The sequence below is a fragment of the Leptosomus discolor genome, chromosome Z (genome assembly GCF_034619465.1).
Source record: "Leptosomus discolor isolate bLepDis1 chromosome Z, bLepDis1.hap2, whole genome shotgun sequence".
Taxonomy (NCBI): Eukaryota; Metazoa; Chordata; class Aves; order Leptosomiformes; family Leptosomidae; genus Leptosomus; species Leptosomus discolor.
This window is the reverse complement of record NC_141419.1, coordinates 32719059-32773450: the sequence shown is the minus strand read 5'-3', so window position 1 is coordinate 32773450 and position 54392 is coordinate 32719059. Positions and strand designations below refer to the sequence as shown.

At 43.0% G+C, this 54392-nt stretch overlaps 2 protein-coding genes across 2 annotated transcripts; one reads left to right on the top strand and one right to left on the bottom strand.

The window, feature by feature from the left end:
- Positions 1-28358: 28358 nt before the first annotated feature.
- ACER2 (alkaline ceramidase 2) lies at positions 28359-46871 on the bottom strand. The gene is made up of 6 exons (XM_086479934.1): positions 46764-46871; positions 41222-41336; positions 40207-40348; positions 37521-37658; positions 30390-30527; positions 28359-28597 (listed from the first exon to the last, which is right to left on the bottom strand). Exons 1-6 carry the CDS (start codon positions 46869-46871, stop codon positions 28411-28413), a joined length of 828 nt encoding a protein of 275 aa, XP_086336060.1. The 3' UTR covers positions 28359-28410.
- Positions 46872-47578: 707 nt separating this feature from the next.
- Positions 47579-51401, top strand: RPS6 (ribosomal protein S6). Its single transcript, XM_086478973.1, has 6 exons — positions 47579-47638; positions 48150-48281; positions 48654-48864; positions 49238-49384; positions 50315-50472; positions 51260-51401. The coding sequence occupies exons 1-6, from the start codon at positions 47633-47635 to the stop codon at positions 51353-51355; spliced, it is 750 nt and encodes a 249-aa protein (XP_086335099.1). The 5' UTR covers positions 47579-47632; the 3' UTR covers positions 51356-51401.
- The last annotated feature ends 2991 nt before the right edge of the window (positions 51402-54392 follow it).

The following is a 54392-nucleotide window of genomic DNA, read 5'->3' as shown; positions in this document are numbered from 1 at the left end:
TTTTTTTTTTTTTTTTCCTCTGACTTCATGGCCAGCATGGTGTAACTCCCACACTGGAAGGGAAAAAGCCTCGCCTAACCTTGAGAGCTGTAAGAGTACTCTGGTGCACTCTGCAAAGTGAGGGCAGCAGCAGCAGAGACTACTGCACCACTGAGGGCAGGCAGGGAGAAGAGAGTAACCAATCGAAAGCCCTACACACCAAGAATATTTCAGTCCAGAGCTGACATCAACAGCCTGAAAAAAAAGAATTTTATGTGTAGGGCTAAGGGCTGGTATCCTGTAATGGCATTTGTATACTGTCTTAAAATATATCTGACTCATCTCTTTCCTGTGTCTGCTTGCTCCTATCAACATATTTCTCGTGAAAGATATTAAAAGTAATATTTTCCCCCCAGGAATGAGATACCTAACAGCTCCCACTGCCTTGCATGCGCTGGGCAGATCTTTATTCAAATAGCTGAATAACTGTGTGGTCAGTGGCAGCTGAGCTCCAGAGGTAATAGGAGAGATTTCAGTTGTGTGGTGCTTTCTGTGGAGGCTGGCTGTGAAAGCTGGTTATACTTATAAAGGCAGCTTTCTACATACCTGCTGCGGTAAACTGTTTCATGAACTTGCACGCTGACGTGCCCTTTCATTATAAGGCAACAGCTGTGCTGGTAGAGAAAAGAGGAATGGGATGGAGGAAGAAGCATGGCCCCTTGTCCCATGTGTGAGGAGTTTGAAAACCTTAAGCTGGACTGCTGAGAGAATAGCCGAGAGCTGGTGCAACCCAGTGACTGGATGTCCGTAAGCTGTCTAGGCTCAATGCTGCCAAAAATGCACACCACTTGTTAGGATACTCCTGTTTTACAATGACAGCAAATTTCCCAGCATGAAGTGTTTCATTGTTCGTATCCATTTCAGTGTGGGATCCATAAACGTTTCTCAACATTTTACACCTAGAGGTCAAAATTAAATTTCTATTTTCTTCAGTCAGTGTTCTGAATGACTTCACTAGGGATCTGGTCTTGCAAACTGCCTGAATTCTACAGCGAGTTGGTCAGCTTGAAGCCTCTTTCACCAGTCTGTATGCCTGTATTCATTTGTTCAATTGATGCTGCTGTCTGCATCATCCCTATGAAGCATAAATGGAAAAGTAATACAGAAATCTGTGTTATGATCAAGATCCTGTTCTAGGTTAATGTTTTCAGGACAACACCACGTTGGCAACACAGTAAGTAATACAAGAATGCAATGTTAAATAGACAACTCTCTGTGGCACCATCACACCTGAACAGAACCAATGTTGGACATGATTTTTGGAAGGGATTTCCAGTAGCATTTCAGTAGGATTGTGGGTCAGATTGTAACCTGTTTTAAAGATTTTCTGCACTAACTTAATTGGAATTAAATAAGAGAATGGGCCCCATCACTACAAAATACCATTGGAGTCCTACAAGTATTTGCTCTTTTCCACTAGAAAAAACAAACAAACAACAAAACCCCCCAAAGCCAGCTTCCCTCTGCAGAAGACACCATGGTCAAATCTGTAGGGTAAATGCTATAAAAGTGTGATTAAAAGTGTGATATAAGGATGATCTCCTCAAGAACTACATGTGGACATGGAAAAATCTTTCAGCAAAGCTCTGTGTATTTTAAATTAACTATTTTACTGAAAGCTCGTGCTTTCCTGTAGTGCAGACAGATTCTGTGTCCATATGCCTCTGCTTATTTATTCAATTGATGTGGCTGTCTGCATAATCTTCATGAAGCATAAAGCACAGTGGGTGACAAAGAAGCTTTTCTAGATGTCATTTGATGTTTGTAATGGCAATGAACCTACTATGTAATTTCCACATACGCTACTCTGAAGTAGTTTATGGTCACTGTCACTCATGGTACTGTTGTGTGTGGATATGAAGATCCACAAAGCAGTAGGTTAAACATGTGGTTAATCCAAGTACTGTAAAAAATAGATGCTTAGAAATATACTTAATGTTTGGGTGTTTTTAAGGGATTATTTCTCTGCTTGTCTTTTACTTCATTACATATTTTACGAAAAAGGGGATATACAATATTTTTTAATTATTATTCCTTCAGCAGTAATTCCTTAAAATAGCATCTTGTGGTCCATATAACTTATGTTCTGAATCAAATATGAGTCTGTATCAGATGGCTTTATTTAATTTGTAACAAAGAAATAATCCCTTCTCCAACAACTGGCCCACGGAAATCCAGAAGATTTCTGCCATTAACTTGGGCAAAACCACAGACTTTTATCTTAGGATACCATATTTCATAAATGCCCTTGCATAACAAACATAATTGTCCTGGGAGCTATGTGCAAGGAGAAAAATTGTGTTTACTTGTATTCTCGGACACCATTTTACCTCTTGTAAATAACAATGACACAACTAACTGAGAAAGAGGCAGGGTTAGTTCTTTGAGCAGGTGATTCTTGTTTTCTTGCTATTCCTGGAGAGTTTGATGCAAGAACTTGCAGCTGGAAATGTATCTGCAGAAAGTGATTTTGAGATCAGCAAATGGGATAGTTTGCACTCAACAGTGTGGAGAAAAGTCCTGCTCCAGCCCTCCAACAGATGTGGGTTTCATCCTGGTTGATGTTAAAATGATCCTTTTTGGATCTGTTGCCATCAGTTACAGGAATATTGAGTATTGAGATATCTGTTATTTCCACTGGGACTGGGGAGAGTAACTTCCAGATTGAAGTGATGCAATTCAGTGTACCCATCCAATACAGAAGTTGTATATGGATCACAGCCCCGTAGTCCAGACAAGTCATCCTGTAGATCTGCTGTGTGTTGGTAGTTGTCAGTGTATGGCATCTCAGGACTTGTCTGCATAGATGGGTGCAGCTAGTTTGCGTGTTCCCCTGCCCGTGCTCCTGCCTGGCTGGACATAAGCCATGTCTTCTCCAGAAGCCATGTAATCACACTAGCGTGGCGCTGAGCCCGTGTTCCCAGACAGCCAGATGCAGCTCAGCCCCAGCCTAGAAGCCATTTAACCACTTGGAGCATGGGTAGACCAGACACACAACTGGCCGCATCATTCCTACGTGAGCCGTAAATGGCCCAGGACAAGATTGAGTAAAAAATAATGTAATTCGAGACTGGTAAATGAACTGTACATTCATGTAGATTTATTGTAAATTCACTGCTCATCAAACACAAAATGAATCCAAACAATTAAATTTGTATGCGTTTTTAAAGATCTTGCACTTTACTATTTTTTTAATTTTTATTTTATGTCACATAGTTGTCTTAATGCAAAAAGAAGCCATAAAAAACCCGGAACACTAGTATGGGGTTTCTAAATAAGGGGATCGTTAATATTAAAGTAAAGAATCCATTTCATGTCTCTGTTTAAGGTATAATGTAAAATACTGTCAAATAAATGTACAGTAAAGCAGGATCTGGTTTTGCCTTAGTGAAACTGTGAGTCAGTCAGGGAGAGTTTGCTCATACTCTTGAGCTGCCCTGTGGGACTGTACAAAGTGCTGCACACTGCCTTTGCAGCAGGGTCGCAATCCTGGCATCCTTGTTCACCCCAGAAGGAATACAATGCTTGCAGAGTCAGGCCCAATGAAACAATTAAATCACCCTGTTAGTCTAATGCTTTCTCCCACTGAGATGACAGTAAAGAAAGCTCCTCAAGTTTTAGCACGTTTGTAAGAGATGAGTTACTTCTGTCACATCTGTTTTACAAAAGAGTTAAAAGTTTTCAGGATCAGGTTGTCCAATAGAAATTAACCATTTCTTTTAACCCCCCATCAGAATTACGTAATGCCAAAGGGATTTCACTTGGGTTTGTGTTCATTTCCATTATCAAGGTCTCTGTTACACAGTTTTAATTTTGCAATCCTGACTCTGGGGAGTTGACTCACATGAGTAGAAATTATTTCTGTCACTTAAGATGGCAAGATCAGGCCACTGTATTGTCATGTGAAAATAATAGTAGCATGTTATAACTGACAATCAGATGCTATTTTTGTAATAAAGCTTTATTAGCTTGTTTGTTTCACTTTGTAGTTTTCACATTCTTTCATCTCTCATTTTCAACTTACTGTAAGAAAAATCTGAGGAAGTCCCACATCTTACTCATTTCAAACTTAAAAAAAAAAAAAAATTGCAATGGAAGCTAGTCCAGACAACCCCCCGAAAATTCCAGTTTTTCCCATGTGTTTATGTGTATGGATCATTATTCACTAGATGAAATCTTCTGTCTCTGAATCATATTCTCTGTGAATGTAAGTTTGTATATAGTATCAAAGTTACCTTTATTTGTACATAGGCTCTCGGAAATAATCCCTTCTATCAAAGGTCCTACTTCACTGTATCTACAGAATGTTTCACTGTGGCGTGTATACTTTCTCACCTTATGATATCAATACAGAGCTCTTCATATAAATCACATTACATAATTGAGTTGTCTAAGTGTGAATAACAGTAACAATAAATACTAATAAAAAGACTTAACAGTGTGTCAATTTGCTCCGTACTTTCTATCTTAATTGTCTTGGACTTGCTATGGCTCTGAAAATAGTATTTTAACTACCTACTCTGGGTTGAATGGTGATCCACCATGCTACTCTTCATCATAGGGGTTCAAGCAGCACTAAACACCTCTTGCCATGTTACTGTGCTACCTGCTGTGCATACGGAGTACAGAAAACATCTGCGTTCCAGTGAGCTTAAAATTAAGTTAAACAAGGATTTTTCATCTACAGCCCAATGTGGATCCACCAGACAACAAGTTACTGGAGCTGTGTATGTCTGGAGCCCTGTGGTCCCTTTTGGGCCAAGTTCCCCTACATTTCTTTACTGACACGTTTGGCCACAGGTTGTTTTGAATGCCATTCTTCAGTTTGACACCTTCCCGTTTAAGCTTCAGGGATTGCCAGTCATCCTTGCAAGCTAGGATATTTGGCTTTCTTTTAGTCTGATGAATGAATCTTTTAAACAAAAGAATGATCTTCAATAAATAACGGCAAAAGAAAATCAGTAATGTTAAAAATTTCCCATAATCAACCAAACTTTCCATCTTCTCAAATTAGAAAAGGTTGCAGTAGATGTTATTACTTACTATTCCTCCCCTAGTAGCCTCAGGAAGTCATCTGCCACAGTGAATCAAAACAATTTTTATGAGGCATTGTGCCAACCCTAAAGGTGTGAGCTCAAGACAGAGATTTTTCATTCGTCTGTAACCATACGAGAGCTTTAAAATTTTAGATTGGAAACAACAAAAGAAATTTTCAAGTAGACTGAGTTGAGAATGGTGATTGTCCTGAGACATTCATGCCTCCCAAATGGGAAAAAAAACCCAAGGTCAAGCACATTCTACAAGAAGAAAAGTTGGTGTATGCTGCAAGTCACAGAGGCACATATGGGATGCTTTGAAATTTAGGTTGAAGATGGAGAGTTTGAAAGAAAGACTATGTTAGGCTGTGTCTGAGAAGTGAATACGCATACACCCAAGCACTGATACAGGCTAGTGATGAGTGGATCAAGAGCCGCCCTGCAGAAAAGGAGCTGGGGGTGCCGGTAGATGAAAAACCGAACATGAGCCAGCACTGTGCCCTTGCAGACTAGAAAGCCAACCACATCCTGGGCTGCATCAAAAGAAGTGTGGCCAGCAGGTCGAGGGAGGTGATTCTGTCCCTCTGCTCTATTCCCTCCAGCCCCTGCAGTGCTGTGTTCTGCTCCAGGGCCCCCAGCACAAGAAAGACACGGACCTGCTCGAGCAGGTCCAGAGGAGGGCCACAAAGATGATCAGGGGGCTGGAGCATCTCTCCTCTGAAGACAGGCTGAGAAAGTTGGGGTTGTTCAGCCTGGAGAAGAGAAGGCTGCGGGGAGACCTTATAGTGGCTGTCCAGTATTTAAAAGAGGGCCTGCAGGAAAGGTGGGGAGGGACTTTTGATCAGGGAGGGCAGTGACAGGACGAGGGGTAACTGTTTCAAACTGAAAGAGGGCAGATTTGGAATAGATATTAGGAAGAAGGTCTTCACTGTGAGGGTGGTGAGACAGTGGAACAGGTTGCTCAGAGAAGCTGTGGCTGCCCCCTCCCTGGCAGTGTTCAAGGCCAGGCTAGATGGGGCTTGGAGCAACCTGGTCTAGTGGGAGGTGTCCCTGCCCATGGCAAGGGGGGGTTGGAACTCGATGACCTTCAAGGTCCCTTCCAACCAAAACCATTCTATGATTCTATAATTCACAGCTGTGCGCTCTGGGTGTGCGTTGTCTTACCCCACTACTTGGTAACATTTGATCCCTGCCTCAACTTCAGCCACTTTTGAAAGTAAAGGATTTAAAGTCCATTAACACAGCAGACCTTGATGGTATATGACTGGTGTGAGCAGGGGAAGGAGAAAAATGTATTAAATATCCTCCTTAATCCTGCATGGGGGAATGATGGCAAGTTTCCTTGCCATGTGTTTCCCCTTCGATGAGCAAGTACTTCATTGCCTTATCTGTAGTGCCTGAATAAATAAACCTCTGTCCATTCACTATTACTTTTTCATTTAAAAGTAGTTATATTCAGGATGTTTATTGACAAGGAGAAAAGTGATGTGTGCTGTTAAAACTGGGTATTTGAACCCTCCCCTGGAAAGACTTCAGTGCTTCCCTTTAAAACAGGGAATTCTGTTCTTGTCCACACATCTCTCAGAGAAATATGTATTTTTGCCAGATACTTGCAAAGAATACAGAGAGATAGACTACAGATTATAGCCCTAGAGACATGTTTTACTCAACCTTTCGTCTCCTATTTCTGCAAGTTTCCTCATCAGTTTGCACAACATACATTTGTTGTGGGCAAGGTTTTTTTGGGCAGTTTGATGAGGTACCAGTGATTCATCTGTAAATCTACAGTATTGCCTCTGAGGCCTCAAACCATAACTGAACCATTTCACACATGCTAAATACGAGGGTCATAGGCAGAGAAGTTACCAGCATACCCTAAGATAAGGAGCACCAAAGGGGATGCTTAAGTAAGAGATTGACAAGGATTTTTGAATGAACAAGAGGTGTCCCACTAAGCTTTGAGTTACCTGCAACCACTTTTCACCTGCCCACCAGAAATGATGAGTAAATACTAGCCCTCTGCTAAAACTTTCTCTTAACTGCTGCCATAAATGTGTGAAATAGTATGTGCTGGCTCCTCTGTAATGGAGGATTGTCTGCAGCGGGGCTGGGCCAGAGCCAAAGAGGAGGTCTGGCTTGCTGTCTGAGGCAGAGGAGGAGGTGGGTGTGAGGGCATGTTTGTGTGTGCTGTCTTGCAAGGGAAAATATGCCACTTCACTGGACCCTGAGTGTGATGCCGTATTCCAGAGTGCAGGGCAGGAGGGAAAGATATGAGGAAAACTGGTAAGAAAATTCTCAGTTACAATTCTTGTCCAAAAGGACATGTAATAGACTGCGTTCCTTCCTGTATCTCTGCAGCCAGTTTAATTTTATTGTAAAACGAAGGAACAGTTTTGTGCACTGTTTCAATTCCGTGCCATTGAAAAAAACACTGCTCCCTTTCCCCCCTACCCGCCGTTTACTTCCTGGTCTTGGTTGCTAACTAGGATGAAGGCAAAGAGAAACTACTTCCAAAATTTTCTAGGCCCATGTGAAGATCTAGACGTACTGTTGTCATCATGTACTGCCTGCCTGCCTGCCTGCCTTGAAACCATGCTATATTGCTGGTCAGAATTTGCCTCCCACGGCAATGACCAACTCTCGCTAATTTGGTATCTCCATTTTCTTGACTAACGGATGGTAGCTTGACCCTTTGTAGCTACGAGATACTGCTCACCAAAGCTAGCTCTAAAGAGCTTGACTTATATATCTCACAGCATGCAAGACTATTCAAGAAAAATTAGTTTGGGTACTGAAAACATTAGCTCATTCCAGGCTAATGTGCTGTATTGTTCCGCATTTGTGCCTCTGTCAAAAGTGTCAGTAAACCCATTTTCTGATATATTTTATAACCTGTTTTCAAAAACTTATTACCGAAAATCCAGTTCATTCCCCACTCAGAGCAATCATTTTCAGCAAAGCTCTTATCAGAAACTGACTGAAAAGCAGAGATTCCTTAAATTTTGTTATTGTTAATGAACAATTTTGCCCCAAAAAAGAAGTTTCCTGGAGAGCCTCTCCCCACCACCACTTGTCCTGCTAAAAACTGTTTAAAACCTGCCAGGGTGTTGTCCTAAGAAGGGCAGGGGCAGGCATGGCGGAGACAAATGCCCTGACCTCAGCCCCATTTTTACTGTCCTAGGCCCGTCCATGCTGCTCTCTGCTCCCCACACTGCCCAGAATCCAAAATAAATGCTGTCACAAGGGGTGGCCCAGCAAGTGGAGGCAGGCGATGCTCAGAGCGTGAAGGGCTCAGGCCTTTTTTTACACCTCATAAGGCTTGGACAGTGGGAGGGACTCCTATCTGGAAGTAAATCCACAACCCTGGCTAAACAGGTATGAAAGAGTCTTGGCATAACTCACGATTCTCTGCTGGAAGTTTTGCTTTATTTACACCTGGGATTTACACCCTTTTTCATCTTAATTAGTACCTTGGTAGGCCACCTGTGCTTTTGTAGTCTATCACACCCCTGAGAGAAGCGTGGGTTTTGCTTATAGCAAAGAGCAGCATCAGGGACTGACACAATGCACCTTCAGGTACGTTGCAGTCACGGCCATCCTCCAGGCAAGGCCAGTTCCCCCAGCTGGCAGCACAACTGACACTACTTTTAGCTGTCTCTGGCACCACTTGGCAGCTAAAAGTACAGCGGTGAGGGTCGGCTTTGCAGGCACCACCAGGCATCACAGAAGGAGCAGAGAACAACTGGCACAAGCAGGGCATCCTCAGTTGTTTCACAGTGGGTTTGTGCCAAAGTCTGCTTACCAACAGAAGGGTGACACTATGTACATGCACCCGGTGTTTCACCTGCCCTGGTGAGCTCTATCACTCCTGGCTTACAGAAAGGAAATAAAAACAATTTAGTGGGATAATGGTGCTTTGGACCCTGGTCCAGCTTGTCTAGAGCAGCTAATGTCACAGACCCCAACATGCAGGCCTTGTAAGCAGACACTTCTGGGAAGGGGCAAAAAAAATAAAATCTGCCAGCCACCAGCTGTGCCACAGACTGCATCAGGAAGAGGTGAGCACAGTGGTGTCCCAGAGTCTTGGGAAGTGCCAAGGGAGGTAGGTGGACTGCAGAAACAGGTCATGTCCTCAGTGTACAGAAGGCAACTTATCTAGACAAATAACTGGTGCCAGCATGGTTGCTGAAGCTCTCCTTTTCTTGGAATTACATTGATAGCAAAGTGTCCGGCAGCAGATGTGTTTGCAGACATTTGCAGGCAATCATCCCTGCTGACAAGGAGATAATAATAAAACCCCTAATGCAGGAGAGAGCAACGTTCAGCCAAGGCAAGCACAGTAAGCAGGGTGGTACAACTCTCTGTGTCCTTGTTCCAAATATATACTTCTCTTAGTGTTACAGCAGCTGTTCTCCCCAGTCAAAATCCCCGCTGGCCTTCCTTGCAACAAAAGCATAATCCTCTGGGCTGATTTCAGTCCTGAATTTTGCAGAATAATGACAGTGATGGAGTGCAGTAAATACTAACTACATCTGACAATACAGGGTAGGTACCTAAACAAAGCTCTACATTTCTCTAGGCTCCTGCACCAGTCCCAGGTATGTCAGACAGCAACTGGGCTTACATGGATCGTTGCCTTTCCTCATCAACCATGTAGGGAGTGGCTTCTCACTGGAGTCGGGCAGGGTGAATTTCCTCAGTCCCACAACACACCTGTGAAGAGCTGTGGCTGGTGTTTTCCTTCTACACTGAGAATCCAATAGACTTCCTTCTGTTCACTATGTGTCCCAATTGCATGCCAAGTCACACAGCGTATCCCATCATTTCCTGAGGAAGGGACAGCGAAGGTCTCTATGCACCTGCAGGAGGGCTCTGGGTTAAAGCACACATCTGCTCAGCATCCAGGGCTAAAGAAACTCACCATGCAATCCACAACCTGCCAGCAGGCTGCAAGGATTTGTCTAGACTAGTTACACACAAAGGCACAGGCCATGCTGATTTTTCTCTGTGCACCACCAATGAGTCATGAGCAGAGTGAAAAAGGCTTTGATGTCTTTGAGAAGCTGGGAAGGGGCCTATATAGAGCAAACGGAAAAGGCTCAACGAACCTCTCTCTTTCCCCTAGGTTGGAGTCTCAGTTAATATGTGGCTAATTTGGATGAACTAGCAACAAGGAAGGTCACATTCATATAGGACAGGTCATTTTTCTAGCCAAAACTTCACCTCTTCCTGGACTTCTTGTTTACTGTGGGCAGAGTTACTCTGAGAAGAGAATACCTTTATTTTGCTCCAGAAAAGGCTGTCTAACCAGAACTAAGAGAAATCAAGTGAGTGTATTTGAACTGGAATTCCTGTGGAACTGGGAGACACCATCTGGGCCTGTGATTTTGTTGCTAGGAAGGTCTGGTTTGCACACTGATGTGGAGTTATTTGCTGTGGGATAAGGTAAATGTAATCCACTTTGTGACACCAAAACTGCAAACAAAACCAGTGCCAAGGATCTCAGCTATTTGGAATATTTTAAATAGTGAACATGTATGTTTGTTTCCACCAGAATTACAAAATAGATATTAAACGTATTTCTGTGCTTTATGGTATTCAGTGTCCTTTACTTGGAGTAAGCCTTGCCTCATGAAACAGTGTCCCTTTAATTTACCCCCTTCCCTACCACGTCACCTGTGATATAAAAGAAAAACAACATGCAGCAGTTATAGGATATCCACAACTTGTTTCACAGACACTGCTTGTATAGACCTTATGCTGCAATTTTCAGGCATTTGGTGTTTGTGCATTGCTTCCTGTGTTTTTCCTTCATCAGACTGCTGTAGACCTAAATGTTTCCTGGTGTAACTGCTTTGCTTACTAATTTTTTTTAAGCTGTGAGTAGTAGGACGGTAAGTTCCTGAGGTTACAGCTCCTCATCTGCTTCTGTCTTCCAGCCTATGAAATAGTTAATCACTTATTTTGCTCTGCTGCAAGTCATCCTGCAGAGATGCTCATCTTTGTGAGCTGTGAGCATTTGCTTTAGGGCAAAACTCTCCTCTGGCATAAGGTGTCAGTTTTCTCTGGACTGTGACATGAAGATACACAGAAGCCTATGGAGAGGAGATCTTGGTTCCCTTGCATTGACAGGCCCTGTTAACATCTTTCTGCCCTGACACCCTACTAACTGGGGTGTGGTAGCTAACACACGATGAAAATCTAGCAGAACAAACACATGTGTTTCCCATGTGCATTGTTAGGCTGAGATAGTCTTTACACCTTAAAAATCAAATGCTGCTGGAAAACAGTACATATTTCATTTTTCAGTGCAACATATGCTAAATAACAGAACTCCCTCTGCTGAAATAGGTTTGAGGTAGGTGATATCTCTTGACTATAGCACTCCTGCCACTGACTTCTCTTTAATCTGACACTACACACCCCAGTGTGCATTTCAGCTTTCTATTCGAGCAGCATGGGTGACAACCCATGAGGAATGATGATCTCTTGTCCTTGAGACACCTACCCAAAGCAATACATTGTGCATTTCCATAATTGCTAGTCTCTTTACATGACCGTGTCTGAAGGAAGGCATTTCTGTCATGGATAAACAATGTTCAGACCTCAAGGCTGAAAAAGAGCTGTGAGTTCCCCTAACTGTGAGACACTATCTAGGTCAAGGGCAACACTAGGAATCATTGGATTCACAGCAGGGGAGCAAAAAATGCCCCTTGAGTAGCTCTGAAGAACGATCTACTCACTTTATCTTCAGTGCCTTTTTCTGGAGGACAATGGCGAAACGTTCAGGCAGGAGACCTCAATGATGGGGTTCTCTAAAGCCTTCAGATCAAAGCCACAGACAGTACAGCTCTGCTGCCTGAATTGATGATCACCATGTAGTTACAGACAGAAGAGGTCAAGGAAAGAACACAAAAGGGAGAGAGATGTACGACAGGAAAGAAATGAGAGATGAAGGGCATCTCCATTTCTGCATGATGCAGTCCCTTGTCTTGTTTCCATCAGCTCTACAGTTCTTCATCCCCTCTAACTGGTCTGCACTACTCCTACTGGAGTCCATATTCTCTTTAATTTTGTAGTGCAGGCTGAGTTAACTATCAAGCTAACTCGTATCACAGTCTAAACAGCCTCTACAGGTCTGTTCTTGCCCTCAGTGGTAGCAAAATCTCCATTGGCTTCACAGTGGGAGATGGAGTAGACACACAAAGAGCAAGTCTAAAGGAGTGACTTTGTGTGTTAGTTGTTGGACCGCTGCTTTCAGAGATTGTATCAAGAGAAGCTGAAAGCAAGATAAATCCATGAGTGAAGATGAAAGATTAAACACACACACAGATGAGTACATTTTGTGCAGTACTTCATGAACCAAAGAGCTGGGGAGACAGTACATTGAGTTCAAATCCATTATATTGTTGTAGGCAAAAAAAAAAAAAAAAAAAGCAAGCATCCTGTGGAACAGTAATTGCTGATTTTAGACAACTACGTCAGTCTTGCAAGGTCTAATGAAGAAATATCCTGAAAGTATGAAGTCTGTTGGAGTCAAAATAATAGGGGATCAATAGCAAACACATTACCCAAATATCTCAGTTGTACTGATATGATTTCCTCAGGAAATATAGCAGGATACCTGCCCCTATGAGTCTCCAGTCAGGACTTTTTCTAGTATTTTACTCATTGACTAGTTTCACTCAGATATGACAAAAAGGCAAAGATCTCCAATGCAATTTAGTTCCCATGAGCTTCATGGAAGCAGCCACCTTAGTAGGTAGGAAATAGTTGCTATCAACTGCCTCTGCTTAAAAAGGTGTGAATGAGCTTCTGCACTATTAGACATAGAGAAATCATGGGAGGGAGAGCCAGAGACCTTATAAATACCTCAACAACATGAAGTCTCTCAGTTTGTGTGTAAGGCAGAGAGCTGCAGTTAAGTCCAAATTCATCACCTTGTGGAGCTCCATGCACACCTTGCTTTCCCTGCCTGGCTGACTGGTTTTGGTAGTGACTAAAGCCTCTTCTGTAGCAGCAGTCCTCCAAGTAGTGTGTGGGGTTAGAAAAACTGTGGAGCATTGGATGGTAAGGGTCAGAAGACACAGGTTGATTGCCACAAGCTCTTGCCCAGAGCTCCCAGGCTGGGGTTGAAGCAGGCACCACCCCAGCAATAGCGGCAGCCATAGGCAGGCAGCTCAGGGAGGAGGACCGCTAGTTATGCCAGATGATTGCTCCCCAGCAGAGACAATGGTTTGGCAGTGCTGAGTATAAAACCAGCCTCCTGACAGGATGAAATGTAAGAACTTCTGAACAACAAGAAAAACCCAACCTGTGTATCATGCTGCCCTGCAATGGGGTAACATTTGGGCCACTCTTCTACGTGTATTACACCACACACATCTCTGAGGTGTATCCTGGCTGAGTATGTTGCGTGGGTTTTTAAACACCATCAAAGGCTAACATTTGTCAGAGATTTTTATTTGCTTAACATGACAAGTTTCTTCATCTGAGTGGACTGAGCAACTTATATTTTACAAAATATTTCCACACTCTTTATTAAAAAGGCTATAGGGATTATACTAAGAAGGAAACTCAACATCTGATTTCTCCTGTTGAGGATATCTGAAAGGAAATATGCAGAAAGAATGACCTTTGTTTCTGAATTGCAGGCCTAATACTGACAGATGATGACAGTTTCGTAAAGTCTTCTTTTTTTGGAAGGTTGCCTATCGGATTAAATTCTAGCCTTCTGTTTAAGGTACAGCTAAGCATGTTTTGAGGGAGAAAAAAAACGAATTCTCTCTCTCTAGTGATTAACAGAAATGTGTGGTAATCTGGCAGTACCCTTGGTTTTCTTATCGACCTCTGGTGAGAATATCGCAGCCTAAGGCCCCACCCCAGCACTGACTGAAAGCCGGAGAATCCTTGCAACAGGTCTTCCCCTTAGCATTCACTGAGCAATGGCCTGAGTTTGCATCATAAACCTTCACCCATTGAGTTTTTGTTTTCTTTTAAAGCCCAGCATCTCTTGCAGCGAGGAGGAATGAGTAGTCTAGCTCACAGAGGAGCTATCCCGTGTACCATCAGCAAGACTGACAACAAACTAATCTACCCTCTACTCTGCCCTGGTGAGACCGCATCTGGAATACTGTGTCCAGTTCTGGGCCCCTCAGTTCAAGGACAGGGAACTGCTTGAAAGAGTCCAGCACAGAGACCCAGAGATGATGAAGGGGGTGGAACATCTCCCTTCTGATGAAAGGCTGAGGGAGCTGGGTCTCTTTAGCTTGGAGGAGACTGAGGGGTGACCTCATCAATGTTTATAAATACATGAAGGGTGAGTGTCAGGAGGATGGAGCCGGGCTCTTCTCAGTGATGGCCAATGACAGGACAAGGGGCAACGGGTGCAAGCTGGAGTGTAGGAGGTTCCACATTAACATAAGGAAAAACTTTTTCACTGTGAGGGTGACAGAGCCCTGGAACAGGCTGCCCAGAGAGGTTGTGGAGTCTCCTTCTCTGGAGACATTCAAAACCCACCGGGACGCGTTCCTGTGTGACCTACTCTAGGTGGTCCTGCTCTGGCAGGGGGGGTTGGACTAGATGACCTTTCAAGGTCCCTTCCAACCCCTAACATTCTGTGATTCTGTGATACTGTGAACAGTGGCAACATGCCAAGTAGCCCAAATAAACAGATTTTCTGTTTCCTAACTTACCCCAGCAGAGCCTAACAGAATTTTCAGATTCTTCCCCATGATTCTGATAATTGTAAATTTGGTGGCATGGGTACATCCTAGCAATGGAAGAAAGGTAAGAACACCAGTAATGGTGTTCTGTTAAAACCAAACATCCTCAACCCTTTAAGGTAAAAATTACCACCACCTAAAAGAACAGAATAGTCTCAGCGGTGCTCAGGGTATTATTGCTACACCCAGCTAACCTCACAAAATATATCTTAGCAGTTCACCACTCTTGTTCTGGAAGCAAGACCATTGAAGCCTTTCTTAAGTACCCCATTCAGCCAGTTAGAGATAATCATACTTCTAGGTCTATTTATGGTTTTCAGAAAATGCTACGGTCAAATATACCATCCTGGGTCATAAAATACAGCTGAGTCATTTGCAGGCTGTATCAACCAGACCATGAAAGAAAAATCATTATTGTGAACTGCTGCTTCATTTAAAAAGCCTGTCTGATGGAGGCATAAAGAAAAGAGATTTTTTTTGCAGATCCGATTTGGTGCTAATAAGGTCTGTGTGAAGACAACAGAGACTCAAATGACAGAATATTTGGATGATTTGTATGGAACTGGAATGCCTGTCAGACTTCACCATCCCCTGGATTTCTTAGTCTCTGAAGAACGGTAGCATCCAGATGACAGTCATATGGTTAATGATAAATCCAGTGCAGGTAAACTCACAGATGGTGCTAAAGAAATGGTTAAAGTACCATAATGAACTCCTCGATGCTTGGATTTAACCCTCCACTGATCATCTGCCATTTAGTCAGGAACCCAAACCATTAAGGCCTCCACAGCCTGTCTCTGTCACATGCAAAGACAAGCCCCCAGGTTTGTCCATTCTCTTCGGTGACATTTCATGGAACAGAAGCAACCTCTGCAAGATCACAACCTCGGAGAGCAACTCCCTTCCCCTGGAACTGTGGAAGGGAATAGTTAACACCAAGAGTTTTGGAAGTGTCTGGGCTATTTGTAAAGTGCCAAAACAGTTAACAGCTCTCAGTCCCACCCTTTCCCTCACCATACATCTAGTACAAAATGAACACCTGCTTCCTCTGGGGTCTGTGAGTTGTTGAAAGAAACACTTTTGAACGTCTTCATCCTATATACCTCAGCAGGGACCCTATCACTGTCTTTCCTAGCTGCGCGATGAGAAGCATCAAGGAGTACTCCTGTATTTAACAGGAGTGTAAAATCCTCTCATTCTAAAAAAAACCCAAACCTCTGCTACAAGAAACAAGGAAGTATCTATGTTAGATGATACAAATATCAGCTTCATCTTCTTTATCAGCTAGCATGTATTTTTGTGTGCAAATACTGTGCTATGTGCAGAAAGTAATCTCACCCATTTTTCTGAATGCTTTGACCTTATAAGACCTTTCTGCTTTTAAAGCAAGGTCCAGGACTGTACAAGCTTCTAAGATGCACATTTATACAGTAGCAAATAATTCTGTAGGTGCCCACATTCACCTCAGACAGTTTTCTGTTGTGTGAGTTGTCATTTTCCCAGAACAAACATTTGGGGTCAAAGAAGAGAGGAGCAATGGGAACAGAACAAATGAGATCAGTGCAGAATAATTAAAAAGGTTTTTTTCCATTAGTCCTTTCTTTCCTGCCAGCATGGTTACTGCTAGGTACAGTTCAAAGGTCAATCTCATATTCCATTATGCCAGTTCTGCATAAAAAAAGAAACAGAGAGAGCCTAACGTGAGCTCTCACGGAGCAGCTAAGCCAGCATTCAGCTGCAAACCTCTGTCAGCAACCTCAAAGCTCTTTCCACAAGCTAAGGATTTTTCCTATGTATTTTTTCACACTATTAATATGCTACCACCCACCCATTCAAGTTAACTGATAACAAAAAATGGTAGTTTTTACTGCATTTCTGTCCCTTCCATTGCTGAATCCAGCTGAGATACTAAATAAGCTGAAATTCTCCATGTTGCAAATACTTCTTAAAGGCTGTTTAGGTCCAATAAATAACATCACTAAGGCAGCATACGGGGCCTTTTCTATTATATAATGCTGTAATCTGCCACAAATACCAGTCAGGGCTGGTAGGTGGAAAGACTTCTGTGATTTTCCCCACTCTGTCTTCCACTCTATGTTACATCTGCCATTGTCCTGCCTGTGCTATAGCTTTGATTGCTGCAGTGACCAGCAAGATACACAGACGATGAATCGTATTACAAATGCCATATTTAAGCTTCCCGAAAGGAAGTAGTAGTATTAACAGAGAATACACTTCTCTAGTGGTAAATAAGCAAGAAATAAGCTGTGGTTAATTAAAATTATAAGAATTACTTGCTTATCTAAATGCTCAGCTTTATTAGAAAAAAGCCACAGAACCTTACAGCAAAACCTAATCCTTGCATCTAATTACTGACCGAGATAAAACACATATTTTTACATTATCTTAATTATTCTTCATTGTTGTAGATAATTATCAGCTATAAAACAGCATGTTACAGTCTGAGGACAGAGAGACCTCAAGTTGTATTTCTCATTTTTCCCCCAGTAAAAAAATAATTAATCAAAAGATTTAGCACTTGTAAAAAGGAATGAACCCTCATGCTTTACAGTTAAACCCTGCTGCTCACAGACGCAAGGTATATTCAAAACCAGGAATTCATCACAGTTCAGTGGAGGACTCGGCCTTTGTAAAAGTGACAGCAACAATGATCCCTCTTGCAAGAGATGTAACACCTTCCACTTTAGGCAGAGGCAGAGCACTCCTTGTGAACAGGTCTTTATATTATGGCTTACAGTAAAATTTCTTGCGCTTTGCACACTCAGATCCAATGTATGTTAATGTATATAGGCATTTCTATGCTGCTGATCACTGTGGCTACAAACTGCCACCAGTATTAGCAGGTTAGAAAGTATCATGTAGCTCTCCTGTCTGTATTAGTTTTCAGTGCTGCAGTCACTGGCAGTGGTTGCACAGAGAGCGAATTAAAGATAGACTAACTGCTAGTATAGGTACTAGCTTGAAAGCCAGGGCACAGCAGTTTTATTAGCTGCAGGGAGCAAGAGAGAGAGGAAAAGAGGAGAAATTCAAAGAAATGTCAAATTGGACAACCACAGATCAGGGTAACAAGCCAAACAGATGACCAGCACGGGAAGATTTGAGGAAAAAGCACAAAGCAACCAAGCCAAAGGACAAGGCTGTTGGGCCACATGGTCTCTGATTGCAGAACACCATGAGTGCTCTCACCATCCAGTTACGATACTGTGGGGTTTTTTCCTTTCCTATGTATTCTTCTCCTTGCAGCACTTCTCCCTTTCTGCAGATGAGCTAAAACCAGTGTTGGCAACGCACATCACAGCTCCTTCCTGGCACACAAGGCTTCTTCCTTCCCAAGGCTAATTACTCCTTTCCCTCAGTGGAAATACATAGTGCTGTCCATCACAGTTTGGGAAGTGACACAAAATGAACAGATATGAAGTAAGAAGCAATCATTTGTTAGACAGACAGCAGACGTAGCCTCCCCTTTGCTGGGTGCCTCACGTTGTGCTCTATGAGGCATTGCTCTGTGTCATTAACCCTCTTCCTCTCCCGTGTGCCTGTGGAGAAGACATGTGTCACTTACCCTGTCTGCTTCTCATCATCTCAGCTGAACAAAGAATTCCTGTGGTGGAAACCTGGCACAAGGATCTTTACTTATCTTTAAAGATAAATACTTTAAAGATAAGTGCTTACAAATGCACCTTATTTTGACAATAGTACAACCCTACAGTGTGAAAAGAAACATGGGAATTGACATCATGCTGCAGTTCAGAGACAAGGAGACCTGAGCCAGAGAGGACTTCATTCTCTTGAATGGATGAAAGACAGGTCACTCAAACTTCATGATGATCTGCCTCAGTTTTGTGTATGGTTCCATTCGAAATAACACGGACTGTTGACTTCTGGCTCAAAGGTACAGGTCTATTTCGAAGCAAGGAACGGAGACATTGCCTGTGTGTGTGAGCTAACACCAGAATGAAATCTCAATCTTGTACAGTTTAAAATAGTGTAGCATTTTGACAGAAACATTTTCACGATCTTGTGGAAAGACTCATGGTAGCATATCTAGAACCTGCCTGCCTTGCCTTCATGCCTGGTCCTCAGGTCCACAGATTTCTAATGCACAGGAAAGTATCACTGAATTTGATGAGGATTTCCATAATCACTTGTGGTCAATAATCCAGAGCCTTATTTGAGGGTAGCATAACAGCAAGACTCTGTAGGTATGGGATATGGCTATGGTGGCATTTCAGGTGATTCACACAAACACACACATGAATATGCCAGAGCAGTCCCATTTGTGATATGCTTTTAAATGCATTGGAGCCCTTTGACTGATTACATGCCGACAGAGACAGAATCTACATTGACATTCAAAGGTGGGACAGTACTCTAGCACAGCCACAAAAATAATTTCAGCAGCTCTTCATAAGACTGCAGCTTCACAAATAACAGGAAAACCACAAGTTAAGGCATTTGGAGATAGAGCTTGGGACACAGCGTACTAGCATTGCAAGTTACAATGCTAAAGATTTCTGAAAAAAAATTCAGAGCATATAGTGAGGGCCAAAGAGCAGGGCAGGTTACGATCCTGCTCGTGGGTTTAACATCGCATTATTCCAGTGGCCCTAATAACTGACAAGAGCTTACAGAAACCAAGATAAACCATCCCATTTTATAAAACTGTCAGGGGCAGGTTCTGGAAATCGATTGCTTCAGTCTAAGTTTTGAATTAATCTTCTCTCTATATCACTACCTCTTGATTTATGTCAAATACCATAATGGGACTTCAGAGATAGTTGCCATTATGTCCTCCCTTCTTCTGGATCAGGGCTTATTCAGATTATAAGAGTGGATTAGTAAACTTCATGTTGTGATTGCACCTATCTGTTTCTACACGAAGATGTAATAGGCATCAACAATTTAGTGAGTCCCTTCTGCCATGTGTTTTGTTCTGGGTTCGGTTTATTTATTTTTTTTTAATGGCTTAATTCAGAGGGTAAGGCTAAGTTAGAATCTTCCCACTCTTTGCCTGACTCATCCCTTTCACTGCAGTTCGCAGAGGTGGCAAATTAGCTGGCACACTACTTAGCGTGCTTCTGCGCTGTTAAAGCTCTGGCCCAGCCAGACGTGTGGGTGCAGGATCAGCAGCCATCCCCTACTACACCTTTCTTCCTCATACCACAGAAATGTAACGACAGCAAAAGGCTCGCAGCCTGTTTGTTCACCCGTCCCTTCTGCTTGTGTGACTGGAACCAAGGGAAAATGTGCATATTGGAGCACTGGAAGTTTTGAAGAACAGGCTAGACAAAAGTCTTCTTGGGATAATTTTGAAGGGCTGAGACTGCTTTGGAGCTGTTGGTGGTTTAGATGACTTCCCGAGAATGTTTCTAGCCCTATTTTGCTAGGACTTCTTGAAAGCAGACCTTATACATTGCTTTTGCTGTCTTGTTCAATTTCTCTCCTTTTAGCAAAGGAGATCAGCGATTCACAAAGGTAGTCCAGGCACTATGGTCAGCAAGACAGACCACATTACACCTGTGTGGAGACACTGTGTGCAGCTGTGACGTACAATATTGAAACACACAGTTATCTGTTTGCCTAGACACTGCCATCTCTGTGCACTGTCAGCTGAGAAGCAGACCACATCCCTGTAGACAGAAGTATAAGGAGTGCATCACTCCAAAATGTTCACGTGGAGAACCATATTGCAGTGCTGGAAGGGTTTCTACAACAAAGTAGGTCATCTTCCCTTCTCTGCAGTCCTCTTACAATTCCCTCTTCTCCTTTGAGGTTTTTCCCTTCACAGTCTCTCCCTAAGCAGCTGTCTGCTTACAACTTTCCTTCTTACCTAGTGAGGCTATCATTCACAGCCTGCTTCCCGCTTCTCTCATGGGCAACTTCGCAGTTTCCTCTTGCCAGTAGAACATCTTCCCTGAAGTGACCGTTACCTCCTCCACAGCCCTTTTCTTGCCCCCACAGATGTCTAGCAAGGAACTTGTTTTGCATCCCAGCTTTTAAGTAATTTCACCAAGTAGTCATTAACGTCAACAATTGGTATTACTTCTGTGCAAAGACAACATCCAGCCTTGTGCAGATTTTGCCCTCTTGTTCACAGTTTAAATATGCACTTTTTTTTTTTATTATTCTCTCAGAAAGCAGTTTCTTCCAGGTCACGTCACTCACTTGTCACTGTAAACTAGTAGAGAAAGAGCACCTGACACAATGTGGATACAAACTATACATTTCAGACATAGTGAGGTCCCACAGCCAAAAATGTAAATATTGAGTGTATCTAACGTTTTAGAATAACCCTTATGTTTGTACATTAAATGTCTACTTTTTTTATCCATTTGTTTTGCCTTCATTTTGAATTGATACAGTTACTGATTGTGTCTTTTAACACTTGAATTTTCCATGCCCTGACTGTATTGCACCGTTCTTTCTCGACCAAAATGTTTTAGGTTTTATCCAGTTCCACGAAAGTCATTCAAAAAGAACTTCCAGACTCTTTTGATTCCTTGAACTCTTCACGTTCCCTGCTGATACCAAGGTTACACAGAATATGAGCATCAAAACAACTTAAAATTTTGTTCTTGCTTTTTTGAGTTGCAGATATTTTCCTTCTTCTTTCGTATTTATTAAGCTGATCAATTCCTAATTGTAAGAATGTTTCATGTTAAAAACAAATTTTACAGGATTAACTGACTTAACAGATTCCATGCAACAAAATAAAGGTGCTATACTTACGTTAGCATTGAGGTAGTAACATTGACATAAACAAAGATATTTGGGATAATGAGAACAGAGACAGAGTCACAGTACTTTGCAAAGTTTTATAAGAATCTATGGAGAAGAAGCAGAGTAACTCTTTCAGTAACTTTTCAAAGGTAAGCGTGACTATTTCAGTAGACCATTCCAGACTCTGCCAGAAGTAGGTGTAAAAACCAATTAACTCAAAGAATGCCATGTAGACTCTGGGCTCACCGGTTACCTTTTTTTTTTTTTGTTTGTTTGTTTTTTTCTGGTCAAGCATTTGAAGAAGAAATGTGAATAGTTAATAGTAATGTAGAGAAATTGCAAATTTCAGAGATTCTTTTTGAATTCTAAAAACAATGCAGAGAGCTAACCTAGATGCTTCAAAAAGGAGTCTGCATATTGACACTTTAAAAGCTGACACTGAGTGCTTCAGGAAGATAAACTTTGTAACTCTGGTAAGTCACAGATTGAACCAATTAATATATCTGATAACATGACACATGCAACCTGGTTTCTAAATTGGCAGTCAAGTACATTGTGGTCAACAACAAGCTATGTCATATATATAGCATGCTTTCTCTAACTGCTGAGTCTCTTGGGTCAAATTCTCCCAAATTAAATTACGGTCCAGGGGCCTGAGAACCTTTGGGACCCCCAAAATGATTAGAATATTCAACAAAGGACTGTTAGATCTCCTTAGTAGGGGAAAGCCCCTCAGTACAAGCAAGTCCTGGCAGCTAATAAAAACCGTGACCAGGGGCCAATTTCTTGCCAAAACTAAGGTTCAGACACCATCCAGATACTACAGGGTCTGATACTATGCCAATCATTTTCCTTCTTGGGCTTCTTAAGAGAAATATATCCTATATCAGCCCTACATCTGACAAATCAGCTACTGAAAGCTTAAAAAACACGGTGTGCTTGAGGGTGAGCATAGGCAAGAAGACACAAGTTTTTTTCCTGCTTGTGCTTTGAGAAAGCCAAGCTTTGGGCTGCCTCTATGTAGGCCTTTGCATTGTTTGAACCAATTATTGCATCAGGAAAGACAAGGAAGACATACATTTTAAAAGAAAGGTACTTATGTTGGAGAAAGCTGGACACAGAACAGGCAGTGTCTCTCTAGCTAACTTTCTGCATGCTGAGGGTAATAAATGCAGCAAGGAGAGAGTGACCTAGTCAAAGTATGGGTTGGGAAGGTGATTAAATGCATGTGTCCCGCAGTATACACACCACTAAATTTTCTCTTGGTTCCACCTTTCTCCGCTCCCAGTGGTCAGCATTGTGGGCATTACTGGAAACTAATCCATTGTGATTTGCATGGATTCTTAAGTTAGGAGAGTCCAGGAACATGAAGGTCTAGTCATGATCACGCTTACGGGAAACAAGCTGGGGCACTGACAATTTACAAAGCCCACTCTCTTTGGAGAGCTTGGATGCTCTTATTTACAGTTGGCATCTCCTCGGCCAGGGCAATCAAGCCAAGTCCCCATCACCAGCTGTCCACAATCCATTCTGTACCCAGCCAGTGTGCATAGGCACAGAAATGGGAGCAAAAAAATTCGGTGTCGAGTCACCAGACCACGATGTGCTAGTCCCAAGGCAGGATAGGCTATGCCCATGGTCTGTATAAATGCCTATAGCTTCTCCAGCTGCTCCTTAAATATCTCCATGAAGAGATAAGAGGTTCTGAGCTTCTGCAGTCAGTCTGCTCCTGTGCCTCCTGCACTTCCTAATGCCCTGTATGAATCGTTGCACAGTTCCTTCTACATACTTACATCTTGTTAATGCCCATCTCGCACTGCTTTTTATGGCTGACTAAGCCTATTTCTCCCCACGCGCCATTTTTTTTCAGACTGCTGGTAATCCTCATTGCCATCCTTCTGAGGGAAAGGATTTCTTCCTGTCTTACAGATTTATTTTTTTTCAGTATGATGCTGTCCATTTTCTTTTTAATGCAGTGGTGCCTTATTGTATTATATTTGGCTCCTGATCCACACTAACCCTTCAGTTTCTTGTATGAAACTCCCTTCCTAGTTATTCTGCGCTTAGCATGGTCAATGATGCTTATGTATGTGTAATACCTTGCTGTTACTTAATTTCGTTCTATTTTCTACAATTCAGCAAGCTACTTTGGATTTTAGACCAAATGGTATTTTGAGGTATTTGTGAACCTTCCCAGACCTTAGTTTATCAATACCTTCCACATGGGCACTGCTGAGCAATTAAACACAAGGTGACCCAGGAGAAACTCCCTGCTGAACCCCACTTGACAACTTCTTCTGGTTTTATAATGGACCACCTAGAACAGCTCAGAGGCGGCTATCCAAACAATTTCACCCTAATCCACAGGACTTTTATCACACCCAGGTTTTCTAGCACTTTTATAATAATGTCCTGTCAGACAGTGCTAGAAATCTCAGTGTCAAAATCTAACAGCATACTGTTTCTCCCATAGCCACAGTGACACAAAATACCCTATTATAGAAGAAAACTAAATTAGGTAGACACAACTTGCTCTTAACAAACTCCTACTCACCTCCTCATTATATGCTGGGAGTTTACAAACAGGTTTTTACGCTTCCCGAGTTTATGGGCATAGAAGTTACCTCCTTCAAACTTCAGTCTTTCTCAGCTTGCACTGTGTTTAGCTGACAGCCAGGTGTATGGTGACACAAGATTTCCAACTGCCTCTCTTGGGGAAGTTTCTGCTTCATAAGCCTGGAGAAAAACGCAGGTTTGTGGTATTACAGTGAAGTAATTCTGCCATCTCTGGAACAAAAGCCTGTGAAACTCCTTCTATGTCCAACTGGCTCCTGATGCTGCAGGTGATATGAACTGCAATCAAAGCCCATCCAGAACTTGAGCATTGCTTTGGTCTCCTTCCTAAGTTCTCTATTATTTTAACAACATGAGACAGCTTGTCTCAGAGGCCTGGCTTCTCTACCTGACCATCTGTCTTGCACAGCTTGTCAGAAATTATCTTAAGGCTCTTGCCTCTGTCATATTTGGTCAAATTAAGCCAGGTGTTCTAAAGTTATCAGAGAAATGTAGTGGTATGATGATGTTCCTGTTGTTTCCATGGGAAACCATGCCAATAACCACCAGACAGAGCAGGCTGAATGACAGGACTATGTATGAGCCAATCCACCAGCTATTTTTGACATCTTGCCAACTACAGATATTAACTCTGAATCAGTAACATTACTGAACTACAGCTATGCTTTCACAGAAGTTATTTCAAGCCCTAACACGTTGGTTTATGGGGATCCATAAGGTCTTTTATGTGGAGCAACAGAACTGTGGGAAAAGGGATTCAGGAGGGCAGGGACAGGTTCAAAGCTACTATACAGCCATTATCTCCATCCCTAAGTTGGGAGCGCAGTCTTGGGTAACAAATACTGTAAAGTCATACTTTGTTCTCCCACACATACTCACTCTGTCCCAGTTTTCTGGATTTGTGGAAATACAGGCCACTTATTTTTAGCCATTTCTTGTCCCTCTCGATTCACAGGCTTGCAGTTTTCCAAGCATTTGCTTTACTAGCAAAAAACATCTGCTCAGCAAAGTTAATTTCTATCTCATTAATTAATGGTCTTCTATCTAATGCAGTCTCCCTCCTACTCTGAGTCAGAAATGCTGTTAGCTGTGTGAGGGAGAAGTTATCCTTACTATACTTCAAGGCATTATACTGGCAGCTGCATTCTTCTCCACAAACATGTATGAAAAGGCAAATGGTATTTATTCCAAATGCAATTTAATGTTGCAAAGTATTACATGCTTTCCACAAACATTCAGTACAGACTTCAACAGAGATGGGAAAAAAAACACCGCCACCACTACTTACATATTATTTATTGAGTTTTTAATGACTGTGAATTGGGCAAGTGTTTGCCATCACTGAGTGCTAAACATTCTTTCTTAAATAACCTAAAGTTCAACATTTAATGAATGATGGATATCACACACCAATATACAGAATGTACATTATGCTCAACACACTGTTGCATCCCACTAATTAAACTAAAATACCGATTGAACCTAACGACTAGGAACCCACTCACTTCCTGCCAGCAAGGGAAGAAAGCATTCTGGGGCTTTAAAACCTGAGAATGCACACACATCACTTCATACTCCAACATCATACGGCTACTTGTGCGCACGTCTATTCATCTGTATGACCAGAGCAGTGCACAAACCCCTCTGTATGCCAATCACATACTTCTTTGGGTATTAATGTTACTGTGAACTGGAGCCTTAGTCCGAAGTGCAATCTGTAAAGCTGTGAATCTGGTAAAAACTGCATGTTTTTTCTTTTTTTAAATAAATGTAGCTTTTGTCAGAACATATAAGTTAATGTTAATTTAACGTAAAGTGCAGTAGCTACATCTAAAAGTGGTGGGCTTTTGTTACAGTGCAATACTCCCAACCAGTTCTACAGTGGAGCTTTGAATATCAGTTAGTGATCTTTGTTCACAGAATCTCCTAAGAGTACAAAGGTTAGAGGTTAGTTAATAAAAATACAGGAGATGATTCTTGACCGGTACCTGCATTCACCCTTCTTTGCAATAGCTGAATGCACTACTGCCATTTTTTACGTTATAAAATTACTTCTTTGTGAGCAGTCAGACTCCGCAGAGCCAAAGACAGCAGCTGACAGCAGGCTGAGTAGAGCCCTTTGAGCCAGAGGTTGCTTTCAAACAAAATATTAAGTAGGAAGGCTCCAGCCATTTTGAATAGTACATTATGTCTGCAGTTACTAATTTCCCAAGCAATACTGAAAATAACTTATTTACCATAAATTAATAATTTAGCAAACAACATAAAATAATCTTGCTCAAAGTAGGGCCATGTCAGGCATCAGCAACCTTAGCTGGGTTCCAGCCAGCAAGCCTATCTGTGTAAGGATCTAATCATATGACTTTAATACCTGAGGACAGTTTGAAACTGAGCATTTCATTATTAGAGAGAGAGGAAGAAAAACGAAAAAACCAGCTGTGTTTCAAAGAGTAACTAACATTACTGTATGAATTTTTACAAACAAGTTTCATATAAAATTATATGACTCTGTGTCCGAAAAACAAGTTTCTCTCAGATAAATCTACCAGCAAGTGGTATAAATCTGCATTGTTCCACTAGACAGATTTTGCTGCTCTTATGATTTGTCAGTCAATCTGACAGTAGGCTACTTACCCGCTTTGAAGTTCCCAAGAAGACAGTCATATCTCCTACTAATAACGTTGCTTTAAGTGTTAACAGCATACACTTTAGCTTGTTTTCTAAGCATAAATTTGAATACAAAAGTTACCTGAAAGGTTTTACAATGCTTGAAAGAGGATTTACCCCAAAGTTCTTGTTAAAAGCCACTTTCCTAAAGATACTGTATAAAGTACATTTCCAAATTGATTAAAAACAAGTATAGCATGAGACTTCTTAGCAAAGCACAGAGGAAATGATATTTCCTGGTCTAATATTAAAAAAGTAAATATCACTTCTTAATAAAAGTGTACATCCAAGGCCTTACAGTTCTGATACTAGGTGGAATGTAATCCATTTTCTCCAAGACTGCAGCTATTAGCAGCTACAGTTGCTGACATTTGAAAAACATGCATGCACTCCGCATCATTTTTTTAAACAGACCTAGCTTCAATTGCTTGAAAGAATCATAGTCATTCCTGAACCTCAACCCCAATGTATAACCTTAAAACCAAATGGATCTAGACATCCCTTATCTCTACAAAACAGGCTGGAAACAGAGAATTTGAATCTACTGTTCTCTTGTAAGAACGCAAGACTCAATGTCACATTTCATTGCTCACTGAATCTAAGTCTTCAGCTTGTTTTTAAAGCAGTTATCTACTTTTTTCTTAAGTATAACTTGCAGAGCACTGGACTGTTGTTCACGTCGTTTTGCAATGCATTGGTGAGACGTTAACTTTCAAATTAGATGTACAGCTAGGCACCTAAAAGTTTTTATAGTTTAATCACATTGTCAATCCATGCTGACCTGAGCTCTTGCTGAAGTTAATGTCCACACTTCTGTGCGAGATTCAATGTCAAACTCAAGACCAAACAGGTCTGCAGAGGTAGAGAGGGATTTTGGTGACACTTCTGTAAAAGGGAAATATGCAGCATACAAATGTCCAGTCAGTGTAAATACAGAAAAATACAAAACACTTGAACTCCTTTTTAGTTTTAGGGACTGAATCTTCTGTCACATTCACATTCACACTGCCTAACTGCACTGATCCAGCTACCCAGGTGCAAACACTTTGCACTGGTCCCCTGTTGTACTTGGGGAAGCAACCACACACTCTGTGATCCAACATGATGCACAGCTGGACTGTCTGTGTTATACGCCAGGCTGAGAGGAGCACATGCTTTGAGCACACTCTTGTGGCCATGTGCAACCACATCAAAATCAGAGCTGAGAAGGACACAGGACGGCACACAGGCATCTTGGACTGGTTTCTTTCGCAAAGAAGGCCTTAAGCCAGAAGTTATAAAAGAAGTGAACCAAGCACCAGAGGTGACCTACTGCAGAAACATCATTCCTTGACCCTGGTATTTGGAAAGAGCTTTTATCAAGAGAAATGCTACATTAAAAACACAGTGCTAAACAGAGCCACCCAGAGAAGCCAGTGGTTACTTTAGTGTTCAAGAGCCTCCACCTCCCTGCTTCCTCCCTCCTCTCCAGAGACACGAAAGAATACATTTGCCTCCTCCTTCTATGTCACCTGAAGTGCTGCATATCTTAGGAAGAAGACAAAATACAACCTTATTCATTTGTCATGATTTAAATACTGTCTGTGCTGGAATGCAAGTTGAAACTCCATCCCATTTCATGGCCAACTTCATGTCATCTTCACAGGCGATTTCTTGTGTGCGCAGAGGAGGCTGACGTAGGGAACCCCAATGAACGCCCATCTTTCACTGGGCCAGAATTTTATGACAGGGCCCTGCTCAGGGATCTCAGAGGCAGCATCGAAGTAAGCAAAGCAGACACAGCCCAGGTACGCCGCAAGGCAAATCAAAATGTGCCTGAGAATAGACACCCACCCCACCCCCCCAAAAAAAAGAGAAAAAATCAGTAACATGACTTCAGTAAAGCAATCAAATATACCACCATGCTTTAAAATCAGTCTGTCCTTCACTTTCTTCACAAGTTCCCCATAGGGTTGCTGTCTGCCCTTTGCATGCAGGCTGTTGTGTTAAAAGGCAAAGGAATTTGGCAGAAAATAAACCCCCTTGCATTCCAGCTTGTCCTCGAATATCAGAGGGACTGGGGGCAGCTGGGCTTAGATTCTGAGTGACACCCAACTTGGCTCTGTGAGTCCTGTCACATCCAGTATCAGTGTAGCAGTGCTCAATGAACCTATCATGGCAACATGTAGAAGTGCGGTCACGTTCACAAGAGCTCACACGGCTAGATTAATGGCAGTGCAGTTTACTGGAGCAGCAACAGATACACAAGTTCTACGGATTGCTGGTGATAAATTCACTGTCTGCAAAGCACGTGCAAATTTCAAATAAGAACAATACAGCCTGGCTATAAAACACATTAAGTTATAACAGCATCTCTATAGAGATGTTAAGTTTCCCGGGGAGCATTCAGTGTAATCAAGTGCTCAAGTCTTACCCAAAGGTGTCCCTATGGGTGGGAAGACAGGCTGAGCCTGTCAACTGATCCCAAAAGTCTAAGATGGTCTGTGACTTGTCATCGATGATATCTTCCCTAACATCCTTCTCTCTCGAACTACTTTTAGACTATTTTTTACTCTTCACGTGAAGACTGAGTGACTCTAGTCATACATACCTTTACTACAACAGGCCTAAAATTTCCTCACTTTGTTTAAAGGTACAGACTAGAAAAATTCAGAGTGCAGGTTCCATGAGGGGTGGTCACGCCTGGGAAGCAGGTAGCTTTAGGGATGGAGGTGTTTTTGGTATTACCATGGGATTATAATAAGCCAAGTTCACTTCAGGACACGAGTTTGTCAAAACGTTGACAACTCTGTTGGCCTAGGATAGCAACTATGCAGCTTATCAGTTCCATAGTATCATCAAGTTCCCATCTTGGTACCACAGAGCCTGGCTGCGTTGCCTCCACTCTGCTCCACCCTCTGTGTTACTTCTCTTAAAGTCAGCACACCAAGCTCCCCTGGTGTTGCCAACATCCAAGATTGCAGGTTATGTTGCCTAGGGAATTACCATGGAACAAATTTGTTGCATATCAGCTGAACTGGACCCTGGAAACTCCCTCATCGCTGTATAGGGGAAAGTATCTCAATAAGTTGCCCCAGTAATTACTCCACGCAGGCAAAGAATACAGAGAATAAGGAAAACTACAAAACCATAGCTTATCCTTGTCTAAACCGGCTGCAGCTTTCTGGCCTCTCAGTACCTGACAGATTTGTGCAGAAGTGCTGAGATACGGCACCTTGAATTACAGAGCGCAATTTGGTGGATGGTAAAAGAGAAAAGGCATCAAAGCCCTTCACTGCTCCCCGACTTCACCCTCAGTTGTTAACAGCGGAAGTTTAAGCTTTCACAGGCACTGCTTCAGTTCAGCAGTGCTGTGGGATTTTTAGTAACCAGTAGGGCAAGGAACTCAGTCACAATTAATTAACTTAGTGTATAAAGAATCTGATCAGGCCAAAGAGACTCCTAAATCTGCCACCTACGGCAGCACGAGACTTGCTCTGGGCTTACAATCTTACCAGTAATTCTGTCTAACACTCCCCAGAAATAGCCACCAGGCAGCACAGAAGGGCAATGTCGTGAGGACATACCATACTTGAATCAAATTGTGGATTTTATACACAACACTTACCATACACAATGCAAATAGGGGAAGTTAAATGAGGACCAGATCTCACAAAATGCTTTGTCACTGATCCAGCAGAAAACTGCTAGCATCCACCAAAGGCCTGAAAAGAGACCCAGTTTGTACACACGCAGGTTTTCACACCTGAGGAGAAAACCACAAAAAAGCTGTTATAAAACAAAACAAAATTTGCTTTGTAATGGCAGCTTGATGCTTTTTGGCTGTACATATTTTAGGGCAGGATTCACAGCCCCAGGCACACATCTTTATAATTGTTCCACCAAAACGTCCTTATAGAGGAACTTTACTTAAAATGAATATGGCTTAGATGCAAGGCAGAGGTGAGGTGACAAAACAAACCTTTTAATCAGTAGCTGTGTTTTGCGAATTGTCTTAAAGACCAATGTACAAATGATGGGCAAACATCAAAGTGTTCCCAAATCTAGGGACAGGTATCTAGGACAACTAATGATTAGTCATACAAGCTGTCTGGTAACAACCAGCCATGCAGCAAGTGCTCAGATTTGTTCATATCTGTCACTATACAAAGACTGGTAAAAAAACGAACTGGATAAGGATTTTTTTACTTGGTTAGTTGATTTTTTTCCCCCCTAGAAGTTAGTACTGTACAATGTAAGAGTTCCAGAGAACTTCTAAGATGGGAGCCTCTAGCCAAAGGAGCATGCTTTAGTAGATGGCACAGGCATCCACATCTCAGAAAGAATTCCTCTTGTTGGCTGAGCCGCAGTTCTCTCCCTGCACAAGTAACCTGACTTATTCATATAGCGGTACACCAGAGAGAAAGAGAGTACAAAATTTTGCTGTGGTCACATGCAGTGTGGTCTGCAGTTGACCACCACTTAATACAACAGCAGATGCCAGGATACTTGCATAGCATTACTTGTGTTGTGGGTCTACTCAAAACCTCACAATTTTATTTCCCTGTATGATGCTTTGTTCTTTTCCACATCTTGGAACTATTCTAACAACTGTGCAGCTTTGCTCAAAAGAGTAAAATCAGGAAAAAAGGAGGCATCAACATAATCTTCAGGTCCCAAAATGCTATTAGAGTCAATAATTTGCTGTCTACCTACACTTGCTATTTCGGGGTTAGGCCTCTTGGTGCCAGTAGATGCAGCTCTACTGTTACTGATATGTATAAAACAAAGCTAGACCAAGATGTGACCAGCCCTATGTTGCCAAGGGAAGGCATAGCTCAGCTCCTCTGCCCTCTGCAATAACAAAGCTATGATCTGGGATTCTCCACTCTTGTCTTTTTTTGTTCTTGTTGTTGTTAAACTCTTGGTGAATTCCCGAGAGATCCGAGAAACATTCAGAGCTCTTGGACAATTCTTGCTTCATCAAACCACTCTTCTCAGGTCACTTGACCTCCAAAAGCACTCCCAAAGCTACTACTCAGATGACAGAATAATTTGTTTGAGCGACATCTCAAGAATAAACCAATAAGCTAAATCTCTAGCCGGTGTAACAAGGAATACTCAGTCTTCATTAGGCTTACAGGCCCGTCTTCTCCTTCTACATCCTAGAACAAAAACAAGTCAATGCCAAGCACCCCACAATCCATTCCTCTGTCCCAAGGTCTTCAAGGGGGATGCTTCAAGGTCTTCTCCTCTAATTCATGCTCATTTTCTAAGTCTTACACCTCTGCCAAAAAGTTATTGGGAATGTCTCCAAGCCTCCTCCTGCCCAACAGATCACTAGCCAACCCTTCTCTCTGCTCCAATCCAATCACCCCAGCAGACTTGACACTGAATCACCAGTCTTCTTCCACACAATTCTTGGGCTCACTCTCTGCATCTGGAAGGTGAGCAATGCCTGCCAAACAGGTCCTTTAAAGTGAAACTTCATGTTGTGATGCTCAGAAGCAATTAAAATGTGTATCCCTGGAGGACAGAGCTACAACAGCCAAACACATCTTTATGTGTGCACTGCAGTAACATTTACGGTCCCTGATCGCCTTCATACATGACTATACTTGACAACTGACTAGCACAGTGCAGCACAGACTAGAAAGCTATTTGGTCCTTCTGTCTTCCACACAAAATACTTGTCAGCCTGAAACCTGTTGTTCTCATTTGATACATTCACAGAATTCTAATTTTTCCAACATTTACCACTAACTGTCTCCACAGCCACACACAGCCTACAAGCCACAGGCTACCCTGCTTTCACTGTCAGTGAAGCAGCAATGCCAGCTCTGTTCCCAAATTAAAATTTACCACTACACCCTCCTGCACGTGTGAGATGATCTCCAGCTACTCAGTTGGAGAAAGACAGGGCCAGAGAATGGCTGCTGCCTCTCTGCGGTGGAAAAGCAGAACTGCCACTGGTACAGGAGCTTTGCTAAGGGAGCCTAGCTAAGCATTCAGGAAAACTAAAAACGTACAGAGTGCTCAGTCCAGGAACACTTTTCTGAATTTATTGCAGGAGCAGCAGTATATTGAGCTCTCGTGTACTGCAAGCTAAAGAATTCGTACAGTTTTCCCTGTAGGAAATCTTATTCACTCCTGAAATGCTATTTCAGTTGACATTTTAACAGGTACTTGGGATTAAACTCCTAAGGCTGAGCAGAAGGCACCTTTATAACTACTGGATTACTGACAGGAAAGCTACCAACCGCCTAATCTTGTTGACAGAGGATTTTCTCCAGTGTCCTTTGCACAAGTTGGGTTTAGGATCTGGCATTTCTTTTTTAAGCCATATATAAATAATGTCACATTCAAAATCATCACACCTATCTTTATTATCCAAAAAAGTGCTTTAACTACCAGCTAAACTGTAAATGAAAGATATCATAATAAAGATACAAGAAAGATATCACAATAATTGTTTTTATAACAAAAACACCTATGTGACTGCCACAAAAAAATAATACTACACGTAATATATAAACCAAAAGGGCTCTTTTTCTTAGGCTTCAGTCCTCCATTTGGCAAACCACCGAGACAGACAGAAGAGATACAGCTTGCTCAAGACGGCTTCATGACTGTCCGTGCTGCATACTCTAAAAAAGGGTCGTTTCTCTGAAATAGTGACTTTACATTTAAAAAGGCTACAAGGAGCACAAAGAAAATAAAGGGTAAGGAGATTTTTCAGTTGCCTATCAAGCTCCAGAGCACTGCTACAGAATTCTTCCTCACACTCTTTTAAGAGATAGCCCAGTAAGAAATACACCCAAGATCCGGGTTTATTTATCAATATTTATTTATCAATAAAACTATACTGGCAAATCCTCCTCATTTTGGGGGATTCACGCTTCTATCAAATGGCTAGACAGCATCGGCTCCTTCATAACAGAAGAGGGAAAATCATTGTTGGCCAAAAAACACCACTCTATTAAGCATACCAGGCTTAACTCTCCCCCATTAATGCTAAGGCAGATTTACAGTCTTCAGTGAGACAAACAACTGTTTCTAAGAGCAAGATGCTAAACTGTGTACCTAAGCAAATACATGCATGCATCGATTTTGTACATTTGACAGATAAAACTAGATTGCTGCGATGGGCACTTGTGCATTCTGACAGAGGAAGGGGTGTGGGTTTGGGTTGTTTTTTGGGGGGGGGGTGGGGTGGTGTGGTGTTTGTTGTTTTTTGTTTGCTTGATTGGTTTGGTTTTTTTATTTTTGAGAACATGGATGCGTTCCTGGACTTGTCTGAAGGACATAAACAAACATGTCCAACTGCATCCCATTTAAGATAAGAGTCTTGGCCTCAAACATCCACCTCCTTTAGTCAGTGATCATGCTTGTCAATATCTGCCTAGTTTGAATATCAAGAGGAGGGGACAATTAACCCGCATGGTTCAAAGACTTCAAGGCTGCAAAGCAAAACCGAAAGCTTACTTAAAGAAACTTTTGCAACACTAGATCAGCCATAGAAACGATATAGATTGTAATGATTGGTTTGCCCAGTACCACCATCAGGTACTGCAATTTATTTTTACAAACTTAAGTCTAGATGCTGCAGGGTGTACTGCAAAAGAATAGTCTAAGGCAGAGAGAGTCAAGCACAACAAGGAGAGCACAGCCCACTGATCTGTGCAATACTCCTAGGTTTACTGTGATCACCCATCATAGTTCTCAGTTCCTGCAGTGACTGTGCTTTGGATGGGCTGAGGACATGGGCATGAGGAGACAAGGGACTGCAAAGCTTCCTACATGTCACTGCTTTTACCACAATGAGGAGATGTAATGCAAATACCTCCTGGAAACTAGCAAGAGACATGGACCCAACCCATTTCTTTTCATTTCTCAATAGACACGGGCACTGATCATTCAAACCACCACTGAAACAGAACCTGTCAGCTGAGGGCCTAAAAGAGCTGTTCGCACTGCTGTGTGCAGATCTGTGACATGCTCCTACCCTACTCTGGTCTGAAAGACACTGGACCCCACAAAGCTTGCATCTCATTTGCACCTTTTGCCTACACAATTCACAGCGTTCTCAGCTTAACACAAACATCAGTTATTTAAATACCAGTTTTGCAAACACTGGTGTGCCCCAGCCATTTGCCATCCGAGGGACTGGGCTGGTACATACTTCCAGCAGCTTGATCTTCCAATGTCATGGCACCCCCAACAAAACATACCAGCTTTTCTTCAAACCAGTGCAAGTTGCTGGATGTCAACTAACTGCTTGATTCATTTTGACACAGGTATCTCCCTTTATACCCTAAGGAATATTTTAGACCATCAACTAGCCTAACCTTTTAGTCAAGGCAACATGGGAATTATGAACAACCTGTGACAATGAAGCAGGGCTCCCCCACAGCCAGATTTCTAGTAGGAGAATCAAATATGAATGGACAGACCTGAAGCCAGGGTAGACCTTCACTGTTCAAGGCTCAGATGTCAGCTAAGCAACAATATTCTAGCATCTCTCTGCATGTGGAGATAGTTACATGCCTGATGATGACTCACCAAATCATACTAATTTGATGATGCTATAATTTCAATGGTTATTTGGCTTGGACCAGCAAACCAAAGGATCCATATTCAGTTTCTCCATGATATTATCCCCTAGGAGAGCATTTTTTTTTTTTTTGTGAAATGCATGAAGGCATTTATTTGGACAGAAATGAGAATAAAGTTTTACAATTTCTTTGTCTTTCAAGGACAAGTATACATTTAACTACCTTTTGCTCTTTTGATCATCTCAACACTTCCTAGCACACACTCTGCCCTACCAGCTTCGCATTTAAGAACATAATGCTCTTTTGTGACAATATTATCCCCTCATTAAGGACAAACGAGAGGCAGAAAATTCAGTGGTTCTGATTCTTGAGAATTCTGTGCAAGTTTGACACCAGCCTAGAACAGGCATAACAACAGGGAGTTTTGGTCTAACACATCACAAACTTCAGCACGGAACAGAAGACATTACTCTAGAGGCTCTTCTCCTTCCTTCTCCAAATACCTGTTTCAGAGTTACATTCCTACTGCAGACTGCCAGGACTCAGATGTGTAGCCCCCTACTGACGGTGGTAGTAGGGAATGGGAGAATCAAAGGCATTTTAAACAATACTTAGATTATTTTTTCTCCCGCAAAATAGGATGAGATGACTCCTCTCCTCTGGGTTTAGAAGAATATATCTCATTTAAATCTCCTAGGGATCAGCATAGCTTAAAATAAAGCCTTTAATTATTTGCCTTTTACACTTAGGAAATCATCAGAAAAATATCATCCCAATGCACAATTAAGAGGACCATATGTCACTTTAGGCCCCTTTTTAATCACCAATTCAAGAGAAGATTTATCTGTGACCTTAATTCTCTCTCAGGGAAGGGAAACTCCACACATTTTACTAAGATACGACCTTTCAGAAGGAGTTTTAAAAAGCAAGTATCTGTAGGCATACCAATTCCAAGAGTTGACACAACACTATTGAAACTTACAAGACACCAGCTAGTCGTCCTTTTAAGTTTCTCTGGAGCTCATGTCTGGAAAACTTGGACGTAGAGAATTCACATAAATTACCCAGTGCCACAACCAGATCTCCATTTGCCCTGTCAGTAGTTCCTTGGTGCTTTCATCAAAATGAGACACCTCCACCAACATTCTTGAACTACAGAACTTCTCATCTACAACCAGCTTGCATGCCGTTTCCTGAGTTTGACCACAGGAACAAATGCTGCTCAGCAGGATATCTAATGAGAAAAGACTCAGGAACACCTTTACAAACCATTGTTAGCAGAGGCTACCACTGTATAGAGAAGCAGTGGCAGAATAGGGTAAGGTAGCAAACAGGAGAATCTCTGTTCTAACAGGAGCAGACAGAATGCAGACATTTGGTCCTGGTCTTATTTCTTTTGATGGATGTTTACATATGCAATACGTAAAATCCAACATAAGTTGTAAAATCCTTCTCAAGGCACTGGAGAAAAGGGGGAAAGGACAAGTTTGTATGCTGGTACTCGTCTGGTCCTTTTTGCAGCACGTGAAGAGATGCAAAAAAAAAAAGTCTCTGGACAGCTGCTGGTATCCCTATCATGGTAGGGCTCTTTAACAAAAACGCTAATATCAGAAGCATTTTCTTCCCTATCTGCACTCTGGTTTTATGGTTTCTGAGGCCCTGTCTGATAGCTATTCTCTACAACCTAGTGATTAACCTTACCTTCATCAGTCTGATACCATCATATTATCCATGTCAGATGACAAAGTGGTGTAAGAATCACAGCACAGCTTCAAGAGCCGGACCAACTTCCACACATGCTTGGGCTTTGCTCCCCATTCCCTCTAGTACCCATGCTGTGATCAGGCGATTACCTCACCCTTATACAGCCTATACAGCAGAAATGCCATCAGTCAGTAGAGTGAAACCCTTGCTCAAATTCCACAACAAACAAACAAATTTGAGTTAGATCAGGTTGCAGCAAGAGATATGTCACAAGAAGGCAGGCAGTATCTGACCTAGTAAAACCGCCTAGGAAAAAAAAAAAAATCTGTGCCAAAAATATCTGAACCGGCAGACCAAGTTTATACCAGATCTGCACTTGCATGTGGGAGAAGAATTTCTGATCTGCTATCACAAGCACTGAAGATCTAGTGCATCATCACATGGTGGTGTGGCCCACAGATCTCAGAAGGCAAGGCTGTGTTCAGGAGAAATGTACTCACCTCTTCAACTCAGCGATGAGCAAAGCTGTGCAGGGAACACCCAGAGTCATTAGCGAGATGTTGTTGATGGCAGGCTTAATGAAGGCGAGGCAGGTAGTAACTCCAGACAGGACACCCACAGCAGCTTTAAATCGGCTCCTGAGTAGGTTTTTTTGGTGGAGAAAAACTGCTTTTAATTCAAAACTTTTAATTACTAAACCAAGAAATCTTAGAATTATTTAATAATGCAACGACATTTCGGTTTCTCTAGGCGTATTCAGAAGGTGCAACAACAATGTGCATAAAATGGATGCGGATCTTGCACAAATTTGCATGTGCATGCAGAGTTAATCATACATACAAATCTTTGCTGGACTGTGGTCTTCTGAAGTGGCCATCTGTATGTATACGCACGCATGCACACATACACTAATCACTGGTTTCAAAATCTGAAGGCCACACTACAATCTTCCTCCTCCCATCATAAGTCAGGAACAAGTCCATCCCTGCATGCAGCACTCTACTTCCTCAAAGCAGTGTTGTGTCATCATTCTTCATGCTTTTATCATGGATTTTTAGGATATTTTGTTACCGTTAACAGCCCAACATCTAATGCCCCAACATCTGGAGTCATGTTACAGTCTGTTTTATTTTCCTTTATCTCTTTCAAGCGCTAAAGATAGTGAAAACTACAAGGTAAGTAAAAACATTTCTTTTAACCGAATTCAACAGTAGGTGAGGGATTCCCACACTTTTTAAAGATCACAGTTTGGTACATTCTTAGCATAAATGAAATCACAATTGGGTCCTATAGAGACAGCCTGACACCATCTAAATTAAACGTATGTTAACTGTTTAAACTTCAAGTTTGGACTTCAAACAACCCATTTCCAGCCTGTGACAGCAGTATGGCAGACGATCATCACGCTGCCCTTCAGCTGCTAGCCCACAGCTTTCTAAAACTAGTTGCTGTCCAAGGAAAGCTCTTCTGTCCTTACTTCTATGTCTGAAGTAGGGTCTCAGTATACTTGTGCAGCACCATTCCCTGGACGCAAGTGTCATCACCTTCACCTTGCTCATTCTATCTGCCTTTTGCTTTAAAGTTTTTCTTTCTACTGGAAGGCAACAAGTTACTTAAGTAGGAAGTTCTGATCTGATGTGAATGCCTTAACAACTAAAGACACCACAAATCAGTCATGGCAGACAATAAGAAGCATTGAAAATCTGGAGTGTGATGATGATGAAGGCAGTGAAGACCACAACAGTGAGCACAAGGTAGATACAGTATGAGAGGATTAGTTAGGCAAAGCAAAAAAATGCAAAAATATAAACCAAACCTGTTCTGGGTTAGGGTTTGTTGCACAGTATGTCTTTCCTCTGAACACTTCAGAAAGGAATCAAGACCTTAACATAGAACTGTCTTGACAGATTCTCAGGAAGAAGTGTCCTGAGAAATTTTGGATAGGGGACATCCTTCACCCCATCTCAGTATGTTACTGAATCAGTTATAACCTGAAAGATTATGATTTATAGTTATAACACCAAGTTCAACAGAAACAGTATTTCACCCAAAAAGCATCACTTTTCCATGCAAAAAGGATACAGTTTAACCTCTCGGCCCATGCTATGAACATACCCAGCACACTACCAGAAGACAAGTGACAGATGACATGTAGCAATCCCCTTAGGCTTCAGAGGAACAATTTACATGCAGTCACAGAAATTCTTCAAAACGCTGAACTTGAACTAAATGTCTAAAAGTTATGTCATCGAACAAAACATCCCTTGTTAAGCTGGTGGTGTCCCGTAATAGCGCTGTGTTGCAATATGCAGAAGTACTAAATTGACACCAACATGGCAAAGCCATTAGAGGCATAGGCTGCACAGTCATTCAAGATGCACTTTTCTCACTGCAGGCTGTTTTGAGGAATGGTCAGTCTAGGCACCAACCTTCTCTCCCCCCAGCCCCAGCAACTTCTAATCAGGCATATGATAAGGAAAAAAAAAAAAAAAAACCCACAAAAAAAACCCAGATAGTAACAGCGTAAGAAGGCAAGAGACAGCAGCCTTAGCAATTTTCAGAGAGAACAACACTGGTGCTGCAATTCAAACCCCTCCATTTCCTCAACTTCTTTACTGCATAAAAGAGCAATGCGTGCAATTTTTTTAAGGAGGGACAAACCACAACTAGATTCTCTAAACGGACAAGAATGTGCTTTTTTTAATCCTGAAAGGAAAAAAATTCCTTTTACAACAACAACAGGCTTCTAAGTGAACACTTAGCCTTTGAATACTTAAACACCATCCTTAACCACTGTCTTAAGCATTCAAATGAAAATTCAGCTTTCACATGTACGCTTCAGGATGTACAAAATGAAGAGAGAAAGAGGTTTCTCTCATTTTATTTTAGCCGCAACTTACATAAACTATTAACATAAAGGTCTCCCTAGAATCAACAAGAACAACCCACCTCATCTTAAGATCTGAAGTTACAGGGTGTAAACCCCACCATCAGCAACTGCAGACTCAGGAATTCTGAACAAAATGGGCTGAGATACAAGCAACAGGAAGAGAATGGAGTGAGAAAAGACAGCCGGTGGCACTGGTAAGGCTGGATGGTAACTCAGTGCCATTACATGCAGGTTCAGGTGTTAGCATAAGAATTTTCAAGAAACATGAAAGAGTACATGTATGATTGCGTGATTACCTGTCATTCCGAAAAACTCTGGGCAGGTATCTCCTAGGGAACCACATGGCAAGAGCACACATCAGGACCCAGAGAATAGCCAGCTCATCCAGCATCTGGCCCAGGAAACTGAGGGTGGCATGAAAGTAAACAGATCCAATTCCTGGAAGAATCAATCAAATGGCAATATGAATAGCTGCAGTACTATATAGACCAAAACACACCGCTTGTGTTCAGAGCTTCATAGCAAACGGTGGATACCATTTGGTCTAGAAAAGGTTAAAAAAAAAAAGAAAATTGGAAAACAAACAAATGCCAGCTTTCCTAAGAAGCCAATCCAAATCATCACCACCTCATTAACTACAAAGTAAACACATTACAAAAGCAGCAGCTAAAGATGCCAGGTCCTACCAGAAAAGCAGATGTAAGTGAAAAAACATCAGGTAGTAAAGTTAAATGTGAAATCAATTAAGAAATAAAAGCCAAATGCTGCTTCTGAATTTTCTCTGTAGCACAAGAATGGGAAAGACAAAGATGAAAACCAGCATCTGATGACTACTCCATGATACAGGTTTACAAGTGGAAAGGGTCACACTGCCCCACAGGGCTCTGATTATCCATATGAAAACGCTGAAGAATCTCATATCTACAAAACAGTTAAGCCTTCGGGCCTTCTTGCTACAACGCAAAACCTGTTACCCTCTTCAGTTGTGCTGGGCACTTTCAGCTCTCATTTAAGCAACAACAGAGGAAGGAGCGTCAGCACTGCTGCAGAGTAAGCCCAGACATAAACAAAAGAAGTTATGAAAAGGAAGGATAGGAAGGGAACAGAACTGAGGCCAAAGTTCCCACCAACCTCAAACTGCAAGAGGCATTTTCCTTTCAGAAACTACTTCAGCTTCAAGCAGTTACAAGCAAACTCCTCCATAGATGTCAGAATGGCTTTGTTTTGCAAAACAATAAAGCATGAGCAGGAAAAACTAATTTCCTCTCTCAGTTCATGTGTGAGCAGGCAAACAGAGACTAACCAACTTACCAACCACAACTAGCAGAGTCCATATTAAATATATTCCACTGTTGAAGCAGGTTGCATATTGACGGAACAAGCACATACATATGGGTGGTAAAACAAAAAACAAGACGTTGCTTATCTAGGGGAAAAAAAAATAGTATCACAAGGATAGAAAATAAACAAACCTTAAATATTCATAGTCTGCCTAAGACATCTATAAAAACATTGTGTCACCCAGTGAAGTCCTGGCTCAACAAATCATGGCCTTCAGTTTTGGCCAAAGCCAAAGCTGAGCTGCTTTTGCAAAGCATCAACTTGTTTAATACCACTGAACTAACAAGAGTATAAAAACTTCAAGCAATGTAAAATGTGGCTAGTCACATCTTTAAATTACCTTTCCAGCCTATTCCCAGAGGAATTTCATTGAGAGTCTGCAAATACTCCAGACTGTTGCAATTCAGGAAACCTGCAAGAGCAAGTAGCTGAGGAACAGGACATCCTGACAAGTGATCTATCCTATCAATGGCTGTCAAGCCTAGCATGGAAAAAGCACTAGAAGTACTGGCACTAGACAGGGCTAGTCAAGCTTTGTGGAAGTCAAGTCACTGAGCAACAGCTATTGTCTGGAAGGTCTGAAATACAAAGCTAAGCTACAAGATTTAGAGCCCTTTTTGTGCAGGTTAAAGAGAGCCTGAAGTTGTGAATCCTTTTACACTTCATTTTTTCTCTTGGTTCTCCATTACAGATACAACTGAATATGATTAAAAACTAGTTATAGGAAGGTGAAAAGGCTGGTAATTCAGTCCATTGTTCAACTCTTAAATTTAAAAAAGCTAGCAAAGACATATTTCCTCTTGCTTACCAACAGTCCAAAGCTCGATCCTCTAGTTAAAGGCTGAAAATACTTTACTGGCAATTAGCAGGAGCTGTCACTGTAGTGATCACTTGGTTCTCCCTAGAAGAAGCTACCAGTGCTGTGGGCTGGCCGTGGCATTATAACTGAGCTGTTATGGAAAGACTCCGCTGCTGCTTCACAACGGGACAGGGGACAAGATGAGTTCCCCAACCTCAGCTTCCTCATGTCCCCCTACCTAGCCCAAGCACAAGAGAAAATCATCCACACAACATTCCCTTAAAGCAGACATAAAAACCAACGCTGGAATGAGAGCACTCCTATGGGACAGATCCCTGCTTCGCAGAGACTTACTAACTTCTTCTGACATTAATGAAAATCTAGTGGAGAAAAGACTCAAGACTGACATATGAAGAAGGCATTCGTTTGTTCAGCTACTGTTGTCCACCACTCAAAGCGGCCTGAGAAGAGAACTTATGATGACTAGAATTAACATTTGCAAGGCTCACCAACCTACGTGAGCATTCAAAATGACAACCATTACACAGTTTCTCAGCACCATCTACACTTGCTTGACACCTTCCCTTACTGTAAAGGTACATCCTTACAGACGAGCCGTGTTTCCTTCCAAAGTCTTGGCTTTTAGATTTCATCCAAATACTTGGAAAGAGCTATCACCCACACAGTTTATAGCTGCAAATACTATGCAATGACAACAGCACCCTGGTAACAGCACACAGCCCAAGCAAAGATTTGCTAATGCAGAGAGCTCCTTGCAGTGAGGCCACAACACCGACCACTCTGCCTAGGAGCAAGATGACAAAGGAAACACGCCTACTTACCACACCTGTAGCAATGCAGGTTTATACTAGTGATTAAATGACAAGGGAATGGTTCTGCCCTACAATAGTGCTCTTCTGGCACCGACCTCCCATTCATGCTAAGGTCCTGCCTGCAAATGCAAGAAAATCCTTGCAACCTGGAGCTTGGCCATGACTTGTACTCTTTGCAGTGGCCACCAATAGGATTTCCTAGTATGATAAAAGTTGAAATAATTTTAGGACTGAAATTCTTTTCTATTAAGCTTACAAAAAATGTGATAATAACATATCTTTCTCATGCAATAGCTTAGTCCTGTTTCCCATATTCCACAGATAATCTTTTCCACAAGTTATATGCAAATCAGGACTCTAGAACATTTTCTGAAACACATTGCTTAAGTTCACTTAGTTTCAATTTCAGTGACAACTAGATCCACACTAGAACTGACCTGGTGGTTTTCACTCTCTGATATCAGCCTCAATCCCTACAAGGACCACACCCTTCTATATACTGCAACTATTAACACCACCCTTTCCAAGCAGTGCACCTATCCATTTGGCTCTGTTTTCAGAAAGTATCTTACACATACGATTTTTTTACATAACACACAATGGCCTGCATGGTTTGATAATGTGCAATTCAAATGCTGACACAGTTAAGATTAGTGCAATAATTAGTAACAGAACTTCCTTTGGGATCTGCAAAAGGCAACAATTAAAAGTTACTGGAAAAAAGGTAAGCAGTCCATTAGCAACATACAATTCTGGACCTTTAGTTTTAATTTCCAACTCCTTAACTGTATGAAAGGAATACAGGACCTGGGCCACAGACAGAATGCCAGTGGTTTGCTCAGATCAGGACTACATAACTACACTCACATCTGGCCACAGTCCTGACGGACGATGTTTCCTGCAGTTCTACCAAAACTCAAGAATTCTTTACTATCTGGTACATCTCCCAGACAGCAGCTGTAGCATTGAACCCCATGCAACACTTACTGCACTACCTCTTTGTGAGGGGAGTGCAAAAATGGACTAAGTAGCTCTCGGTGAGTTCAGAGGGTTTGTATCTTCTATATCCCGATCCATGAGGATGCCACTCACACAGACTAGAAGACTTTCGTAGTAAAAAAGATGATGTAGAGAGAGTACGAGCATTCTCTCATACCCTTAAGACTATTTGACAGCTTTTTAAAACTTTTATCTCCGTACTACTAAGGAACGGAAGAGAAGGAATAAAAACACTGGCAATTCCCTCTTTAAATGGAATTTTGACAAGAAATATGTATTATGTGCACATCTTAATGCAACATACTGAACTGCAAAGTACTGACTTTACTAGCAACAGAAAAAAAATTACTGTTTTCAGGTGTTTAAAACACAAACAGCAACTTTTTTTGTAAATACTTCTGCACAGGGTAAATTCTTTTGATCATGTGGAGGCATTTGTTTATGTTCTGGAGTAGGGTTGCACTGCATAAGGACACATTACTTTATTCATTTCAGGAAAAACAAAACAAAACTTAGTTTTCCTACAACCATTCTTTCAATTTGACTTGCAAAGTGTTTTGTGGCCTCTATATCAAAAGAGTTAAGACCTGAACACAAAATCACATCAGCATAGCTCACATATGTTTAAAAAATTAGTCTGATCAATTTGTACAAAACCTCTGAACAGATATTCTTGCACTTACTTAATCCTGTTGAGTATTTTGGTTTGCTTTTTAACCAAACCAAGTCAAATTTATGCATAACAGACAAGGATTGAGTCCCACCAGAGTATTTTTAAAAATACGTTTCAGATAGCTGTTCCAGTTTTGTGCTTATATGAATATTGCGTGAGACCTCAACTACAGCTCTGACCTCAGCTGTGACAGTTTAAAATGCGGATTAGCAAGGGTTTAATCTACAGCTTAAAGACCCAGATGCCAGATTCAGGTCTGCTGAAGAGTTCCTCCCAAAACTTCAAGAGGGTTTGAGTCAGTCAGAACTGAACCATCTTAGAAGGAATAAAATTAGACTCCACATTAGGTGCCTGTTAGAGTAGGGCCAAAATTTCCCAACTGTCCTGTAACCATCTGGCTTTCTGGGGACAAAGACACACAACTCCATCAATCCACTGTGAGTCACTGTCTTAAGTTTCAGAAGTTGCTAACACAGAACTCAAACCCTTACAATGACTACTGAAGAGAGGCTAAACACAACTACACTCAAGGTGGCCTCTTTTTTCCTCCCCTTTTGGTGCTCAGTTTGCTGATTTGTACACAGCTGCTGAAACACCATGGGCTTTGGGACTAACTTTTTGCTGTGTCTCTCTGTCAACTTGTCTGGAATCTCAGTTATTGATCTGAACATACCTGCAGCTCCTAGCATTTTGCAAGCTTGTATACCACTGCTGATCAGCTCAGTACAGTCAGAAGGATAAACCATCCTCCTGCATAGCTGGCTCCAAAACACACTTGCTGTCTTCAAGAAATTTGTTTATCCTGACCTTTTCCTCTCTTTGTTTTTGGCTCTTGCACAGTGACATCAGATACAAAGAAAGCAGGCAATTTCCCCACACACACCCTCAAAGTTCTCCAATGGCACAGACCAGCCACTACCCAGACAACTTTGGCTGTAAACTACAAGAAAAACCAAAGGTTAGCAATGCACACACCATGTGCCATGGAATTACTTGCTCTACACATGCAGCACCCCCCACGATACACACTCCAGTGAGTGAAGCCAGACACCTACTTCTTTCTTCCACTGGATGTTAGCAGCCAAAGAAACACAGCTTGAAAGGGAAAGACAGCTCAGAGAAAGATGGAATTTTGGAGGAAAAAAAACCCTAAAAGGCCATTTTAAATTACAAAAGTGGCAAAGCAGAAGCCCCAGCTCCTCATTTGTGCACATGCCACCTGCTGAACAGAAAATAGACAGGGCATTTGCAGGGTTCACTCCTGGACATGTGTTTTTCATAGAACGGCAAACTACCAGAAAGCTTGATGCACTAATTCACTCTGGTGAATCTATTTGCCACTGCAATTCTTTCCATCAACAGCATGTAATGAGTATTGCTCCCCTTCAAAGATGTGTGGCAGAGGGCAGCCTGGCTCTGTTGCTGGGGCTATGCTTTCACAAGTTCTCTCCAGCTGCTGAGAGGTATTGGGATAGCAGGAGAGGGCTCACGGGCAAACCACAGCGTACTGGAAGGAAACAATAATTACATTAGTCCTCTTCCCTCTCCTCCCTTTCTTCAGCTTCTTTCTTAAACAGACATCTCTTCCTCTCCCACAAGTACATTGCTGACTTCACCCTGCAACTTCACAGCAAACTGCTCTTGAAAGCTTTGCCTCCTTAGAGCTAAACCTATCTGGATGAAACTCAGTTTTGTCTTTGAGCACTAAGGTGGTTTTGCTCCTTGATCCACCACTGCCTTGCACGCTCTCCAGCGGCTCACACCTGTGCAAACGGATGCAGGCAACTCAACACTAAAACTTCTGCGGCCGCCACAAGGCTCGACACAGATGAGGAGGGGCCCTGCTGCACGCTACTTACCGAACAGCTTGCCCCCTCTAAACCTCCCGATTCTATAATCACACCACCAAACCGCTCATTTTTCTTGAATTCTAGGCGTAGCAGGAGAACGAAGCAGGCAGAGACAGAAGGGCATTCTGCAATCCCATCAAAAACCTGTACGAGACGGACCCGGTAGGCAGCAGGAGCCCCCGGGGCTCCAGCAGGACCGCCCGCCTGCCGGCCCGCCACCGCACGCTCGCCCATCCGCCGCTCTGCAGCCGGGGCAGCCGCCGAGTGCGGCCGGCAGCGGTCCCCTCGCACGGGGGAGCGCCCCGCCATCGACCCTCCGTCCCCCGGCGCCGAGGCGGCCGCCGCTCCCGCCACGCACCGTGTTGTAGAACTCGGCGATGGCGGGCACGATGGTGTAGTTGTCCTCGCACCAGTCCACCTCCGAGCTGCCGGCCCGCAGCTGGTCCCACCACATCAGCGCGCCCATGACTCCCGCCCGCCCGGCCGCCGCCGCTCCAGCCCGGCGCTGCGGGGCCACGGCCCCGCCCGCCCTCACTCCCTCTGCCGGCCGCCTCCCGCCGCGTCGGGGGCCTGCGTGAGGGGCGGGGCGCCCCCTCGCCCGGGCGCCCCCGTGGCGGGGCTCTACCCGCTGCCTGCCCGGGGGCAGTCGGGGCAGCAAATGGCAGCGACCGGGGCTTCCGCAGGGGACGCGCCGTCCGCCCGGGGGCAGCCCTGCAAGCCAGGCGGACTGAAGCGCTTCTCCGTTCCCCCGGCGGCCCCGCGGAGCCACCTTCCCCACACAGGTGTCCCGCCCGCCCCGCTCCCTCCTTTGCACGCCCTAAAGGTGCTTCCCCAAACAGTCTGATGGAAACGAGTGGCAGCTTCCCGCAGGCCCCTCTACGGCAGGCGGCAGCGCGCTGCACGTCCTGCGAAGCGCGAAGGGGCTCACGGGGGCTGTACTGGGGACCGTCGCTCCCGGGATAACAGCGCCGCGCGCCCAGCTGCACCCCCACCTGCCAGCCCCGCGCCCGCCGCACCCCGCGGAGAAGGGACGCGCTCCACCGCCCACAGACAGAGCCGGGCCCTCCCCGCCACGCCCCTTGGCTGGCGGAGCCTTGCTCGCCATTGGGCAGCCCCGATCACGCGGGGCACGGAGGGGGAGTGCTGCTCTCGCGAGAGTTGGCGGGTGTATGTGGGGGCTGCGAGCGGAAGTGCGGCCTTTTCTCGCGACGAGGCGGCGCAGCGAGGATGAAGGTGGGGTTGCGGGGGGGGGGTGACGGGGCCGCGGCGGGGAGGGCTCGGGTTCCCATGGCACAAATGGTTCCGGTGCTGTGTGCGGGGCCGTTGGTGGCGGTCGATGGTCACTAGTGGTGGGGCTGGAGTGCTGCTGTGAGGCGGATGAGAGCGGATTGTGGATGGGTGTGAGATGGCGGCCGCGTGGGCCCCGTTCCCTCAGTAGGATCTCTGCTGTCACCGCGTCATGAAGCTCCGGCTGCCGGTCGTTCCGCCGCTTAGAATGCCTGTTGCGAGGGCGAGGCTTGCGCTGCCGGTACCCGGGTCTAGGAGGGAGGCACCGTGTACAGCACAGGTTCCTGGTGCTCATACCTTGATGTACTTAATCGCAGTCTGCGTGAAGGTGTTCTAGCTCCAGCTGTGGTGAAGTCAGTCTTTTGTGTAACTGGACAAATAATACAGCCCAGTGTGGCCCTGGACAGGCTTGCCTGGCTCTCCCAAGTCTAATTTTTTTCCCTTTCTCTTCTGTTAGCTGAACATCTCTTTTCCAGCCACTGGCTGCCAGAAACTCATTGAAGTGGATGATGAGCGGAAGCTGAGAACATTCTATGAGAAGCGAATGGCCACGGAGGTCGCGGCTGATTCTCTTGGTGAGGAATGGAAGGTAAGTGTAGAAGGGTGTGTCAGAGCTGTATTCGAGGAGCTTAACTAACAAAATTTCTTCAGTATGCAGTTGCCACACTGCACTACAGTAACTGACAGAATTCAGTCTGGTGTAGCTTAAATGAAGCTTTGTATAGATAGGAATTTAATTTTTGAATCTGTATTTTAAGATGAGTAAATGTAAATTCTGGTATACAGAGGTATTTTTCACATCTGTTAAGTAAAATTCCTGAACTATTGGAGTGGTGGTGGCTGAAGAAGTTGTTTGCATCACAGGCATAGTTTTGAACAGTGTGTTGTGACAGCCACCACTTTTCATTGAAGGAATAGAGACATGTGAGCAACTAGAAAGTGTATTTTTGTGTTTTCGTAGGGCTATGTTGTCCGGATAAGTGGTGGCAATGACAAGCAAGGCTTCCCCATGAAGCAAGGTGTCCTGACCCATGGACGTGTCCGCCTTCTGCTGAGCAAGGGCCACTCCTGCTATCGCCCCAGAAGGACTGGAGAGAGAAAACGCAAATCTGTTCGTGGTTGCATCGTTGATGCCAACTTGAGTGTTTTGAACTTGGTCATAGTGAAAAAAGGTAAGAGTCTGGATGAAGCAAGCAATAGGTAGAAGGAGGCACCTGGAAGGAGCCCTCTTGCTAGTGCGGGGAGGTTCTGTAGAATGCAAATGCTGTTCCCAGATTAGAGTGTAAATGTGTCTTTAAATTCCCTCTGAGCATTGCATTCTTGTCACTCTAAAACTGGACACTGAAACAATTCTGTTGCTGCCAGCAATCTGATCACATTAAATCAGCAAGGCATACCTAGGGGTGGTGCTACTGGCAGATGAACCCCAAGGATTATTTAGTATTATCTTGAATTTTTATGCATCTTATAATTGAAATTCACTAATGAAGTGGGTGTGCAGTAGATGCAGTATTAATTGGCATGTTTAAACTTACCGTCTCAAAGGTGAAAAGGATATTCCTGGGCTGACAGACACAACTGTGCCCCGTCGTCTTGGTCCCAAGAGGGCTAGCAGAATCCGCAAGCTGTTCAACCTGTCGAAGGAGGATGATGTTCGCCAGTATGTTGTGAGGAAGCCCCTGAACAAAGAGGGTAAGAACTTAAATTTTACAGCTCTTTGGTCTCATGTGATTATCACGTAATATGTAAAAGAGGTCTCCAGCCTACTGCAGTAAATGAAGCACGCTATAGTAGAAAATGTAGGAGTTGGCTGTCATGGTATTTTAAGTCTTGTCAGCTATAACTTATGGGTAAGAACTGGAGTTTCTTGGTTGCCCCATTTCTTTTACCCCTCTTCCCTTTCCATTTACTTTGACACAGTTTGCTTAAATGTTTGATAGACTCTGGAGTGATACTTAACTAATGGTTCTAAGAACAGTAAAAAAAGTAATTGTTAATAAAAGAAGGGTTAAAAATGAGGTGGACTGTTTTTGAAAAGTTTTTATGAGGTGGAGGGAGAGAGCAGTATATAGAGAAGATATTAAGGTTTTTCCCCATTGCTTATGGCAGTCTTCAAAATGAGCTTTTATTGGGAGGGTACTGGTTTTCTTACCACCTGTTTTGAGATTGACATGTCAAGCCTGTGTAGAACTGTGGAGAGCTTTTTAACACTGGAAACAGAATGGCTTGTTCTGAAAGCAAGGGTATGAGTTCCCATGTTCTTTAAAATGTTTCAAGTCTAGGGGGAATTACTTAAGACAGGTGTGCTGAGAAGCTGGTAATTTTCACAAAAGTGCAGGGAATTACAGATGCATTACTTATGCTTCATTGTCGATAAAAAAATTATGAGCATTAAGACTGTTTTGTTACTCTACATCTGACAGTAATTGATCATTTTTCCTGCAAAAACTGTCAAGAGGTTGAACTCTGTAAGTTGCTATAATACGTAGTACACTAAGTAATGTTACTGTAACAGTAAATGGAACTCGCTCTTTGCTAGATGAGGCCTGAGGCCTCTGCCACTTTTTCTGCCGGTAGCAGAAGATAATCTGCCACTTCTGCTGGTCTGTAATGCTTTTTTAGGCAAGAAACCCAGAACCAAGGCCCCCAAGATCCAGCGACTAGTGACCCCTCGAGTTCTGCAACATAAGCGTAGACGCATTGCTCTGAAGAAGCAGCGCACTCAAAAGAATAAGGAGGAAGCGGCAGAATATGCGAAGCTCTTGGCCAAGAGGATGAAGGTGCGTTTGCCTTAGTAACTGCCCTTTGTGGGATACCTTGTGTGCCAGAATCGAGGGATTGGTAAACTTGGCTGTACACTTAGAGCTGCTCTGTACCTAGCCCACATTGCATAGGAATGCCTGAATGCGGGTATAAACATAGCTGGTTTTGTGAGCATTTCAATCCATTTTTGCCAGTCCTACAGTAGCAGAAATTAGCCAGATCAATTAATTTAACTGGGAGCTGATTTTGAAGGAAACAATGAACAGTTGCGGCCTTTTTTGCAGTAGCAATTTTAGTTCAAATGAATTCAGGTTTAACTTTGATGCCCAAGCATTTGAGTGGTTGCATGGAGAAGCAGGATCAAGCAGTTAACCTGGATGGAAGATAACTTGGCAAGAAGCTATTTGTTTGGATGAGTTTGCTCTTGCACCTGAAACAGCAGTGACTGCTGAAGCAATACTATTGGAATATTTGGCACAGTATTTGAGCATTTCATGATTTCCAGACAGAGGAGTAGATAGACTTCTAGTATATTGTGAACTCTGCATTAGTATTTTTACTGTTTGGACACTAGTCTGTATTGTCTAAGGACATGGGTAAGTACAGGTTTGGATAGTTAGAGAATTCTTCTGATCTGTGAAGAAGGGAAATTGCATTTTGCTTTATTGACTTAAGGCATCCATTCTTTCTGGTAGCTTTCTTCAAGTTGCATTTTCTTCCCTAGTTTGCTCCTTTGTAGATGTTTTGAAGTGCTTAATTATGTGCAACATCTCAGCACTCACCTCATGCTGCTTCACTTTTCAGGAAGCCAAGGAGAAACGCCAGGAGCAGATTGCGAAGAGGCGCCGGCTTTCTTCCTTGAGAGCTTCTACATCTAAGTCTGAGTCAAGTCAGAAGTAAAGATGTACGCAATGCTGAAAATAAACCCTTTTTGTGGTTGACTTCAGTACAAGGCTTCCCTGCGTGTGCTGTTACTGGCCATCTCTTAAAATAAGCAGTGGTTTAGACTAACTGCGTCATGCAGACCAAACTGGATTCAGTTCTCCTTTGAGAACTTATTGTTATATATTCAGTGTCTTCAGTGAGAAGTTCCAATTTATAATAACCTTGTCCATGCCTGTTGATTTTTCTACAAGCAGGATTTGCCTGTAATCACATAATCCTGTGTGATGGTTCAGAAGTGTCCACAGGAACTAAACTTCAGCTAATCTTAAGGAGCTGTGGGTAGAGCTCACTTGGTACTGGTTGGTTGGTTGGTTGGGGATTTTTTGCATCCCAAGTACAGGGTAGTGTTTCCATGTTAAAGAAGCGCAGTCTGGTCTGGGCCTCCAATGTTAGCTGCTCTGCAGTCCGAACCTGAGGTTTCTTGAATGTTTCCCTAGAGTCTCGGGCATTAAATCTCATAAAAATGAATAACTCGATAGAAGGGTACAGCAGCAGGGTCAGCTTGAGGTGGGTGCCTCCGGAGAGGGACCTTGAACAATCAATGGTCCTCTCCTTGTTTTTATTAAGCAATCCCACTAATATTTTAAAAGGAGCTCTTGGAGTCTTACAAGGTGCTTAACTGCTGCCCACAGGACTCCAAATCCTGTCCATGTGGTACCAGTTACAGCTGAGTGTCTGAAGGAGGTAAGGTTTCATGTAGGTACCCATGTTAACCATTCTGCATAGGAGTTACTTTGAAATGGCATACAGGTCTGTTTGATTGTAGAAACACTTAAGTTTTGTATCTACAGTTCCACCTGTTTCAGTGACCATAAGGGATTAGATAACAGTTGTGGCTGCCCTACATGTTTGATAGCATTTGGTCCAGTTTCCGATATCTGCAGGATCAGCTCCTCATTAGTGGACTTGAAGACAGATTCACTGTGGTAGGATATTGATACTGGGTCCATTCTCCGACGAGTTACATTAGTTCTGTATAAAGCCAGTTTCACCATTAATCACCAGGCAATGCTTGGACTTGAGCATTGAACAGCAGCTGGTATTGGGACAATGAGACTTAATTTTCCTTGTCACCTGTTGCCACTAGTTCGTACACCTTATGCAATTCACAACAAATTAGTCCCTTCTTTAGGTTTTTCAAATTGAGAAATCTGATCCTGTACAATGTAGGTAGATGTGTTTACTCTTCAAATTTATCGCCTTTCTACCACTCTGAACCATCCATCCTTTTTAATTTTATACTTGGGTGTGCTGCAAGTAGTACCAGAATTGACAGTGTCAGTTGTGAAACATTGCACCTCATCCCTTTGTGAAATTTCAGGAGTCTGTCATCTGTCAGCTGGTTGGCTGTTTAAATTTTTCTTTTAAAACTTTAGCAGCAAAATAACACAGTAAGTGTCTGGCCCCTCGCATGTGGGTTCCAATTTTTTTTTATTCATGAAAATACAAAGACTTAAGGTTTGTATCATGTACCTGAATCTCAGGTCGGGTGGGTTGATGTATTAGGCGTATTTCCTTTTGTTTTCTTTCTGCATATGTAAAATGTACTGGGTCAACTGTTCATCTCTGTCCCATAGGCTAGTCTTAGCTGGAATGTAAATTGCCACAACCATGCACTTCTGGAGGGCTGACTTTGGGCTGTGCAGGACACTGGTTGAGAGAGTCTCTTGGGAGGCAGTCCTGAAGGGCAAAGGGGTCCAGGAAGGCTGGACATTCTTCAGAGAGGAAGTCCTAAAGGTGCAGGAGCAGGCTGTCCCCATGTGCTGGAAGATGAACCTGAGGGCAAGATAACCAGACTGATTGAACAGGGAGCTATTCCTAGAACTCAGCGGGGGAAAAAAGAGGGTTTACCACTCTTGGAAGAAGGGGCAGGTAACTCAAGAACAGTGTAGGGAGCTTGTTAGGTCATGCAGAGGGAAAATTAGGGAGGCAAAAGCCCAACTAGAACTCAGGCTGGCCACTGTTGTGAGAGACAACAAAAAATGTTTCTACAAACACATCAACTAAACAAAACCCAAGGAGAATCTGCATCTTTTGGATGTGGAGGGGAACATTGTCACCAAGGATGAGGAAAAGGTTGAGGTACTTGATGCTATGTTTGCCTCAGTCTTTTAATAGTCAGACAAGCTATCCTCAAGGTAATCAGACCCCTGAGCTGGAAGATGGGCACCGAGAGCAGAATAAACCCCATAGCTCAGAAGGAAACAGTTAATGACCTGCTTTGCCACCTGGACATCCACAAGTCTATGGGGCCAGATGGGATCTACCGGAGCTAGCCAAACCATTCCATTTATTAGAAGTCCTGATCAACTGGGGAGGTCCCAGACCGACTGGAGGCTTGCCAGTGTGACGCCCATCTACAAGAAGGGCCGGAAGGAGGATCTGGGGAACTACAGGCCTGTCAACCTGACCTCAGTGCTGGAGAAGATTATGGAGTGGTTCAACTTGAGTGCGGTCACATGGCATGTGCAGGACAACCAGGGACTCAGGCCCAGCCAGCATGGGTTTGTTCGTGAAAGGCTGATCTCCTTCTATGACCAGGTGACCCACCTAGTCGATGAGGGGAAGGCTGTGGATGTCATCTACCTGGACTTTAGTAAAGCCTCTGACACCGTCACCCACAGCATTCTCCCAAGAAAGCTGGCGGCTCATGGCCTAGACAGGTGCACTCTGAGCTGGGTTAAAAACTGGCTGGAAGGCCGAGCACAGAGAGTGCTGGTGAATGGAGTTAAGTCCAGCTGGTGGCCGGTCACAAGCGGTGTCCCCCAGGGCTGAGTATTGGGACTGGTCTTGTTTAACGTCTTTATTGATGATCAGGATGAGGGGATCAAGTGCTCCCTCAGTAAGTTTGCAGATGACACTAAATTGGGTGGGAGTGTTGATCTGCTCGAGGGTAGGAAGGCTCTGCAGAGGGATCTGGACAAGCTAGATCGATGGGCTGAGGCCAATGCTATGAGGTTCAACGAGGCCAAGTGCTGGGTCCTGCACTTGG

Bases quoted from the DNA above. Each gene is read 5' to 3' on its own strand.
- RPS6 (XM_086478973.1), top strand. The intron at 48,282-48,653 runs GTAAGTGTAGAA...GTGTTTTCGTAG, and splicing joins CTCTTGGTGAGGAATGGAAG to GGCTATGTTGTCCGGATAAG. The intron at 50,473-51,259 runs GTGCGTTTGCCT...TTCACTTTTCAG, and splicing joins TCTTGGCCAAGAGGATGAAG to GAAGCCAAGGAGAAACGCCA.
- ACER2 (XM_086479934.1), bottom strand. From the start codon at position 46,871: ATGGGCGCGCTGATGTGGTGGGACCAGCTGCGGGCCGGCAGCTCGGAG. The intron at 40,349-41,221 runs GTAAGTTGGTTA...TGATTCTTCCAG, and splicing joins GACTCTGCTAGTTGTGGTTG to GAATTGGATCTGTTTACTTT. The intron at 37,659-40,206 runs GTAATCACGCAA...AAACCTACTCAG, and splicing joins AGAGTTTTTCGGAATGACAG to GAGCCGATTTAAAGCTGCTG.